General features: G+C 38.7%; 5 protein-coding genes and 1 pseudogene across 5 annotated transcripts; 5 read left to right on the top strand and 1 right to left on the bottom strand.

The window, feature by feature from the left end:
* The first annotated feature begins 6,826 nt into the window (after nucleotides 1-6,826).
* On the top strand, nucleotides 6,827-7,762 carry LOC122116368 (olfactory receptor 51B2-like). Its single transcript, XM_042690037.1, has one exon. It carries the CDS (start codon nucleotides 6,827-6,829, stop codon nucleotides 7,760-7,762), a length of 936 nt encoding a protein of 311 aa, XP_042545971.1.
* Nucleotides 7,763-10,836: 3,074 nt separating this feature from the next.
* On the bottom strand, nucleotides 10,837-25,440 carry LOC122113951 (annotated as a pseudogene).
* A 10,338-nt stretch (nucleotides 25,441-35,778) lies between these two features.
* On the top strand, nucleotides 35,779-37,431 carry LOC122115543 (hemoglobin subunit theta). The gene is made up of 3 exons (XM_042689033.1): nucleotides 35,779-35,870; nucleotides 35,995-36,217; nucleotides 37,303-37,431. The coding sequence occupies exons 1-3, from the start codon at nucleotides 35,779-35,781 to the stop codon at nucleotides 37,429-37,431; spliced, it is 444 nt and encodes a 147-aa protein (XP_042544967.1).
* A 7,461-nt stretch (nucleotides 37,432-44,892) lies between these two features.
* Nucleotides 44,893-46,200, top strand: LOC122115553 (hemoglobin subunit gamma-like). Its single transcript, XM_042689039.1, has 3 exons — nucleotides 44,893-44,984; nucleotides 45,097-45,319; nucleotides 46,072-46,200. The coding sequence occupies exons 1-3, from the start codon at nucleotides 44,893-44,895 to the stop codon at nucleotides 46,198-46,200; spliced, it is 444 nt and encodes a 147-aa protein (XP_042544973.1).
* Nucleotides 46,201-61,533: 15,333 nt separating this feature from the next.
* On the top strand, nucleotides 61,534-62,928 carry LOC122115532 (hemoglobin subunit delta-like). Its single transcript, XM_042689023.1, has 3 exons — nucleotides 61,534-61,684; nucleotides 61,795-62,017; nucleotides 62,661-62,928. Exons 1-3 carry the CDS (start codon nucleotides 61,593-61,595, stop codon nucleotides 62,787-62,789), a joined length of 444 nt encoding a protein of 147 aa, XP_042544957.1. The 5' UTR covers nucleotides 61,534-61,592; the 3' UTR covers nucleotides 62,790-62,928.
* Nucleotides 62,929-68,901: 5,973 nt separating this feature from the next.
* On the top strand, nucleotides 68,902-69,852 carry LOC122116265 (olfactory receptor 52A5-like). Its single transcript, XM_042689894.1, has one exon. The coding sequence runs from the start codon at nucleotides 68,902-68,904 to the stop codon at nucleotides 69,850-69,852; it is 951 nt and encodes a 316-aa protein (XP_042545828.1).
* The last annotated feature ends 627 nt before the right edge of the window (nucleotides 69,853-70,479 follow it).

Raw genomic sequence — 70,479 nt, 5'->3', positions numbered from 1 at the left:
AAGGACAGGAAGTGTGTGTGTGTGCGTGTGTGTGTGTGTGTGTGTATGGGCATATATTCAGTTCATGAGAGCCTTGTTTTAATTCCTTAATAGAAGAAGGCATTTTTTTATTGTGAATATACTGTACAGAAGGGTTATAATTACATGGGCAAGATAATGAGTACATTTCTTATCAAGCATTGCAGTCTCCTCCTGTTTTCCCTTCCCATCCCTTCCCATCCTCCCCCCGTCCGCCCACCCAGTCCTCCTCCCCACTCACCAAAATTGTAAAGTCTGTTTTCAACATAATGATTTGTACATCTCATTGTTGCAATGGGTCTACCTGTATCCTTATTTAAACAATTTGTTTTTGCCCTTCCCCTCCACAAATTATACCAACATCAAATACAGTGAAAGCATGGGTTATACCGTGGGGGAGGGAAATACAAAGCAACAAAGAAGTAATCTTATAAACGTGTTAGAAAAAATCATATGAAAGAAAATAAACATTTGAATATATATCTTAGGGTTCATTTTCCTAACATCAACTTATCTGCCCTTTTCTGCTTGTCTCAGACATACACTAGTTATTGCAAATAAGGGAAACCATGGGACCTATGTTTCTTTGGCCTTGGCTTACTTCACTTAATGTAATTTTTTCCAAGCCTTTCCATTTTCTAACAAATGGGGCAATGTCATTCTTTCTGATGGAGGCATAGAATTCCATTGTGCATATATACCACATTTTCTTGATCCATTCATCTCCTGAGGGGCATCTGGGTTGGTTCCATATCTTAGCTCTGGTAAATAAGACTGCAATAAACATAGTTGTGCTGGTAGCTTTAGTGTGGTCTTGTTGGTGAACATTTGGGTAAATGCCCAAAAGTGGGATTGCTGGGTCATAGGGGAGTTCTATGTGGAGTCTTTTGAGGAACCTTCATACTACTTTCCAAAGTGGTTGAACAAGTTTACACTCCCACCAACAATGAAGTAAGGTTCCCTTCTGTCCACATCCCCTCCAGCATCTGTTGTTATTAGAATTCTTGATTATAGCCATTCTAACTGGGGTGAGGTGGTATCTCAATGTTGTTTTGATTTGCATTTCTTTTATGGCTAGGGAGGTTGAACATTTCTTCATGTGTCTATTGGCCATCCTTCTTTCCTCTTCAGAGAAGTTTCTTTTTAAATCTTTTCCCACTTATTTATTGGGCAGTTGTTTCTTTGAAGGTTTGTTGTTGGGTGGTTTAATTTTTTGAGTACCAGGTATATTTTAGATATGCGACCCTTGTCCATTGTATGGCTAGTGAAGATCTTCTCCCAATCCGTGGGCTTTCTATTGATCTTGCTAGCTATGTCCTTTGCCATGCAGAAGCTCTGCAATTTCATGAAATCCCATTTGTCCAACCTTTCTTTGATTTGTTGTGTTTCTGGGTCTCTATTACGAAAATTTCGGCCTGTGCCAAGGAGACCTAGGGTTTCTCCTATTCCATCCTGTAATGTTTTCACAGTGTCTGCTTTGACTCCGAGGTCTTTGATCCATTTGGAGTTGATTCTGATGCAGGGTGATATATAAGGATCTAGCTTTAGTTTTCTTTCTTTTTTTTGTTTTTAAATTTTATTTTATTTTATTTGAGAACATACTGTACAGAGGGGTTACAATTACATGGGCAGGATAATGCATACATTTCTTACCAAGCATTGCAGCCTCCTCCTTTGTTTATCCTTCACCTCCCTTCCCAGCCTCCCCCCTCCCCCCCCACCCAATCATACCCCCCTCCCCCCCCACACCGACATTGTAAAGCTGGTTTTGACATGACATTTTGTACTTCTCATTGTTGCAACAGGTCCACCTGAATCCTTAAACGACTTGTTTGTCCCCATCTCCTCCACATGTTATACTGACATCAAATATAGTGAAAGCGGGGGTTACACTGTGGGGGAGGGACATACAAAGCAACAAAGAAATAATGTTATAAATGTGTTAGAAACACATGCATGAAAGAAAAAAAAACATTAAAATACATACTTAAGGTTTCGTTTTCCTAACATCACATTATCTGACCTTTTCCGCTTGACTCATACCTATACTAGTTATTGCAAATAAGGGAAACCATGGGACCTATGTTTCTTTAGGCCTGGCTTACTTCACTTAATATAATTTTTTCCAAGTTTTTCCATTTCCTAACAAATGGGGAAATGTCATTCTTTCTGATGGAGGCATAGAATTCCATTGTGTATATATACCACATTTTCTTGATCCATTCATCTACTGAGGGGCATCTGGGTTGGTTCCATATCTTAGCTATGGTAAATAATGCTGCAATAAACATAGTTGTGCTGGTAGCTTTAGTGTGGCCTTGTTTGTAAACATTAGGGTAAATGCCCAAAAGTGGGATTGCTGGGTCATAGGGGAGTTCTATGTGAAGTCTTTTGAGGAACCTCCATACTGCTTTCCAAAGTGGTTGAACAAGTTTACATTCCCACCAACAATGAAGTAAGGTTCCTTTCTGTCCACATCCCCTCCAGCATCTGTTGATGTTAGAGTTCTTGATTTTTGCTGTTCTAACTGGAGTGAGGTGATATCTCAATGTTGTTTTGATTTGCATTTCTTTTATGGCTAGGGATGTTGAACATTTCTTCATGTGTCTATTGGCCATCCTTCTTTCTTCTTCAGAGAAGCTTCTCTTTAAGTCTTTCACCCACTTATTTATTGGGCAGTTGTTTCCTTGAGGATTTGTTGTTGGGTGGTTTAATTTTTTGAGTTCCAAGTATATTTTAGATATGAGACCCTTGTCCGTTGTATGGCTAGTAAAGATCTTCTCCCAATCCGTGGGCTTTCTGTTGATCTTGGTAGCTATGTCATTTGCCCTGCAGAAGCTCTGCAACCTTATGCAATCCTATTTGTCCAACCTTTCTTTGATTTGTTGTGTTCTAGCTTTAGTTTTCTACAAGTAGTTAACCAATTTTGCCAGCAGCATTTACTGAAGAGGCTGTCTTTCTTCCATTCTATTTTTTTAGCTCCTTTATCGAAGATTAGATGGCTATAGGTCTGTAGGTTCATTTCTGGGTTTTCAATTCTATTCCATTGGTCCTGATGTCTGTTCTTGTGCCAGTACCAAGCTGTTTTGATTACTATGGCTTTAGAGTAGAGTTTGAAATTTGGTATTGATATTCCTCCAGCAGTGTTCTTTCCATTGAGGATAATTTTTGCTATTCGGGGTCTTTTATTGTTCCACATGTATTTTTGGATTGCCTAGAAGAAGGCATTTTTATGTGTTAAATGCCATTCGGATGAGCAAGCCTTTAATTGCACATTTGGATGACTGATGTTTTACACGTTAAATAATTGCCTCTTTTGTGACACATCTCATCTAGCCCTTTTTTGTATGAGAAATATGGCTTCTTGACCATCGTCTCATTGATTTTCAGATGTGGTTTATAAATGATTGTTATCCCTCATTATTTCAAGGATAGATATAACAAGTATAGTTACTACTCATACTTGATATTTTTTATTCACTTGGTAAGGATTTTTCATAAAAAATGTGTTTTTTAGTGCAGGCAGTGTATAGTTTCTGCTTGTGTATAATAGAAAAATCCTGACTACAACATAAATAAGTAAAAATCTTTCTGCTGTCTTACAAATATTTTAACAGTTGAATCTTTCTTTTGCCTTTATCTAATGCAATAGATACAGTTTTATCACTATTGATTTAATTCTCATGACAATCATTTCAACATCTCTCTTCCTCATTTCATGGGTGAAGTGAAGGTGTTAAAGAGCCAGCGTTCCTAGATGAGGGCTTGCACTTAGTTCTGTTCAAAGTTCATGCTCTAAACAATTGATTCCATGATTCTATTGGTTGATTCTCAAGCCTCTTTTCCTGCTCTTATACTACCCCTCTAAAATCAAAGCACACAGAAGTAACTGCCTAGGAGACAGCTCTACTTCAGGGTCTACGAGATAACTAAAGTGAGCTAGTTTTTTTCCCCCTCCTTTTCTGCAAGTGCATTGCATGAAAGAAAATAATAACGTGAAAGTTTAGTCAACACAATGGCTGGTTTAGTGATAGAATTGCTGTGATCTTTTTTTAAGTATGTTTTTTATTGTGAAAATACTGTACAGAGGGGTTATAATTATATGAGCAAGGTAATGAGCACATTTCTTATCAAGCATTGTTGCCTCCTCCTTTGTTTTTCCCCTACCATCCCTTCCCTCCCATCTCCACAACTACACCCCCTCCCCCTACCTCCTCTTCTCCACCCCGCCTAAATTGTAAAGTTCGTTTTTCGTTATAGTGTCTTGTACATCATTGTTACAATGGGTCAATTTGTATCCCTATTTAAACAATTTGTTTTTTCCCTTCCCCTCCCCAAATTATACCAACATCAAACACAGTACTGTGATCTTTATAAAAGCCACAGAACTACCCTCCATGCAGCCAATTTCAGAAATATGTCATTTACACTATAACATTTACCAAATCTACCACATTCAGCTAATAATTCCATTTTTTTCTAAGTCGTAGAATCTGTCTTCTATCTATGGCTGCCCAACTCTATTGATTATACCTAGTCACAATACTATCAGCATATTATCTCATACATAAGTATATCCTAGTATTTCTTCTGTATTTTCTCATGATTTAGTATATGCTGATATTTTCTGTTGCCTCCTGTTCCAGTATTCACTCTATGGCCAAAAGTGACCCTTAAACAATGATTAGCTGAGCACAAATACCCATCTTGCTCCTTACTACACACTCCCTGCTCTTATGGCAATGTCAACATATTTTACATTATTCTTAAGCCATTTTTTAATTATAACTCTATTTTCTCGTGTATTATTCTAGCAATACTGCATATATTCAGTACAACAAAACAAAGTAATTTCTGTTCAAATTCATCATTATTTCATCTTGTCTCTTGAACAGTACACATATTGTTCTTTGCTTAGTTTGATTAATTTATTCTTTTTGTAGAAATAGTGTTTTGTCACAGCAAAAATCACTGTATCCTTAATTCTTACTTACATTTCAGCTTAAATAGCTGAATTTTCCTTTGGGAAAAATTCCTTGAAATATGTCTTATGTATTTCCAATAACACATTGGCATGCATGCAGCAATAGTACCTTGCAAATTAATTACTGGTAAGTATTTTCCTTCTACAATTCAAGTCTACGGTCTGAGCTGGCACAAAGTGGCTAATTATCTAAATATAAACAAAGTGAAGCTAAAATACGTAAAATATTTTATGTTCACATGGCTTTTAGAGATTTTTTGAGGTTCCTATGGATGAAAACCGATATTCTCAAAGAAACGGGAAAGACAACCAGTGCAATTGTAGCTCATACACTCCTGGATGAACAAAGGCATATTTGTATTCCTTTTGGCCTCTGAGACAGGCAAGGGGAAGGATACCCATGATATTACTAACCCTGATGCTGAAGATCTTAGGGGACCACATGGCTTTGTGAGCATCCCTAAATAAGCTGAGATTTGAGTTTTTAGTTTTTCTCATCCATCCTTTGGGAAGTGCCTGACTACATTGGTTGAGTATCCCAGAAGACAGAAGGAAGAGACTCAAGAAGTCTCCTGAGTGTTTGAATGAAGATACTCTGGGGAGATCATGTCTCCATTATATATATTCTGTAGCTTACCCCTTCAACAATCTCTGGAAGAAGTGTCTGGCATGATCAAGAAAAGGTGCCTATTCCAGTAAGGAGACTGAAGAAGGTGAGTGAGTAGCAAGGACAGACAGAGCAAACACTTCTCCCATTTATGGTGTGAAACACAGTCACCAGCTTCTGGAGGCCTTGATAACAGGGTAAGTTACACTTGAGGTGGCACAGACTTTTCATTTTGTCAAATTGAAACAAAGGAGGAGGCTACAATGCTTGATAAGAAATGTACTCATTATCTTGCCATGTAATTGTAACTCCTCTGTACAGTATTTTCACAATAAAAAAAGTTCGGAATTGATTCTAATTCTTTTTCCTGCCTTTACCAGGGATTGAACTCAGGGCCTCATGTTCTTGCTCAGCTTGTTTGCTTACATCTGGTACTCAATTCCTTGAACCATACCTCCTGTCCTACATTTTGCTGGAGAAGAATCAAGATCCTCCAGGGTTCAGCCTCTGGAATAGCCAGGATGACAGTTTGAGCCATCAGTACCTGGTTCAGATTTAGCATGTATACTGTATCTCCAAGGATGGACTTGAGAAAAATGTGCATGTGCTGATACCATATGTGCTACTATCTGTTCATATCCATTTTTTTCTATAGTAGGATCATGGTTTTTGTCAGAATCCAATAAGGTATGGGCATCAACTTAAAACTGAAGTAAGGAACATTTTCTGATGAAAAAGCTGCCACTACATTAGTTCCCATATGTCTTTGTTGTGAGTGTAAGATACATAAAATGAAAATTTAGATGTAGCAAAGTGATTTGCATCTGAACTAATCAATCTAATTAAGCAATTTATTTTTCATTTGAGCATATTTTAAAATAATTTTTAAGGATTGTCACTTTAAACATTTTCCAATGTAGTTACATACAAAATGACATGATGTCCTAGAAGAAATGCTTTTGAATTGAGACAATTGTAAGCAACCACCTAACATACATAACTTAGGAAAAGATAATCATAGAATATTCTTAGAACAGCACATACATCTATAGGCTTATGCCAGAAATGATTCACAGAACCATGCAGTTCACCCTGAGTATGAACACTGGGATGGAGTCAGCTGTTAAATATTTCCACACAGAGGCACTGCTACGTGGGAAGACCAGATCTTCAGGCCCATAGCATCTATAAGCCATCCTTCAACTTGCAGTCACACTATGTGGCCCAATAGTAGCAATGCTCCATTTCTGCTGACTGGCTTTCCAGGTCTGAAGAGAGTTTATCACTGGATTTCCATCCTCTTCTTTGCCATCTATGTCTTTGTACTTCTGGGTAATGGCGCACTTCTGTACCTCATCAAGGATGACCGGAGACTCCATGAACCTATGTGCTACTTCCTGGCCATGCTGGCAGGCACAGACCTCATAGTGACCATGACCACAATGCCAACAGTGATGAGAGTATTATGGCTGGACTACAGGGAGATAAGCCCGGGAGCCTGCTTCTTGCAGGCCTATCTCATTCATTCCCTTTCTATTACAGAATCAGGTGTCCTGCTTGCCATGGCCTATGATCGTTTTGTTGCCATCCAGACACCTCTGAGGTACAAAATGATTCTAACTAATTCTAGGGTGATGAAGATAGGCCTCGGGGTAATGTTGAGAGGCTTTGTGTCTATTGTGCCCCTAATCGTACGACTCTCTTGGTTCCCATACTGCCGTTCCCATGTTCTTTCCCATGCCTTTTGCCTCCACCAAGATGTCATGAAACTCGCCTGTGCTGACATTACATTCAATCGCATATACCCTGTTGTTCTTGTTTCCTTAACTTTCTTCCTAGATGCTCTGATCATTGTCTTTTCTTATGTGCTGATCCTTAAGACAGTTACGGGCATTGCCTCTGGAGAGGAGCGAGCGAAGGCCCTCAATACTTGTGTCTCCCACATTAGCTGTGTCCTAGTATTTTACATCACTGTGACCGGCCTGACCTTCATCTACCGGTTTGGGAAACACGCCTCTCCCGTGGTCCATATAACTATGAGCTATGTCTACTTCTTGTTTCCTCCATTCATGAACCCAATTATATACAGCATCAAGACCAGGCAGATTCGGAGAAGCATGATTCGCCTATTTTCTGGGTACAGCAGAACTTGACCTATTATTATGGAACCTTAAGATCGCTACTATTTTTGGACCCTTATCATCACTAGAAAAGAAATCTTGATTTAGCCTGTCCTGTATCAGAATTAAAGTGGAATTTTGATTATTGCATAAAGAAGGAAGTATGCTTGAGCAGTGAAATTACATATATTATGTAATATTATACATTGTAAGTTATATATAAATTATGTATTTCTATATGAACAGCTATGGAGGGAAGGAGTTATCTGCCTCTCCTTTCCTTTCTTTTATTTTCTGTTTGCAACTTGAGAAATCTCTTATTTCCCCACATATCTGAATTTTATTAAACCTCTTAAAAGCTTCCTTCTCTGGCCCTATCTCTCCTGCTTCCTTAAGGGCTAGTCTGGAGGCCTTGGCATATCTATGCTAATACAAATGTCAGGTGATGGGGGGGGGCGGCTCACACCTGTCTAGTCAAGTGGCATTCTCCTAGCTTCTGGCCTTTAGTTTCCTCATCTGTGGCACAAGGACATTGGACCAGATGTCTTCTCTTTTTGTCTGTCTCTTAATTAGAATAAAATTAATATAGAACAGTTCCATTGGGTCAACTTAACTCTTACATCCTGCCTTTATTTAGTTTCATGCCTAACCTCTCCCTGCTGGCAATCACTGATCTCTTTATTATCACTACAGTTTTTTTTTTTGTGTGTGTGTGTGTGTCTTTTCAAGAATGGCATGCCGCATAACTAGTATATGTCTGAGACAAGCAGAAATGGTCAGATAAGTTGATGTTAGGCGAAATAAACCCCACGATAAGGACTCTAATGTTTGTTTTTCTTGTGATTATTTCCAACACATTTATAAGGTGATTTCTTTGTTGCTTTGTATGTCCTTCCGCCATGGTATAATCCCTGTTTTCACTGTATTTGATGTTGGTATAATTTGTGGAGGGGAAGGGAAAAAACAAATTGTTTAAATAGGGATACAGGTGGACCCATTGCGACAATGAGATGTACAAGTCCTTATGTTGAAAAATGAACTTTACGGGGCTGGGAAGGTGGCTCAGTGGTAGAGCGCTTGCCTTGCATGCCTGAGGCCCTGGGTTCAATTCCTCAGCACCACATAAGCAAAAAGAAAAAAGCTGGAAGGGGCGCTGTGGCTCAAGTTGTAGAGTGTTAGCCTTGAGCTGAAGAGCTGACAGACAAGGTCCAGGCCCAGAGTTCAGGCCCCATGACCCCCCCCCCCCAAAAAAAAAAGAAAAACAAACTTTACAACTTTGGTGCGGGATGGGGGGGGGGGTTGGGAAAGGATGGTAAGGAGAAACGAAGGAGGAGGCAACAATGTTTGATAAGAAATGTACTCATTACCTTGCCCATGTAATTGTAACCTCTCTGTACAGTATTTTCACAATTAAAAAAAAAAAGAATGTTATGCCACAAACATCAAACAGCATGCAACTTTTTTTTTTTTGGTTGTGAGACCTGAACTCTGGGCCTGGGCACTGTCCCTCAGCTCTTCAGCTCAAGCCTAGCGCTTTACCACTTGAGCCACAACACTACTTGTAGCTTTTTCTGCTTATGTGGTGCTGAGGAATCAAACCCAGGGCCTCATGTACACAAGGCAAGCACTCTACCACTGAGCCACTTTCCTAGCCCATAGCATGTAACTTTTTAAGAGTATTATCTTTCACTTAGGACAATGATTTGGGGTGCTAGTTTAGCTGTTGTGTACATGAATAGTTTACTCTTCTTGAAGTAATCAGTACCCCCATATAGTTGCTGTATTACATGAGTATAGTCATTTTTCTTCATTTCCCAATTGTTTTCACTAGGTTTGTGTGAACCTCTACTTCTATTCCATGTTGACCACCTTTTTCTGTGGCCTCTCCAATGGCAATTCTCTCTGTTTAGAACTATTCCATATGCAGATTTTAACTTCCAGTTGTTCTACTCTTTCTGTCTCTGGAAAGAAATCACTCATGACTTGGCACAGTTGTATTGTCCTTACCTCTTTTCCTCATTCCCTAGCTCATGAATATTCCCTCATCAGAACTCTGCCATACCACTCCCTTTATTGTGGCTTCTGACTTGATTCCTCTGCCATATCCTTGGGCCCTGACTCTCCTGATAGTCTGCTTCAGCCTCTCAGCATCTGTATCAGTTGTTTGTTATCACTGTTCAACAGTTGAGTCTTAAAGTACTGATGACAGAGAGGGAACAGGAAACACAACTTGTAAAATAAACTGTACCAGAGAGAGGCAGAGACACAATACCTAGGTTAACATTAACTATAACTACCAGGGTGGTTGTATACCAAGAAATTTCCAAAGTGATTTAAGATGGATCTTTCCATGAGTTGAGATTATAATGATAGGAGATTCACATCAATTATATACTTAGTTATTACCCATTCAATCATTGCACTGAAAACTTCACATGTTATCTAATCAATTCTCACAAAGTGCTTCAAATTTCTTTTTATTCTAATGAAGAAGTTGATCTTTCTAGTGAGTACACAAGTAGGTAAGGACTATCTACAACTCTGCATTGTATAATACAATCTGTCCATAAAAAAAGTGAGTAGATTTTTTTTTACACTTTGAGACAGTTTAATGTCACTTTATCCTCATAACAACCTTGTGAGGTAGTTAGACAGGAAGTTTTAATCCCAAATAGGAAGCTGCGGTTCAGAAGTTAAGAGATTTTTGACATGGCCTAAAAGCGAGTGTATGTGTGTGATTTCAGCTCTGGCATGGAAACGATAGTACGGAGAACAGCTTTGAGATGACCTTCAAAGTTATTCTGAGACTCCCCGCATGGCTCTGATCCTCTCCAAGGGCAAGGTTCAATAGGGAGGCAGCCAAAACAGCACTGTGTTCTAGGGCCGCCAATTCAGAGGTGAAGAGGAAAGCAGAAATCTAGATCAGTAGCTGGTCAGTGTGAAATGAAGGTCGGCTCCATCCTTCCAGTTACTTCCCTAGAACACTGACACTTTATAGGATGAGTCCAGCCAATCGACAATACTAACAGTCCACAAAGATGCACATACATTATGCATGAACACACATCTGTAGCATGAAGAGCTCAGACACACCACCACGCCATACATATTTTTTGGACACCTGATATATTAGTTCCTATCTTCTGGATGCCTGGAAAGGAAGAGGAGCCCTGGAGCTGTCAGGCCTTGGAGCTTCTCAGAACCAGAGCTCCTTTGTGAGGCTGCTAAAAAGAGAAAAACTCAGTCTTTGCCTCATAAAGGGCAAGCATTGATAGCTTTTCCTGGCAGTGTGAAGAAGCAGCCACAAGACAAAGGGTGAGGAAGACTCATAGCAAATTTCCTGCATCCGGGTTCACCAGGTACACCAAGAGTTCTCAGCAAACAGAAAGATTGTTTTGCTCCTGAATTCTTAACCATTAATGATGGCATAAAGGTCTTTTGGTGGGGGCAGCATGGAGGGATTTCAGAGAGATCCTTGACTCAATTCTGGGACCACATCCATCAGGAAGGACCAGCGGGCTCAGGGTGTCTAGAGCTTCTCCAGCGGATCCGATTGAGCAGAAGAACCTTGACCTTGTCCCAGTGGGAGAGATCCTTGTGTCTATGGGAGGGTGGGAAGGTGTGAATTGACTCCACTGGGGCTTCTGTCATGGGGGGAAGGCTGGTGCTGAGCATCTCCAGCTTTGGGGCTGAAATTGCCTCTGTTCTGTCTTTGTCTGGCTTAGCAGTTCCTCTAGCCCCTATACCCCATTGTCTGGGGCAGGTGAAAGGGAAGATGAGTGAGCCAGGGCCCCTGCCTCCTCATCCTCAGGATCCCCAGGGGGCCTCTGGATCTGCAGTTGCAACGAGAGCTGCTGAAGCCTTGCCATCTGCTCCAGTACGAGGCATAGGTGTTCCAGGTAGCGAAGACCCCGCCCCGGGAGGCAGGCCCAGGCTTCGGGTCCCATGCCACCCTCCAGCTCCGCGTCTTCCAGGCCTGCCTCTAGCTTGGCTTCTGCCTCAGTGGGCTCTCGTCCGTCTGCAAAAGCAGGTGCTCCAGGGTCAGGCTGGCGAGGTGGCCTGGCAACCCGGGGAACCCGCGGGCTGGCTCCAGCACCTGCTCCTGCTTAGGGCTGGCCCGCAGCCGGTCTGGCTGGGCAGCTGGCTCAGAGTTCTCCGCAGGCTCAAGATTCACAGAGTCTGGAGAAAGTCCTGGAAAGGTGGCCAAGGGGGTGTCCCCAACCACCATCTCCACCCCTGAGTCTTGGGAAGCCAATTTGGGAAGTGGCACAGGCCTCCTGTGACCTCTCAGCCTGCCCTTTCCCCCCCAGGAATCCAATGAGCAACCCCAAGTGGCATCCAGAATCCGTCTGTAGATGCTGGTGGCTCCGGGCACTGCACAGCCATGTGCCAGGTCCTCGCTGCAGGCTGCCCTGTGAGTAGATTTTTTTTTTCTTTCAATGCTGATTGGAGAGAAAAAAAAACGGAGCTAGATATTCACCCCTTTTCTCACATTGTAAGTGATATTTTCCACGGGTGAGGGCCTCTAAATTGAAATGACTGAGTTACTTAATGTACCATAATATCTATCTACAAATATAGACTGAACGTGGAAGAAAGTTGTGAAGGCTATGAATCATTTCACAGAAATCTGATTTTTGGATAGTGGAATCCAGCCTTCTAAAGTGTTTTTGTTCAGCCACTAGCATATCTGGAAACAAAAGGGGTTTATCTCCTTTCTACCTCTAAGTTAACCAGCAGAGCTGTGTGTCTCTCCATTGGCACATGCTTTCCACTGACTCTCCTTAGCCTTGAGGCAGAGCTCTGTTTAGCATGATTTAATTTATTATTTATTATTTAATAATATTTAAGTAATTTTGAGCACTGTTTTGATAGATAGGTGACTCCTCTTGAAAAGATGTTGCTTTTACCAGGGTGATCATCAGAAAGGACTAATGTTCTCTCTCCTTTTCCAAAGTCTTGCTTAATCCTTAACAATACAATCTTAATAATTTATTTCTACTTTTATCCATTATCCACTTGTGATCTTCATGTCCTTGCTTTCATACTTTCCTATACTTTTAACCCAGGTGTCCATTGATGAATGATGAATGAATGAGTGCAGAAAATGATGTGTGTGTGTGTGTGTGTGTGTGTGTGTGTGTGTGTGTGTGTGTGTGTTGGAATATAATCCAGCCTTTAAAAAAGGAATATTGCTAGGTATGGTGATACATGCCTGTAATCACACCTACTTGAGAAGCAAAGACAGGAGGATTTCATGCTCAAGTCCAACCCAGGCAAAATTAGAGAGACTGTCTCAGAAAGAAAATACAAAACCAAAATAAAACTGGAGGCATGGCTCAAGTGGCAAAGCACTCTGCTTAGCATATGTGAAAGCCCAGTGCTGAGTGGCGGGGGGAGGGGGAAGGGAGAATGAAATTCTGTCATTTCTCTCAACATAGATGGAACTGGAGGCCAGTTCCAGTGAAATGATGTTCAGACACAGAAAGCCAAAGACAACATATTCTCATATATTCCACATAGGTAGAAGCTAAAAAGCTCAATTTCATAAAACCACAGTATAGAATAGTGGTTAGCAGAGACTGGGAATGAGGTAGTGGGTAGACCAGGAGAAGATGTTTGTACGTACAAGTGTGAAGTACTAATAATATAATTAATGTTCTTGTGGTTGATATTACCCACAAGGAACTACTTCCATGCTAAGTGAACTCACTTAATAGTCACAGTAATGCCACCCTTACAGATGAGGAAAGTAAAGCATGGAGCTTTTAAATAACATCTCCAGATCAAATAGCGACTAAGTAGCAAAGGAAATGAGTCAATCCAGAAATATGAGCATATACTCATAGTCTCTATGTAACAATTCTCAACAAAACTTTATTTTAAAGCCTAATGTATTTGTTCTGAAATAAAATACAATTTGGAGCAAGGAAGTATAGACTCATCCAAGTATCTTTAGGAACTCTCAATCTTATTACCACTCACCCTGCTGGTGATTTTGCAGTAAAGATTCTTGCTGCTTGAGATGTATGTGATCCTTTTTCCGGGGGTGAAGGGGGTCATGGGGTTTGAACTCTGGGCCTGGGTGTTGTCCCTTACCTCTTTAGTTTAAGGCGAGTACTCTACCACTTGAGTCACAGCACCACTTCTGGTTTTCTGATGGTTAACTGGAGATGAGTCTCACGGATTTTCTTGCCCCAGCTGGCTTTGAACCGTCATCCTCAGATCTCAGCCTCCTGAGTAGCTAGAATTACAGGTATGAGCCACCAGTGGAGGATCTTGATAACCATTATGATCAGGGTGGCAGAAACAATGCCAGTAACTAAAAATATATGTGTACTTCTCTGAAATTTCCAGGTGCTGCTGCTATGATTAACTTGGCTAATGTGCCTGGGTCTGATCGAAGGAATGGAGAGATGGTCATGTGTTCATGGCTGAGATGAGTTCTCTTAATTATTCTCTCTCCCTCCTTCCATGGGATAGGAGGCCATCGATTCTGAGATGGTGAAATCAAATACTGAAGTCTGCATCCCAGGGTCACTATTTGCAGGAGTATGCTCAGGGAAACATGCTGACAATGAGCATTTATTTGTGACCTAAGCCTAAACCCAAATTGCCAATAAATCATTTTCCTGATATTGCGTGTCTAGTAATCTGTGGCTTGTCTGTTTCATTTCTACATTGTTATTTTTGTTATAACGCTATGTCAAGCTTAATTCATGGGTGGACATGAAATGAATTTCAGTCTCGGGCTTCCAAAAACAGTTGACAATGTACTCAATCCATTTGTCCCTAACTTTAGACTCTTTCAGACTGATTATGTTTTTCAAGAAATCATTGGACCTTTCCTAAATCCATTTTGCATTCTTATAAATGCAACATTTTAATTACGTCTCAGATTTCAGAATGGATTTATAGTCAGAGGTATTGGCCTTTGAGGTCCCTCTGTTTATGGAGTAGAGTATGCTCATGACACACATCTTACCCTGGAGAGAAGTCACCTGAAGCTCTTATTATGACCACTAGAGGGAAGGAGACACATATGGAGCTAATTGATCAGGATGAGTGGAGCCTCAAGTGAGGGGAATGCTGAAAGCATCCCTTTTCACACTTTACTTTTTCTTATTAGTGTACATTAGCCATACAGAGTATTGCATTGTTTTGTTTCCACACATGCAGATAAGGTACTTTGATCATATCTATTCTTCTATTGCTCTCTCGTCCCCTTTCTCCTCTCTTTTTCTTTTCCTTTTACAATTTTAAATGGTTTTATTATGATATGTTCATATGTACTTACAATGTATTCCAATAATTTTACTCCCTATCCTTTATCCCTTCCTCCTTTCCAGTTCTCCCACTAAGTAGTCACCCTTGAATGTACATAGTTGGCCCCACACTGGAGGCAACAGACCCTTAAGTATCCTCCTAACTTCCCTCTTACCCATAACACCTACTGAGAAAGTGTCTGTGCTTCATCCTCATTTATGATAGTGAAGTAAAGGTAGAAAAATATTACCATGGATTTTGATAATGTTACAGACTTTCAAAGAGATTTTACCTATCAGCCAGGCTTTCTTCATCTTTGGGATGCCAAAAGAACAACTACTTTCAGTTTAATACAACAGAAAGAGCCTTTTTCAAGAGACCCAAATTAGTGACTGAATCTTTCTTCCTTCTTTTTTCATTTTATATCCTTCTTACTCACCCCTAGATTCCCTATTCCTCTCATTCTCTCAAAGACATATAGGTAAGGATAATTTCTTCAAGGTAGAGGAATAAGGATGAGAAGATAGATTTGATAGGACTTTTCAATATTCAGTTTATGTGCAACTGTATTGTTGAAGGACTTAACGATAAGCGTATTTTCTGGTTACATGCTAACAATTTACTCTTTCAATATTTACTTCTAGAACCTAATTTCTACTTACTTGAAAAATATTACACAGAATCTGAATGAGGATTGTGTAAGGCAATGAGTGCAAAATGCATCAAACTGAGGCTGCTTAATAATATTAAGGGGAAGCATTTTGGGCTTCTTGCTTCATGATAAGCACTGTGATGAGTATATGGATATCATTGTCATAGTTTCTAATTGAAACACTAGAAGGTACATACTGTTACCCAATTTCACACTGGAGACCTGCAGCCTCCAAAAATTAAATTGTTCCATGTCATATATTTGTTCCAAAGGCTGAATTCAAGCCATGGCCTATATGATTTTATATATTGTTTCCCTAAACCTGATAGTAATCTGCTATTTTCTTTTTCAGAATTAGGATTCTCTGTTTCTTATAGGGAAGTTGAAACACAGGGTTAAGATGCATTCCCTCAAAGGATTGAACAACTGTTTTGAATTGAAAGAAGTTTGCTTGCCCTTCTCCTCCCCGAATGATACTCACAAGACATTATGTTGGAAAAGAACTTTACAACTTCTGGAGGGCGGGGGGTGGGGGGGTGAGTGAAGGAGGTGGGGGAGGAAAGGGATAGTAGAAGAAAAACAAAGGAGGGGGTAACAATGTTTGAGGAGAAATGTACTCATTACTTTACTCATGTAACTGTAACCCCCCCTGTACAGCATCTTTACAATAAAATAACATTAAAAAATTTAAATAGTTGTATAGAAGAGTTGCCATTTAATAAACTGTTTTAAGGGGGAAAAAAAGAAGCTTGCATGACAGCCACAGGGGGCAGTAGAGTTTTATTTCCCCTTCATTTCTAGCTCCAACAACCACTCCATCTCACACACACAGCCCTGGGCTCAATTTACTACAGTACATAGTAGACTTTTTGTTCATCTTTATAAATGAATGGATGGGTGGATGACAGGGAGGCTCGGAGATAGATAAGTTGAACTCTTTCTTCATAGTTTTCTCCCAGTCCTCTTTAAAATGTTTTCTATTGCAGATCAAAAATATCTAATTTTCACTTAATTCATCAGTCTCTAGGTTAGATTATGATGTTGAGAGCAATCCAAGATTTTTTAAATGAAAACAATATCTGATCTATAACTCATGATACCCAGATGTCTGGGTTCAAAGGTTTCCAGAGGCATGTTAACAGGGTGACATTATTGTCACCCTGACAGTAAGGTCACCCTGTTAAAAAGATAGGATTTGCCTGACACTTTTATATATAAGAACAGCATCCCCCATTCTAGAGGTAAAGTTTGCCTCCTGGCAGTGCATGATTGAGATCAATAGCTCAGTCTTCAGCTAAAGAGCATGTACAGGCCTTTGGCCGGGCACTCTCTAGCCTGTCCCCATTGCTAAAAAGCATTTGTCCCTGGACAAAGACACACAGTGTGTCTTGCCTTTTTGCATATAAAGAATGAATTCTGATCTTTATTCCATCATTGCTCCATTAAAAAAATTCAGTACATTTATGCTATGTTATTTACTCTCTAGGTTCCCCCAGGAATCAGGCATTAGCCATTAAAATACTGCAATGAATGTCCTTGATTTTGTACCTTGCATCATCCAGAGGACTAGCTACTACTACTACTACTACTACTACTACTACTACTCACACACACACACACACACACGCACAAATACACATACTATATATACTATATAGTGTACATATACTATATATGTTGTTTTCAATCATTAACTTAGTTTTATAATATTTCTATTAATTATAGAAATCTGAGACTTCAAGGTGATAGCTTTAATTATTTTAGGATTTGTAATGGCTTCTTTTATTCACCATAATGTAATTTTCATACTACAAAATAATTACACTTTGTTGTTCATAGGTCCCATGGTTTCCCTTCTTTGCAATAACTAGTATATGTCTGAGACAAGCAGAAAAGGTCCGATAAGTTGATGTTAGGTGAAATGAACCCCAAGGTAAGTATTCAAATGTTTTTTTTTCTTTCTTGCAATTGTTTCTAGCACATTTATAAGATGATTTCTTTGTTGCTTTGTGTGTCCCTCCCTCACAGTATAACCCTGCTTTCATTGTATTTGATGTTGGTATAATTTGTGGAGGGGAAGGGAAAAAACAAATCGTTTAAATAGGGATACAAGTGGACCCATTTCAACAGTGAGATGTACAAGTCATTATGTCGAAAAATGAACTTTACAACTTTGGGTGGGGGTGGGGAGGATGGGAAGGGATGGGAAGGGGAAACAAAGGAGGAGGCAACAATGCTTGATAAGAAATGTACTCATTATCTTGCCCATGTAATTGTAACACATCTGTACAGTATTTTCACAATAAAAAAATAATTATACTTTGTTGTGAATTTATACAAACAGATCAACATTGTTACAAAGTAAAATCTATTGGCAATTTATGGGGAAAAAACCACACACATCTTCCTCACTGAACCGTTTGAGGTAGGGAGAGCAGGGCAAGTTTAAAAAAATATTTCTCAGAAATTCTGTAACTGCTGTAAGAAGACAAGTATGTGGACCTTAGGGGAGCGGATTGTCCATGACTAACATCTGGGGGAAGGTAAAGATTTGTATAGAATAAGAGTGAAATGGCCTTGATCTTGTTTTATGCAACTGGAGATTATGGAAGTTCCCAGACCACCTATTTTTTTTTCCTTAAAGGTGGGGGTAGGAATAGCCATACTCTGAGCCCTTCACCCTCACCTTCACTCTCTCCAACCATACAGGATAGAAGGAGCTGGCTTGTCCTGCCTCTGTGCTAGGCTGACTCCCTTTAAGGCCCAGCCATGGGAGGGAAACCTGACAACATTCTGATATCATTATCTTCTTGCCAGGCTTGGACCCAGGAGGTGTAGGCTTCAGGGCCTTTCCCACCCAGTCTCTGAGCAGGGTTTGCTCATTTATATATTTAACTAGTATGCACATTAAAAAAAAAAATAACTTGGAGCCTTTCCAGCCCCTGGCTGTGTCATGGAAATTACCCTGAATATTTTTAATTCCAGCCATACCTGCTCTAAAATGAGCACTTTTAGAGGCAGGAGCTCCATACAACTGCTCAAACATAGCACATCAGGAGCTTTCAGCCCCAGCACAGCTCCCATTCTCCTCTGAACCTCAGTTTCTTTTTCTGTAAGCATCAGGCTAGAGTAAATTAATCCTCATGGCCCTTCTATCCACTACAGGTATAAACTCTACTTTGGACAAGGGATGCCATTGGACTTAAGGCTTCTCAAATGGCAAGATGTTTCAAAGTTTTCTTGTTTAATAATGAAAATTTTCATTCAGCCAGGTTCTCTGCAGACCAGATGTGTGGACACCATTTGCCAAGTGGAAATGAGAGGAAATCCTTTTTCTTTGTGGTCTCAGAAACCTCAGAGGCAGAAGTTGACATTTCACCCACATAGCCTTTTCCAATAACTTATTTCAAGGTTTCAAATGCTTTGTTTTACAGAGGACTTAAGAAGAGTAGAGCAGTGGCCAAGATTACACACATGGGAGCCAGACTGAGTCTCAGTTCTTCATCGGTGTTTTTCACATACTTAGAAGACTGTTGTTGTTGTTGTTGTTTTCAGAATATTTGAGTTAATTATGGAAAAAACAAGAATCAGTATCTTATACATGTCAAAGTCTAGAAATATTTGCTGTCATTCTTAGAACTATATTCTAAGAACTATACTCCTATACTTTATGCTACTTTCATTTTTTAAAAATGAAGAATACCAGACTTGGGGCTGCTGTGGGGGTCATGTCTATAATCCTAGTTACTCAGGAAGCTGAAATCTGAGGATTGTGGTTCAAAGCAAGGCTGAGCAGGAAAGTCTATGAGACTTTTATCTGTAATGAACTACTAGAAAGCTGGAAATAGCGCTGTGGCTCAAAACAGTAGAGTGCTAGCCTTAAGCAAAGGAGCTCAGGGACAGCACCCAGGCCCTGAATTCAAGCCCCATGACTTGCAAAGAAAAAGAGAGAAAATTAACATTAGTGATAAAGACTTTCTGTGTATCAGACAGTGAAGTGTTTTCTACAACTCACTGAATCCTTTTGAGTTATTTGAGGGCAAAACTATTTGTTCTCTCTGTCTCTGTCTCTGTCTCTGTCTCTCTCTCTCTGTTCATGTGTATTTAAATCCCAGGAAGCTGCCTTTAAATCACACCCAGGCTTTCTTTATCCTAGAAAAAATTTTGGTCTCTATAGTCCATCATAATTTGTATAAAATCACACCATGTTTTTAATCTGAGGTGATAGCTTATTTTATCCAACCTGAGCATAAAATCCCTGAGATCAGAAAGACTACAATGAGGCTGAGAAAGAGTGGTGGCCATGATCACTGTAATTGTCTTTGTGAATTCAGGGGACAATGGCTACCAGCTCACTGTTACGTCTTCAGCATTGTTTTGAGTTGAGCAAATGTATTAATGCTCCAATATGAGAAGGTTGTTTTCCAGAAAAGGAAATCAAGCTAAATCATATGGCCCATGATAGAAGAATCTCATTTATATAAGGACTTTATAAATATGAAGTTGACTGGTGAAAGAAAGGGCTCAATGGAAAATCCACAAGCTTCTCCCAACCATCAAAGGTTTTTTACCCACAGTAAATCCCAAAAGAGGAGATTACAGCTTGGAAAAGTCCTATGCTGGTACATTAACTTTTCTGCTTCCTTCACATACATACACATTGAGGTATAAAGGCCTAGGCATAGGAGAAAGCTTTTCCTATACTTTTTGATGGGGTGAATCAGATTATTAAGGGGGAATACTGAGGAAAATGGAGAAGCAGGGAAAGAAATAATTGTGAATGGAGTAAAATTCACAGTGCTCCCCCCTTGGTGAGGGCCACGCAGATGGAATTCAGGTTCTCTGAGGACTGACCTAAACTCAGAAGCCTCATAGAATACTCAAAGGGAACAGACATAAAGCTACGCTGAGCAATGCTCTTCCTGTAGCAGCTTTCCTTCCTGCCCTAAACTCCCATAGATACACTCCTCTCTTCAGCCTAGCCTATTTGAATCTATCCACTTCCATCTAGAAAGTGTTTATCCATGCTCAGCCCCTTCCAGGTTGTAGAAATTCTTCCTAACCACAGACCAGACTCCTACTTTTTTTGATTCTGTGGGGCACTGAGGTCAGGTAACTGTGTTCCCTCCTTAGTTCTTTCTTTTGACCTTGATCTTCCCTTTTTTCATGAACCTGGCTGAGATGATGCACCTTCAATGAGAGCACCACTTAATAATGGCTTACCTACCTCATTAATAGCTGAACTCACAATAAGAAAAAGTAATAAATATCATGCAGGTACAAGGGAATGAAAGTGAATAAAAGGATGAAGAATGAATGAGATGGCTGGGGGAGATGAAAGAGGGTAAGATACGATAACAATTGACTTCTGTTTATTGAGACTTTCTTTTTTTCCATTTCTTGGAATCCATTTCAATAAATATAATTTTTTATTAATAAGTTTTTTTATTGTGAAATATACCATACAGAGGGGTTACAATTACATGAGCAAGGAAATGAGTACAACATTTCCTATCAAGCATTGTTGCCTCCTCTGTTTCCCCTTCCCATCCCTGCTTTCCCATCTCCGCCGCCCCCCCCCCCCCAAAAAAAAAAGTTGTAAAGTTCCTTTTTCAACATAATGTCTCATTGTTGCAATGGGTCCACCTGTATCCCTATTTAACCAGTTTGTTTTTTCCCTTCCCCTCCACAAATTATACCAACATCAAATACAGTGACAACAGGAGTTATACTGTGGGGGAGGGACACAGAAAGCAACAAAGAAATCATCTTATACCTATGTTAGAAACAATAGAAAGAAAGAAAAACAATTTGAGTCCTTACCTTGGGGTTCATTTCACCTAACATCAACTTGTCTGACCGTTTCTGCTTGTCTCAGATATATACTAGTTATTGCAAATAAGGGAAACCATGGGACCTGTTTCTTTGGGCCTGGCTTACTTCACTTAATATATTTTTTTCCAAATCTTTCCATTTTCTAACAAATGGGGCAATGTCATTCTTTATGATAGAGACATAGAATTCCATTGTGTGTGTGTGTGTGTGTGTGTGTGTGTGTGTGTGTGTGTGTGTGTGTGTGTGTATCACATTTTCTTGATCCATTCATCTACTGAAGGGCATCTGGGTTGGTTCCATATCTTAGCTATGGTAAATAATGCTGCAAAAAACATAGTTGTGCTGGTAGCTTTAGTATGGTCTTGTTTGTGATCATTCGGGTAAAATTGAGACGTTCATAGTCTAGATTTCTGTCTTTATTCTCAGTCCATAAGAAGGTACCTTTATGACTTCTGGGTTTTCCCTCCTATAACAAGACTGAGCTTAGAAAATTCAAGGCATCTATTGAAGAACAGAATGTCAGCAGCAGTCCCAGACCCAAGTTAGATTCAAGCTATGTTTGAGATCCCCTGGCTGTAGTGAGGAGGAGGGTCCAAAGGGGATGGGGAAGCAGAGGAACAAGGCTGCAGATAAAGAAGGAAGCAATGGAAGGACCTATAACTATAACTTTAGGAACAGAGTTTTCTAGAGGCTAAGGTTTCAGAGAAGTTTGACTCAGCAAAACCTGAGGTCCCCATAGGGACTTCCAGAGCTGGTGTGCATTGATGTGCTTATCAGAGATCACAGAGAGGGAAAGGCCAGTGCTTACTGCCAGCTATCAAGGCACAGAAGGGCTATAGGCCTGCCCACTCAGATAGCTGATCAGAGCAGGTTTTCAGCTCTGGGTGGAGTCCATGACGCTGGGTAGAGATAGACCATTGGCACCAGAAAAGGTATGAGCACAATTTTACATTAGACTCCTATATGGAATTTTCTATGCTTTCAGCAGGGCAAAAAGAATGCCTTGATTTCTGAGTTTCAGCTCATCATTCATAAAATAAGAGTATAATTCGTATATTTTACAGAGATTATTATGAGGATCAAAGGAAGTCCACGTTCTCTGGGCTAGCAATTTGAGACTAGGAGCTCCCTAAGAGCCAGCAGTCTCAAAGTAGCAGGAAAATTCTAGAGAATAGCACCAACTATTCTAAGAGTTATAATAACAGCCTCAGAGCCTTAAGTTCAAATTAGCAATATCCTGAGAAGTTACACAATAGGAGCCCCACTTTGCCCCATTGACACCTTCAAATCAGATGCTTACTCTAAGGCCACAGGGCAAAATGAAGGAAATGGAGGGAAACTTTGTTTAAGAGCTAAAACTAAGAGTACCCCACTTCACTGGGAGCATTAGCTAAGGTTCTGAAATATGGAGGAATCTTAGGAACCTGAGCAGGAATTGAGAGGGACACAGATGATAAAGGAAGCAGGATGAAGTTGGACTAAGGGGAAATAAAAGGGATCAGCTGGATTTGAATTGAAATCTTTCCATGTCAGGTCAATTCCTTGATATATAAATAATCTCATTTAATATTATAGTCCTGTGTGGTATATACTGTCAAATTCATTGCAGTTAATACTAATGACAAATTCCACTTATCGAGTGCTTGGTAGATACTAGAAAAAATTCAAGTCAGTTCTATAAAGTAACTTATTTTTATGCTCATTCCAATGATCAGTAATGGGTTATTTTCTTCTTCCCCAATAAGAGACATTGGGCACAAATAGTATGGGTAAATTTCATTTTAGTTATTATTGTCTTCAAATAGTTACACAAAGGGTTTCATTTTAACATGCCCACTGTAACCCCCTGTACAGCATCTTTACTGGCTTTGAATCATGATTCTCAGGTCTTAGTCTCCTGAGTAGCTAGAATTACAGGTGTGAGCTATCCGTTTAGATCCAAGAAATTGCTAAAATAACTACATTTCCAAGCATTCTTGGAAAGAAGTGTGTAACCTTAATAGTTTTGTATATATGTATATGTGTATATATAATGTTGTACAAGGTAACACTTAAGATATATTGTGTTCCTAGCTCTTGTTTATCAAACTAACTTAATGCTCATAATTTCATGAACCATATTTCCAGTCTATATTTCAGGGTGAACAGAAGCTAAGTAGCTTGCCAAAGCCCATATTAGAAATTATTTGAAGTTAGAAACAGTTAGTATTGTTGGGATTACTGGAACCCTCTTAATCCCTCATGGCAATATTTAACTAAACATTTTTTTAAACTGGAAAATATATTTCTTTTTTAAAATTTTATTTTTACTGTAAAGATGCTGTAAAGGGGTTACAGTTATATGAGTAAGATACTGAGTACATTTCTTGTCCAATACTGGACTTTGATGAAAACCACTACCTCTGTGGTTCTTTCTTTTCTCCTTTTCCCCATTACTTCTTTATTTTACAGTGCTCAGTGGGCATTGTTATTTTGTTACACATATATAGAGAACATCAATCATATTTACTGTCATCTTGTTTTTATTTCCTTTCCTCTTGTATTGATTCCTTCCAATGTACATGTCTTTCATTTTGCATTCATGTCTTCTCTTCCTTCTCCTCTTTCTTTTTGTTCTTCTTCTTCCTCTTTCTACTTTCTCTTTTTCTTTTCCTTCCTCCTTCTCCTCCTTTTACTTTTCTTTTTATTTCTGTTATTACTACTATTTAGGTCTGCATTCCACATATAAGAGAAAACATGTAGTAATTGTTTTTTAGAGGCTAGTTTAATTCTTTGATAATCTGACTTCTGTTTCCTATCAGCTTTCCTGCAAATGGTATAATTTAAGTTTTCATTAAAACTGACTTATATTCCATTGTGCACATATTTCACATTTGCTTTATCCATTCATTGGTTTGGGGGCACTTAGGTTGACTGTACAGCCTTGTAATTGTGAGTAGTGTAGTGCTGTGATAAACATTTGTGTTCAGTTAGCTATTTAGGTGTTGACTTACATTTCTTCTGATATATGTGTGAGATTGTATAGAAGGGTCCCATGGTAGTTCCAGTTTAGTTATTTGGTGACCTTCCTGCGGACTTCTATAGTGGCTTCACTAATTTACATTCCCACATAGTAGTAGAAGTTTGCTTTCCTCCCCAGGTCCTTTGACTCAAGCTAACCATAATTTGTTGATAATTTTCTTGACAGTTATCAATCTGACTGAGATGAGATGGAAATTCAATATCATTTATTTATTTGTCTACAGAATGGGTGAATGCCTTTGCAAGATGCTCATTATACCTTATTCTCCTGTGACCCTATTAGGCTTATGAAAGTTCTCAGTGGAGAGAAGAAAAAGGGAGCTACTCTAAGTAACAAAAATGTCTCCTTTGTTCCTGTCACAATAGAACTCCTGTTTAGCAATAAGCCACTCTGTCTTGTTGAATTTTATTGAGTCCATATATTCTGTCTTGAGGACAGAGAACAAGCATGCTCCATGAAATACATCTGTTTTCATCTCTCAAGTCCCAGATTATAATTTCTTGATTTTAATTTAATTTTCTTGTTTTAGTACATTCTTCACTTTGTAAAGAAATCAACACTGAGGAGAAATGAATTCCCTCTACCATGCCGTGTGTGTGTGTGTGTGTGTGTGTGTGTGTGTGTGTGTGTGTGTGTGTATCTGTGTTAAGTTTGGAAAATAGAACTTTTGTTAGAATTAAGTGTTATGGACTCTCAGTGGATAAGATATACATGTTCTTATTCTACTTATGCTCAAGCACTGAAATTCATGTTTGGTATACTCAAAAACAAAAAACCCCAAACCCTAATTGAATGATTTTTACACTTTCTGTCCACCTTGTATGCTCTATTTCTGCTGGCTTTCCTGTCTTTGCTTACATTAGCTTCAGTTTTCATTAGACCATATTCTGTTTCTGTGTACCCATTACTGCTTTCCCATAGCCCAAGCATAGACATTTTGGCCCTGTCTGGTCTGAGCCAATCCCCTCTTCTCCATCATCTAGGTCTGCACAGCCTGAACCAGCATCTGGCCTTACTGGAAATGCTGAGCCATGCTGAGTCATGTCAGGGACCAGGGTGTGTGGCCAGATGTTTTCAAGTTTGAGCGATGTCTGCTATCTGGGTCCTGAGCAGGAAGCTTACAGAACAGATGGCAAAAAGAAAAAAAAAAAGGAAATTGACTGTCTGAGTAAAACTCTACCTCACCCAGCATCCCGAAGAGAAAGAGACCCTGAGACAGAATGAAACATATCCTAGGATGCATTATGTTTTGATCCCCAAACAATCTGGTTGTCCTTATGAGATGCCATAGTATACTTTGTCACTGTAAACCAAACACTCATCTTGCAGGTTTCCTCTCATATTTAGAAGCAGCATGTCGATTTTTAGTTCACAAAATATCAAGTCATTAATCAAATGCTGTTGGAGTAAACTGAGGCATTGAACTGAGCCAATGACTTCTTTGACACATCCCCATAATACTATAATCCAGGGTAGAATTTTAATTTTTTTTCCATAAAGATACGATGGGGATAGATACTAAAAGACTTTCTCAGCTGTCATCATTCGATGGTTCAACATACTGAATGTCCACTTTACACGGAGTCCCAGAGTCAGGACCTGACACAAAGATGGAAGAGGAAGGGTTAAAAATGAGGGAAAGTAGAATATTGTTCACCCTTTCAGGGTGCCCTTGGATAACTGAATGACCAAAGTCCTGTCCTCTTACAGGGCACATGCTGAGTCAGATATGAATGGGTTCACTAATGGGAATGCTCAGTATGTGTTAGACTTGATGAAGCAGCTCCAATTTTTTATTTGCATCTTGTTCTTTTTTTTCTTATTTAAATTTAAATTTTATTGTCAAGGTGATGTATATAGGGTTATAGTTACATAAAGTAAGGTAGTGAGTACATTTCTTTTTTGGGGGGGAGGAGGGGTCTGGTCGTGGGGCCTGGACTCTGGGCCTGGGTGCTGTCCCTCAGCTCTTCAGCTCAAGGCTAGTGCTCTGCCACTTGAGCCACTGTGCCACTTCCGGCTTCTTTTGTTTTGCTTATGTGGTGCTGAGGAATCAAACCCAGGACCTCAGGCATGCAAGGCAAGCACTCTACCACTGAGCCATCTTCCCAGCCCCGTACATTTCTTTTTTGATATATATTTTTATTGTAAACATACTGTACAGAGGGGTTACAGTTACATTTCCTATTGAGCATTGTTACCCTCTCCTTTGTTTTCCCCCTATCATCCCTTCCCATGAGCACATTTCTTGTCAAACTTGTTACCCTCTTCCTCAGTTTTCTCCCACTTTATCTCCCTCCAGCCCCCCAGGTTGTACAGATCATTTCCAACATATTTTCTTGTGAGTATCACTGTTGCATTGGTGCCCCCTTTGTCCTTTGTCTCACCATTTTTTGTTTCCCTTCCCTTCTCTAATTCAGATAAATGTATATACAATACCCAGGGCACTAAATTAACTATAGTAACAACAGGGTATAAACCATAGGAGGAAAAACACAAAAGAAAAAAAAATCACACAGAACATTAAAAACAACAACAATGAAAAACTTCTTGTGTCCATGTCTTGGAGTTCATTTCACTTAGCATCATCTTATATGGTCATATGTACACTGTTGGTGGGAGTGTAAACTTGTTCAACCACTCTAGAAAGCAATATGGAGGTTCCTCATAAAACTAAACATAGAGATCCCCTATGACCCAGCAATCCCACTTCTGGGCATTTACCCAAATGATCACAAACAAGGCCATACTAAAGCTACCAGCACAACTATGTTTATAACAGCATTATTTACCATAGCTACAATATGGAACCAACAGATGAATGGATCAAGAATATGTAGAATATGTATGCAATAGAATTTTATACTTCCATCAGAAAGAATCATACCGCCCCATTCATAAGGAAATGGAAGGACTTGGGAAAAAATCATATTAAGTGAAGTAAGAAAGGCCCAAAGAACCATGGATCCCATGGTTTCCCTTATTTGCAATGAATAGTATACATCTAGATTAATCTTAGCAGATGAGCAGAATAGCTCAATAGCTATGTACATATGGCAGCTCCAATCTTGAGAAAGAAGAATCATTTATGGAGACTGACTGTTTATAAAGCTAAATACCTATGGCACGCATACATATATAATGCTTAGGGCAAGAAAAAAATCAGGAAATTACAAGATCAGGAAAAAAAAATCTCTAAAAGCATGACTGAAATTATGCTTCAAATGGAGTTCACTGTTGCACAAACATGCTTCAGAATTTTGAGATGACTTGAGGATTTAGACAGCCAGGAAAGAAATATAAGAAAAGAGGCAGGCTGATTGGAGTTTTCCAGGGATTGTTATACATCTCTTATCCTATTGAGCTTCCTCATTTTAGGAGCCATGATGGTTTGCGATGTCCAAGGATTCACTACAGGCTGTAATCATTTGTACGTATAATCACTGCTAAGGGCATGAGTTAATTGGGTCAAGAAGATTTAGTGAGGCTAACTGGAAACTTTCTTCTTGGTTCACGTATTTATCTAGGACAGAAACAGAGTCAGGCTGCAGACATTAGGAAAGGAATATATCATTTAAAAGTTAATATAAGGCAAAGAGTACACTAAGTTTATAACAACCGTGAAATAGCTTCTAATACAGAGCTATTTAAGTCACACATTTATGGGAAACAGGGTAAAGAATTCTGAGGGGGAGGATTGAGTATGAGGAAATATATGATGGGTGATGACCAAACCAGGGTATTAAATATTCTTTTATAGCACAAGGATTAAATATAGATTGATGTTCTTAGTTGAACATGAATTTAGTACTTATGATTTTGATGATGTGATGTTCTTAATAACTTAGAAAAATGGGTTGTGTATTTTTATTTTATATTGAGCCTAGATATTCTATAAATGATCTCTAAAAATGGTTGTTTCTTCCTCTCACATAATTATCAACATAATGCCTAGAGTATGTTTAGTACTGAATGAAAATGCTTGTTGAATTGAATTTTATCCTTCTTGTATTATTGGTCACACAGAGGAAAACTCAGGCTGGAAGGAGGGAAGCTAAGGAAGGTGACACTCTGGAGTGTGTTAGGTCGTTTTTAGAATGAGGGGACACATATGTCTTTTCCCATACAGAGTCCCAGAGCCCCAACGCCTTCAACTCAAGAGATGTCTTTTCCATCTGCTTATTATCTAACTTATTCCATATGTTTCCCTCCTCAAAGAAAATAAAAAAAAATCTGGAGCTTCCTGTCATCTGAACTATTTGTCAGCATCTAAGAGAGATATTGGTTAGTGCTGTTTTGACAAAAGCTCTGATATATAGATAAGTTCTAAAGATAGTTGGTGATTTCCCATCTTCCCAACCAACACCACCACTTCAAAGCCAGTTCTATGGCAGTCCCTGTAGAAATAAAGGCATCTAACATGCAGCCTCTCTGAATCTGTCTTAATTTACTTACAATGATAATTTCTAGTTCCATCGATTTCACTGCAAATGACATGATTTTATTTTTTTATAGATGAATAATGTCCAATTGTGTGTGTGTGTGTGTGTGTGTGTGTGTGTGTGTGTGTGTGTGTGTGTATACAAAGACTTCTGATAGTTTCCACCTCGCTAACAATACACCAAAACCTACAAATTCAAAGTATCACTTTTCTCCAGGAACCACGATGAAATCTCATATTTTGTTTATTATGACTCAACTTGATATGTATGCATATGCAGTACATATATAGCAATGACACACATATACATGTGTATACACACATGTGTATCTGTATAGATGATATGTATTCATATGTATACAATTTTTCTCATAATTATCTAAGTATTACTTGTGTCTACATTTCATAGTTTAGGACCTCTGTATTCCCATATTTTTCTGCTTCCTTCTCCAATTTATACATCATTAAATTGAGTTTTAAAAATATTTCCTAGGAATTCTCAACATCTTAAAAATATTTCCTAGGAATTCTCAACATCTTCCTTCTTGAAGTTATTGACATTTTCTATTTCTTGTAACCACATGCCTTTTTATTTATTAGTATCTTCTTTTTCAGGGGTGGTACTGATATTTGAATGCAGTGCCTTGTGTTTGCTTCTCAACTGACTTTCTACCACTTGTGACATGCCTACAGCCTAGCCTTTTGTTAGTTATTTTTTGGAGATGAAGTCTCATTGACTTTTCTGCTTGGGCTGGCTTTGAATCCAATTCTCACAATCTTATGAGCATTAAGACAACAGTCTACTGCTCAATTAAATGTTAAAGTGAGGAATTTCTTGTCCCATTATGTAAAAGTGGCAATACCCTTCCCTTCTTACCCTGATCTTACTCTATCCTTCATTCTATTTTTTTTTTATTCCATAACACCTAACATCATTCTGATATGCCACACATTTCACTTGCTTATGTATTGGTTGTCTGCCTTTCCCCACTATTGATTCAATGAAATAAAAATATTTGTGTCTATGTCTTATTTTTGTGCTATCTGCTTAGCATTTTTAGAGTGTCGAATGAATGAACGAATGAATGAATGGGCAAACACTTATGCAAGTACAAATAAACAGACATATATCAACATACTTAACTACTAAGACATAACCAGTGCTGGACATACTACGGCTGACTATAGAAAGGTAGATATCAGCAGACAGTACCTTGATGGCTTACTGAACTCCAGGATCCAACATCCAGCTCATTCTTTTTCAGGCTGAGACTTTCACTTAAAAGCTTGTACTAGCAAAATGAAAGTCTTCACAAATAAAAATAAAAAAGCAAGGTATTTCTTTATATTGGCATTTGTGATCAGAATAATCAGGCCTATGTGAGAAATAAGTTCTTTTGTCAATCAAGTGAAAGTAGAAGAAACAAACTGTGCCAAGGTTGGTGGCTTGACTTAATCCTGCCACTAAAGCCAGCATTTTGCTCCTTCCACCTTCAGCCAGACACAGCCTGGCCATCGATACTATGTGAGGTTCAAAATATCCCGAGTATAAACCAACAGAACACATTCCTTTTTCTACGGTTTCAAGTTGAATATGTGTAATTTTAATATATTCTTCTTTATACTTCAGAGCATTATGTAAGACTAACGTTAAGAGTAATTGTAGTGGCCAGGGAATCATTCTATTTCCTCCCATTTGACCCTCTCGTTTGGCCAGTATTTTTTTTAACATCTTATTTGAATTAGGAGAGTGTAACTTCTTTCCCTGGCCTAGCTTTGTAACTTATTTAATCTCTATATTATTTATATTTTAATAATAATAGTAACAAAAATAAATTTATAACCATATAGTCCCCCTCTTCTTGTCTTACTAGTGAAAGAATCGAGGATGGGAGCCATGAAGTCAAGAGAAGGAACTCCAGCTCCCATTGTCTTCAGCTGGGTTCCTATGTGGCCAAAACTCCCAGTTGTGCTGAAACCTTATCTACACCCACAGTCTTTGACCCCACCCGGCTACCACCAGCACAAGTCACCAGAAGAAGAAAAACACCAGCTCTGCCTGATTCTGTAAATTAGAAGTAAAAGTAAATTTAAAAAAGACCCTTAAGACCCTCACAAAACAAATAAACAAGGGGAAAAAAGGAGGAGAAAAGAAAAAGAAGAAGGGCAGAGGGGGGCGCAGGAGGAGGGGCAGGAGGAGGAAAAAAACAAAAGATGAGAAAGGGAAAGAAGAAAACTAATTTCACAAAGTGATTTATGGCAAGAGATTCTGTGATGTTTGAGTATTAAAAACTCTGGCAGCAAAGTGAGAAAGAGACTCTGCTATTTACAGATGCCCCAAACTCTAGGAGATTGAGCTGATTTACTTTTAGAAGGAGCTCTTCTACATGAATTTTGGGGGAAAGAGCAACTATTCAGTATCTCTGTCCTTAGTGACATGAAGCAAAAGGCCTTGATTTCTCCTATTTCTGACTAGCAGATGATGTAAGTATCATCCTTATTGCTTCTGTTTAAGTCCTATCTGCTTGGCCTGTCTTTAGTTTTATCATTTCCTAGAAAGATGCAAATTTCAATACAAGATATATGCTATGGTATAGCTTCAATACAAAGTTCCCAAAATAGAAAAGATTGATGCCTAGGTAAGAAATATAATTTTTAAAGAATTCAAAATAATGTAATCAAAAACATTGCACTTTTCCTACACGTGGAAAAAGGTGTACTCTTAGTATGTAATGGCAATCACCAGCATGGAAAAATACATATTAAACAAAAAACAAATGTTCAAAAGAGAGCAAATGTCAAGAATGTGGGAAAAGGGAATATTTATGAACTCTTACTGGGAATGAGAATTAGTCTACCTCTATAATTACCAGTATGCAGGTTCATAAGCTATTAAAAATAGAACATCCATACAAAACAGAAAATTCAAACATATCCTTCTGAACGTATTCCCAACAGAATGGAAGTCAACAAATCACCAAGATAGGTTGTAATTTTCCTTTTGTATGTGGAATCTAAGGGAGAAAGACATGAAAGCAAAAGAGAACTTATAGGGATAAAGAGAGAAAAGAAAGAGGATCATAAAGAAGGGGCACATGTGTGTAAATGTCAATGATTTCTCTTGCATTATCTGGATCACATATGTTAATAAAAATCAAATAAAAATAAACTCGTGACTTTTGCCTCTTCAGTGGTTTGTAAACTTTGTTATGGTTTTTGTATTTCAAAATCAAAATTAAAATCCTTGAAACAATTATTTTACTCAGAAAATACTATGGGAAAAAGTCAAGAAAGGCCATATTTTATTTACCAACAATTGTTTCATATACTTGTCCATAGTAATATCATTTAGAGGAAATATAATATATTACTCTTTAGATTAAATGCATGATCTTGGAATACATGCATGCCTGTTATCCCAGAACTAGAGAGTTTTCAGCAGTTAGATTAAGAGTTCAAGGTCAGCTACCTAGAGAGACACTGCCTCATACCCCAAATAAAAATAGGTATCTTAAATTAGATATAAAGACTCAATATGGGCTGGGAAAGTGGCTCAGTGGTAGAGTGCTTGCCTTGCATGCATGAGGCCCTGGGTTCAATGCCTCAGCACCACATAAGCAGAAAAAGCCGGAAGTGGTGCTGTGGCTCATGTGGTAGAGCATTAACCTTGAGCTGAATAGCTGAGGGACAGTGCCCAAGCCCAGAGTTCAGGCCCCAAGACAGACCAAAAAAAAAAAAAAGACAATAAAATATTGATTTTTCCCCATTGAAAAGTCATCTTCGCTTTCTTAAAATCTAACACATAATTTAGAAAACTACAATTACTGAAAGAAGCCCTGACAAAGATGACTGAATACTTACTTAATATAGAGGAGTCTCTTTTTATAATTCTTTTTAGATAAGGTATGTAAGGGCTTTAAATTACTTTAACTTTTTAATTCATAAATGGATGTTCTTACTGGTTCTTTTTTTCTTGCTATTTTGTACTGACCAGCTAGATCATCAGTTATCTTTGTAAAGTTGGAGCTTTCTATCCAGAGAAGGGAGATAAAAATCATTCATTTTTGGTTCATATAAAAAAGAAATAAAATACTTTAGGAGGAGCAGTTTGGATAGTTTAGCATGAGTCAGCACCATCTAAGCTGTACTGACAATGCTCCCAGCTTGCCTGATTTCAGAGTCAGAATTCATAATTTATGTCCTTAGCCTTGGGCTTGCTGCCTTTTCTTCTTAAATCCTTCCTTGAAGTCCTCACAGCTGTTAATAGCAAAGGCATGTGGGATGGACCAGGTCCCTGGATGGAAGCCAGATCTCATATCATAGATCATAACCAGAGAATGAGAGATGAGCCTTGCAATTGGGTCTCATAGAAGAGGAGAGAGAAAAGCCTCATTCTCTGATGTATTAGAGAAGTCTGTGTCCACACTGAATTGAGAAGAGGATGGTAGATAGCAACAGGGCTTGTTTTAGGGAAAATTTGCTTCCAAGTTCTTAGACTTCAGAGATTCATTCCTTACTTGATGGGCTTTGACAGTCTCTGATCATAACATACAGTTCTACGGAGAGAACTATTGTCTTCACATGGTGGATTCACAAATATGCCTGAGACATCTAAAACTTAATTTTCATTGATTCTTAAGCCAAGAGCTGCTCTTCCCAGTGTCTCAAACTTCTCGTCTATTTAAGAATCTTTTACTGGCATTGGGCTGGGAAGGTGGTGCGGTGGTAGAGTGCTTGCCTTGCATGATGAGGCCCTGGGTTCGATTCCTTAGCACCACATAAACAGAAGAAGCCAGAAGTGGCACTGTGGATCAAGTGGTAGAGTGTTAGCCTTGAGCTGACTAGCTGAGGGACAGCGTCCAGGCCCAGAGTTCAGGTCCTCTGACTCCTCCCATCCCCCATACACACACAAAAGAATCTTTTACTGGCATTGTCAAATATCTTCTTTCTTTACCAACCTAGAATCTTCCTAAACTGCGTATTCTAAATGAGGATGCTGAAATTTTATTTGGGGAAAAACACCTCCAGTATATTCAGGAAACTATAACTGAAGTTTCAAAATTTTTTCATTTTGAATATAGCAATAATGTAGTCTATTGCTAGCCTTATCTATTTCTTTGTTGTAGGGAGAAATCACAGACATTTTCAAATGATAATAGAGTTGTTGCAGATATCTTTAATATTAATCTGTAACATTTGTTGAGTATTGCTGCAATTGTGGACCCTTGGTATATCTACAGTATTTATAATGAAGCCCATATAATGTTGCCCCCAAGTTGTTTGATGACTAAATTTCTATATGTATTATTTACATTGATATATTAAATTATTTAATTTACATTAACATATTAAATAATACCTATGTATTTCTATATGCATTATCTGATATATTAAAAGTACATTATTTGGGCTAGGAAGGTGGCTCAGTAGTAGAGTGCTTGCCTTGAATTCATGAGGCCCTGGGTTCAATTCCTCAGCATTACATAAGCAGAAAAAGCCAAAAGTGGTGCTGTGGCTCAAGTGGTAGAGCACTAGCCTTGAGCTGAAGAGCTGGGGACAGCACCCAGGTCCAGAGTTCAAGCCCCATGATCAGAAAAAAAGAGTACATTATTTAGTGTACATTATTTAAAGTACATTTATTTAGTCAATCAAACTAATCCATGATAGAAAAATAAAAAAGCTAAGAGTAGAATTATGTGGTTATATCTATATTTGCCATGCATATATAATGTATGTATATATTTATATATATCCAGAAAGATTATCTTGGTTGAAAGCTTGTACAGTTTTTCAGTGACTTGGAGTAATGCCACTTAGGAGAGTGCCAATAAATCAGATAAAGAATTCTAGTGTCTTAAGAAACAGGCAAAGATAATACATGAGCTTAAGGGTTTTAATCTCATACCATATTAATGACCATAATTACCAGGGCAAGGTTATATACAAAATCTCAGGGAACATTTGGAATGTAAAAACTAGAGAGACAGAAGCCACACTGAAAATAAAAAATGAGTCTGAATATAAAAATGTAAAACAACAATAGTGTCCAATAAAAGCAATCTGTTAGGAAAGCAATTCCTAGGGTGATATCCCCAAAGAAATCAGTCTTCTGAGCCACAAAGAAGATAAAAAGAAAGAAAATGCCCTAAAAGCACAGGATATGTTCTCCTTTCTGACTTCTCTCAGACATCACCTCTTGGCATTATACTTTGAAATTGAGGCTTTAGTCTCAGTGTGGACTTCCTATTACTGGGTAAGTAATTGTCGACGGGTCTTGTCTCCCTGGAACAAAAGATGAAGATGGTTTAGTCACAGTTTCATCTTCAGGAGAATAAAAACTGGATGAAACTATTGCTTCAACTGCTTGAACTTTGTTCTTTTCATTATAATCATTTCTCAAACAATGTTAATCATTTTTTGGACTGAAACTTTTCCTATTAAGGATTTAGCTCTTGTCTATGGGTTTTCTTTTTAAGTGGGGAAAGGGGAATGAGAGAATTGGATAGTGTTTTGGACAGTTTATATGGAGAGAGAAGAAAGAGAAAATGGAGAATGGCTGAAAAATCCTATTGTCACTGGAGGAGGAGCTAAGCGTAAGGACATAGCAAGGTCCAGCACGCGTTATCATAAAACGCCTTTTTCCACAGATGACCTTTCCTTGCCCTGACCCCACCCATGAGTCATTAGTCAGCTTGACCAATGACCTCAAAGTACCATGGAGAAGAAGAGGCCAGGACCTCAGAGCAGTGAAGAATAAAAGGCGAGGGGTTCTGGCAACGGCACATACTTGCTTCTGACACTTCTGTGATCACCAGCAAGCTCCCAGAGCAGACATCATGGTGCATTTAAGTTCCGAGGAGAAGGCCCTTATCAATGGTCTGTGGAGCAAGGTGAATGTGGAAGAGACTGGAGGAGAAGCCTTGGGAAGGTAAGCACCCGTTCTCATCACGTAGGAGAGAAGGATGACCACAACTCTCGCAAACGGGCCAGGACTAGCATCAGTGCATTTTAGTAACTCTGATTTTCCACCTCTCATTTGTCCTCTATCACAGGCTTCTGGTTGTGTATCCTTGGACCCAGAGGTTCTTTGACAGCTTTGGCAACATGTCTTCTCCCTCTGCCATCATGGGCAACCCCAGAGTCAAGGCCCATGGCAAGAAGGTGTTGACTTCCTTTGGAGAGGCTGTGAAGAACATGGACAACCTGAAGACGACCTTTGCTAAGCTGAGTGAACTCCACTGTGACAAGCTGCATGTGGATCCTGAAAACTTCAGGGTGAGTTCCTCTTGGCTTTTGTATTGAGGACATTAAAGGCATGGGAGGGAGGGATTAAAACTATGGCTGCAACTAACCACTCAGATCTAGAAATCATGAGTTCAGCTTGGTTCGGATAGATAATTAGAGACTCTACTCTACATCAGCTTTATTCAGAGCAAAGAATAGAGATCCTTATAATTAGAAGCCTGGATTTGCTTGCACTTTCTTACAGAATTCTGTCCGAGAAGAATTTGAGTTGTGCTTATTTTGGAGATAATGTTAAGAGAATGATAGAGTTGTAAGAATATGGAATTTGGGTTTTGGTAGAGGATGGTCTGAGTTATGAAGGGAGAAATTATTTTTATGTGGGTACTAATAGTTGAAGTTGAGGAATTATTGATTTTTAGGGAAAAATTTCCAGTGCAGCTTTTTTTTTCAAATAAAATATGACAAATTCACCTGAGTGCTGGTAGCTCATGCTTATAATCCTACCTATTCAAAAGGCTGAGATATGAGGATGATGGATTGAAGCTAGCTCATGCAGGAAAGTCTGTGAGACTTTTTTTTCCAATTAACCACCAAAAAGCTGAAAGAGGAGCTATGGCTCAAGTGGTAGATGTTAACCTTGAGCATAAAAGCTTGGCAACAGCACCCAGGCCCCTGAATTCAAGTCCCAGAATTGGCATACCACACACACACACACACACACACACACACACAATGACAAACTACCTAAAATTAAATTAAATTCCCACAAAATATTGTGACAAGCAGAGGCTTGTCCTTCATAGATGAAGACTAGCTCTCAATGAGAATCTGGTAGTCCTGAGATTCTATTTTCACAGGAATCTTGGATTTAGTTAATGAGAAAGGAGGAAACGTAAAGAAAATGGTGCCATTAGGGGAGGATATGAGGATCTAGGTAAGAAGGATGTTGAACGGAATTAAATCTAGGTTCATTTGCGATGACTGAGAGTAGAATTCTTGAAGTTGGGGTTCTCAGGGACTGGAGTTGGGCAGCCATTCCTCTGTACATTTTTCTTTTCTGGAAACCTCTACTTAATATGTCTATGTGTCCTTTTTCTCTTTTTTTTTTCTAATAGCTCCTGGGCAATGTGCTGTTGATTGTCCTCTCTTCTCACTTTGGCAAGGATTTTACTCCTGAAGTGCAGGCTGCCTGGCAGAAGCTCGTAGCTGGTGTTGCCACTGCTCTGGCTCACAAGTACCACTGAGTCCTCTTTCCAATTCACCAGCCGTCCCTGTGTCCCCTGAGCCCTTCTTCTATACACGGGGACCGAACTGGACCTTGAGTACGCATCTTCTGCTTAATAAAGTTCATTCTCTTCAATAGTGATGTTTTGTCTTCTCTGTCTTTTACTTTTGTGTTAGAGGAACACACATTTCTTGGGAGAAATATGGGAAGAAACAAAATCTTTCCTCACAAGAGTGTAGGGACTCATCAGAGGAGGGACAGGTGGTATGTGGGGAAAGACTTGAGGAGCACTATGGCAGAGGGTAGAGGAGGAGTAAAATGAAACCTGAGGAAGTAGACTTGTGGGATATGCCAAATTTCACCAAAAAAGAGCAGGACAAAACCAAGCTTTGTAGGTGTCTAAAGATTGCTGCATTAATTTATGTAATATACAAAATTTATATGTGTACATACATCATATATCTTGGGAGAGTGAATTTAAGAAAAATGAGTGAACTAAATTATAGCTTGGAGTTTTCCTGAAAGTTCCCACCAATCAATTATAGCCAGCTCTTCTCTTAGGTGTCTGTCTTTTCATGAGGAACAAAGGATCAAACAATCAATGTGCAGTATGTTCTGTTAGAATATAACATGCACTAAAATATAGAGTTAGCTTATAAGTGTATACATTTTGGGATCATCATGATGTAGACTTCTCGAGATGTAAGATTACATGGATCTTAATAAGACTCATAGTTTGAAACCAGATTTTGGTTACTGGCATGAATTAGCTTTCCAAAATGAAAAGGACAGTCAGTTTAGGTGGAATATTAGCAAAGACCAGATAGCAGATGGTCTTGAGAATAAAATAATAAATCAACTTATTCTGATACTGGAAATAGTTAACAATAAACACTTTTAGAATGATTATTAGGAAACATTGTCTTGTTATGAATACAAAGTAGATTCAGTAGTTCATTGGAGATTAAGAGTTTCTGATTTGTCTGCCTGAGCTGGCTTTAAACTATGCAAATTTCAGCTACCTGAATAATTAGGATTATAGACATGAGCCACCACAAGTGGTAGAGCGCTAGCCTTGAGCTGAAGAGCTGAGGGACAGCGCCCAGGCCCAGAGTTCAGGCCCCACGACCAGACCCCCCAGAAACAACAACAACAACAACAAAAAAGACATGAGCCACCAATGCCCACCTTAAATATAACTCCTGGAATGCTTTAATTTCTCTGAGAGTTTTGAGGTTCAAACCCTAAGTCAGTCTCTCATGTCCATGCTTGAGATCCTTACACATCACAAGTCCATGTACTCTATGTTAGCAAATGCAACTCAGTTGGGCATTTGCCTCCATACACTGATAAGAATTTGTCCAGGGCAATAGACTAATAATTGTTAAAGTTTCAGGCTATCAACAACACTGATATTTCAAAGTTCTGTAACATTTCAATGTGCCCCAACGCAGAATAAATGGGTATCTTCACAGCACTATTTTTCCTACCTAGTCTTTAAAAAAATTGGAACAACATGCATTTTAATTAAATTTACTATATTTCTCCTCTTTTCGGGGGACAGACTCTTGTTATGTAGCTGCAGCTGCCCTCAAACTCATAAGTCTCCTGTCTCTCAGCATCCCTAGTAATGGGATTACAGACATGTAGCAACACATTGGGCTTCTTTTTCCTTGTTTTTTTTTTCCTTTTAGAATCTAATTACTATTATGACTCTGAATGTCAAGGAGTAAAAGATGATGATAAGAATGATACCTAGTTCTAGTCATCATCAGTGCAGCACAACATAATAGAAAGCAAATTCAGTATTTATAGCATGCTCCCCCAAGTTCTGAATGACACAAGATTTTTAATAGATAAAGAATAAATAATTCTTGCTCATACTTAATATCAGCTGTCTGAATAAAATAATGTGACAAACATTATTAGACTGGTTCTCTTAGCAATGTGTGTAGGAGGCTTAGAGATCATGTCATTAAGAGGATTAATGGCTTACAGCTTCTCATTCCTTGACTCAGAAGATGAGCTGTCTGTCACCAGACAAGTGGTGTTGTACATCCTCTGCCACAGTATTTTCTGCCATTCTCTCTCTATTGGCATGTGTACCTCACAGGCCCATTATTTATTTATTTAATGTAACAATTAGCTTATTATTTTCAGCTTCAGTTTTGAATTTATTATTCCAATTTCTAAATATCTCGGACTATCTTTCCATCTTACTCCTTATTTCTGTCACAGCTAAAACAATTCCCCCTTAAAAGAAAGTCTGCCTGCTACAATTCTACCCAAGTCCAAATACTAATTTGATAGTGTGTAAATAATGTCTGAACTGATTTGGTGACTGGCTTATGTATTCACTTTTCATTCTCCCCTATGACTTATTTATGTTAACTCCTCTGAATTTACAACAATTATGACACAGCTATTTAGTAAAATAGTTACTGATGAATGCTAGAAAACATGTGGGATAGAAGCAGCTTCGTAGGTTAAGAATCAGCCAACACCATGAAGCAATGATAAGAGCAAAATGCAAGGGTAAAACAGTCATGGAGGGATGTGGAGCAATTAACAAAAATCTAAAAGATATTTCCTCAAAAACACAAAAAGGAAAGCAGTGGACATAGGTGACTTTGGGGTCACTGTTTAAGTTTCAGGGAAAAAACCAGGACAGACAACTGTCTGTAGACATGCATAATCATAAATTTCTGTAGTTTAATTAGGGATAATTAAGAGTCACTAATTTTTTTAAAGGCTTCAAACCAAGCCTTTAAGTTATCCTCCAAGACCGTACAAGCTGAACCCTGTGGAATAATCACATCTAGTATGCACAGTAAACTTATCTCATAGGCTTCTTATCTTACAGAATCCTGGCATATTGAATACATGCCACTATAGACATAATAAAAATGCAATTTTATTAAAAAAGAGAGAGATCCTAACCTGCATTCATCTCTGATCTATGCTCTATACCTCCACATCTATCTATCTATCTATCTATCTATCTATCTATCTATCTATCTATCTATCTATCTATCTATCCATCTATAGGTCTATAAATATAGCTATTGGTCACCCCTAAGAGAAGACAATCATTACTGATATCTTCTCAACTTCTTGGTCTACATCCATTAAAAACTGTAAACTTTGCATAAAGACTAAAAGGCCTTCTCCTATACTATTAGTGTCAATCCACACGAGAAGTTAGAGCATGAATGAATTTGAAGAACGTTCTTCATTTAAATGCATTTGTGCACCCTTTCAGAGAACCATCAGTGCTGGTCCTACAGAGAAAAGCATCAAGGCTGATTTAAAAAATTTTTTTAGGCATTGTGATTTAGCAAGGTCACAGAGAAAAAATATATACATCTTCTCTCTGTCAGGTTGAAAGTGATATGTCAGAAAAAGAACTGACTCAAACAATGTGTCTGACAGGCGGTAAGGTCCCAGCTATCAGTGTAGTGTGTGGATTGTTACTCCAGGAAGATAAGTCCTGTGTGTTCAGAGATTAACAAACAGGCGAGAGAAAGTTTGCTCTCTGTCTATAATATGCCTTGGAATTAAACCAGTGGAAATGATTTGAAAGACATAACAGTTGAAAGACAAGTCCATATTGATCACCAAGAAAACTCACAGCTGTTTTTCCTGAGCATGGAAGGCTATACCCAAAACCTGGATCACTAATTAGTGTAGACTTATTTTAGCAGGAAACACACAGATCTGCTGACTATGTAAGGACATTCACATGGAGGCAAACATTGTCCTTCTTATGCTCTATTTTACACAGATGCAGGGAGCCAAGGGTGCAGATCTACATTATATTACATAACACTAGTCTATTCCTATAGAGAAGCTGATGCCTCACGTTTCCTCAGACTGCTGTAAATTAGAGAGATCACACCCTAACACCTCAGATCATTCAAACACCAATGAAACCATTGATGTTCTTGGAAACCATTTCTAATGAAATGAGATGGGTACTTGTCCCAGCACAGATGCTCAACTCCAAGCCTAAAAAGTATGTCATAACCTGGGAATTGTTCACATATTTGTCTCTAGTCTTAGTCTACAGATTTCTCTGAAGTTAGAGATAGACACGGAGAGAAGACTGACAGAGAAATAATCTTCTGGTGGGAAAAGAAGAAAAGAGCTAAAGGGAAGAGTGAAAGGAAAACAGAGATAATGGACTTGAAATAGAGGGAGGGACTGTTAAAAAAAACACCAAACACTTTCAGCAGCAGGGTCTCCTTTAGGGGCCCCTCCCTGACATTAGCTTTGTGAAAATGTCCATTGTAATCTTATCCTACCCAGACCCCACCCCTAGCTTGATTGTTCAGCTTGCCTTAACTAATAGGCTCAGAGTATCAGGTGAAGCAAGGGGCCAGCGGGTCAAGAATGAAGAATAAAAGGACATACTTTCTTTTTTTTTATTTTATTTTATTTTATTTTATTTTATTTTATTTGAAAACATACTGTACAGAGGGGTTACAATTACATGGGCAGGAAAATGCATACATTTCTTACCAAGCATTGCAGCCTCCTCCTTTGTTTACCCTTCACCTCCCTTCCCAGCCTCCCCCCTCCCCCCCCACCCAATCATACCCCCCCTCCCTCCCCCCCACCGACATTGTAAAGCTGGTTTTGACATGACATTTTGTACTTCTCATTGTTGCAACAGGTCCACCTGAATCCTTAAACGACTTGTTTGTCCCCGTCTCCTCCACATGTTATACTGACATCAAATATAGTGAAAGCAGGGGTTACACTGTGGGGGAGGGACATACAAAGCAACAAAGAAATAATATTATAAATGCGTTTAGAAACACATGCATGAATGAAACAAAAACATTAAAATACATATTTGAGGGTTCGATTTCCTAACATCACATTCTCTGACTTTTTCCGCTTGACTCATACCTATACTAGATATTGCAAATAAGGGAAACCATGGGACCTATGTTTCTTTGGGCCTGGCTTACTTCACTTAATATAATTTTTTCCAAGCCTTTCCATTTCCTAACAAATGGGGCAATGTCATTCTTTCTGATGGAGGCATAGAATTCCATTGTGTATATATACCACATCTTCTTGATCCATTCATCTACTGAGGGGCATCTGGGTTGGTTCCATATCTTAGCTATGGTAAATAATGCTGCAATAAACATAGTTGTGCTGGTAGCTTTAGTGTGGCCTTGTTTGTGGTCATTTGGGTAAATGCCCAAAAGTGGGATTGCTGGGTCATTGGGGAGCTCTATATGGAGTCTTTTGAGGAACCTCCATACTGCTTTCCAAAGTGGTTGAACAAGTTTACATTCCCACCAACAATGAAGTAAGGTTCCTTTCTGTCCACATCCCCTCCAGCATCTGTTGTTGTTAGAGTTCTTGATTTTTGCTGTTCTAACTGGAGTGAGGTGATATCTCAATGTTGTTTTGATTTGCATTTCTTTTATGGCTAGGGATGTTGAACATTTCTTCATGTGTCTATTGGCCATCCTTCTTTCTTCTTCAGAGAAGCTTCTCTTTAGGTCTTTCGCCCACTTACTTATTGGGCAGTTGTTTCTTTGAGGATTTGTTGTTGGGTGGTTTAATTTTTTGAGTTCCAAGTATATTTTAGATATGAGACCCTTGTCCGTTGTATGGCTAGTAAAGATCTTCTCCCAATCCATGGGCTTTCTATTGATCTTGCTAGCTATGTCATTTGCCCTGCAGAAGCTCTGCAACCTTATACAATCCCATTTGTCCAACCTTTCTTTGATTTGTTGTGTTTCCGGGTCTCTATTCAGAAAATTTCGGCCTGAGCCGAGGAGAGCCAGGGTTTCTCCTATTCCATCCTGTAATGTTTTCAGAGTGTCTGCTTTGAGTTCAAGGTCTTTGATCCATTTGGAGTTGATTCTGGTGCAGGGTGATATATAAGGATCTAGCTTTAGTTTTCTACATGTAGTTAACCAGTTTTGCCAGCACCATTTACTGAAGAGGCTGTCTGTCTTCCATTCTATTGTTTTAGCTCCCTTATCGAAGATTAGATGGCTATAGGTCTGTAGGTTCATTTCTGGGTTTTCAATTCTATTCCATTGGTCCTGAGGTCTGTTCTTATGCCAATACCAAGCTGTTTTGGTTACTATGGCTTTAGAGTAGAGTTTGAAATTTGGTATTGATATTCCTCCAGCAGTGTTCTTTCCGTTGAGGAGCGTTTTTGCTATTCGGGGTCTTTTATTGTTCCATATGAATTTTTGGATTGCCTCTTCTATTTCCTTGAAGAATGAGGGTGGAATTTTGATAGGTATTGCGTTGAATTTGTAGATAGCCTTGGGAAGTATTGCCATTTTCACAATGTTAATCTTTCCAATCCAGGAGCATGGGAGGTTTTGCCATTTTTTAAGTTCTGTGTTGATTTCCTTTTTCAAGTTTTTAAAGTTTTCATCATAGAGGTCCTTCACTTCTTTAGTTAAGTTAATTCCTAGGTATTTTATTTTTTGTGGGGCTATTACAAATGGAGTTGCTTTCCTAATTTCAGCCACACTTTTCTCATTGTTGGCATACAGAAAAGCCATGGATTTTTGGGGGTTAATTTTATAACCTGCTACTTTGCCAAAGTTTTGAATCAGCTTAAGTAATTTGGGAGTGGAGTCTATGGGATTCTTTAAATACAAGATCATGTCATCTGCAAAGAGGGAGAGTTTTATTTCTTCTTTCCCTATTTGGATCCCCTTTATGTCTGCATCTTGTCTTATTGCTGTAGCTAGGCATTCTAACACTAGATTGAAGAGAAATGGAGAGAGTGAGCATCCTTGTCTTGTTCCTGAGTTAAGAGGAAATGGCTTTAGTTTTTCACCATTGAGTATAATGCTGGCTGTAGGTTTGTCATATACAGCCTTTATTGTACTGAGGAATGTTCCATGGATTCCTAATTTTTCCAAAACCTTCATCATAAAGGGGTGTTGGATCTTGTCGAATGCTTTTTCTGCGTCTATTGAGATAACCATGTGGTTCTTATTCTTGCTCCTGTTGATGTGATGAATAATATTAATTGATTTGCGTATATTGAACCAGCTTTGCATCCCTGAAATGAATCCTGTTTGATCGTGGTGTATGATTTTTTGGATGAATTGTTGAAGTCGGTTGGCCAAAATTTTGTTGAGAAGTTTTGCATCAATGTTCATCAAAGAAATGGGTCTATAGTTCTCTTTCTTTGATGAGTCCCTGCCTGGTTTTGGGATGAGGGTTATGATGGCTTCATAGAATGTGTTCGGTAGTGAGCTTTCTCTTTCAATTTCATTGAAGAGTTGGAGGAGAATTGGTGTGAGCTCTGCTTTGAAGGCCTTGTAAAATTCCGCTGTAAAACCATCTGGTCCTGGACTTTTCTTAGCTGGGAGGTCTCTTATTGCTGTTTCTATTTCAATGAAAAGGACATACTTTCTAGCAACCATACACACTTTGCGCTGCTAACGTCAGAGATATCCAGCAGACTCCTAGAGCAGACACCATGGTTCACCTAACATGTGAAGAGAAGGCTTTTATCAACAGCATTTGGGGACATGTGAATGTAGAAGAACTTGGAGGAGAAACCCTGGGAAGGTAAACTCTGAAGGGTCATGACAAGAGAGGGAGGGAGGAAGGGGAATTGCTTGACCAAAATCCAGGCCTCGTCTCCAGATTTGAGCCTTCTTCTGACTGTCTCATTTCGTAGGCTCCTGGTTGTCTATCCATGGACTCAGAGGTTCTTTGACAGCTTTGGAAACATGTCTTCGCCCTGTGCCATTATGAACAACCCTGAGGTCAAGGCTCATGGCAAGAAGGTACTGAGTTCCCTGGGAGATGTCACTAAGAACCTGGATGATCTCAGGAGCAACTTTGCTCACCTGAGCGAGTTGCATTGTGACAAGCTGCACGTGGATCCTGAAAACTTCAAGGTCAGTCTGGGAGATGCTAAGCCTTCTCACCTTTGGCCTCAGGGCAACGTAGACAAGTAATTAAACATTGTTGATCTAGGTCTGAGACTCTGTGGAAGATATGAAGTGTTCGTGGATTTGAGTTTTGATGTAAAGCAGCCTCACAATCCTAACCTTGCTGAGAACAGGCTTGTATAGAAGAGATGACCCTAGAAGTCGAGAGGGACTTGTCTATATGTCATTAGCTTTGAGAAAAGCCTTATATGGGGATGAGAAAAAATGATAGGTTTCCATAAACTCTTGTTCAAATGATTTTCTTTCTTTCTGGAGAAAGAATATCACATTTTTCTGTCTTTTTTTTTATTGATGGCCCTAGAAACTCAGGCATATACTGACTCGTTGAAAATAAAAGGAACCTAGGCAATTGAACATATATTACAGTGGCTATTCCTATAGTTACTATATTATATACTATATAGTCCTACATTAGACATATAAAATATGTCTAATACCAAATTGATATCTTACAACTTCAGGAGGACAGTCTATAAAATATAGGACTGTTCATCATAAGAAAAGGTCATAACTAGACTTGCCAGGGGAATAAACTTCCTGTGTTTATTAACTAGATGAAACTCTAGACTTAGAGGGAAGCTCATATAGGCTTGGTTCTGAGTGAGAGCTGGGGGTTCAGGTATCTAGAGACCAATTGAGCATCTTGTAGAGTTGCCTGCTAACTGTCTTTATATCTATTGTCTCTTTCTGGTTTACAGCTCCTGGGAAATGTTCTAATGGTTGCTCTGTCAAAAACTTTCGGCAAGGAGTTCACCCCTGAGGTGCAGGCTGCCTTTCAGAAGCTGATGTCTGGAGTTGCCAATGCCCTGGCCTCTAAGTATCACTGAGCTGCCTGCCTATAGTTTAGAACTCTCACAGAGAAGTTCTATCCCTCATATAATGCAAATAATAAAAGTAGTCTGCTAAGCAATCATAGGTGATGGTCCTTCAGTCTTCATTCCCATAGACTTTTAAATATAGAGCCCCCCAATTTTATGTTGATGGGGTATGTTTGCATGTATGTTTGCATGTTTTTGTGTGTGAGAGGGATAGGTTGGGTTCCTATTTGTTTTTGCCTGAATTATGGATTTTATTGAGAAGATCACAGAAGAAAGCAATGTCCCACATGCATAGATTACTTGAATGGAAAGCATGAGGAGTAGGAGAGTGGTATTGGGAAGAAAGGACTCTTAGAATTAGAAAATTTAGTGGAGACGGTGATGACTTCAAGGCTGGCTGGGGGCAGAGTAACAAGGATGGAGTTCAGTATATGAAAATTAGTCCAGGCTTTAAGAAGTCAAGGTAGTCTAAGAGGCATTACAATGCCTTTCTAGTTAGTATAAGCTAGTTTTCAACAGGGCTTTGCTGTTCATAGCTTCTTTGAGGATAGAATGGGGCAGATGTTGGCACTCAGAACAGTTGACACCTGTCTCAAGTTAACTACATTTTGTTGCTAAGGAATTTGGTGTATTGTGTGTTGACATATGCCTTACCATGGTTAAGTCAGCTCAAAGGTCTTAGGAGAAATAACACTCAAGTATGCAGGTGAACTACTACATGTGAAGGCCTAGATATCATTATATGTTTCTGGAAGAGGAGGGGATATTTGTGGAGGAAATAAAGTAGCTTATTACAAGAAACTCTTCATGACACATTGTGTCTGAGCAATAGAACCACAGCAGGCTATCCAAAAGAAGTGAGAAGACTTTGACTAGATCAACTAGGCAGGCAGATTCACTGGATTTCTTGTACTTGTAGAAAAGAAGGTAACATTGTGATAGAGAGTTCAGGAAAATTAAAGTGTGTTTGGGTGACAGATAGAAGAGATCTTACTAATTTTGGGTGTATTCATTTTCATTGTTTTCTATGTCATGGAATTAAATCCCTGCCCAACTGTCATAAATAATTCACAAATAATAGGCTGCCTGAGTTCATCTCCATAACATTGCATCCACTCATAGACCCCTTGCTTATTATTCTCTGAGTTTGTAATACAAAACCTTTATCATGATAAAATACCAAGATTTTATTCTTTACTCGTTTTCTATTTTATTGGCATATTGCACTTGTTTTTACCTACTTTTAGATAGGAATTTGTTTCTCCCAACTATTTATAATGGTCTCTGCTTTATCATTAAGTCACTTCTAATGTAACTTTTTTTTTATTAACATTATCCCATATTACTTTTCTGCAGTCACTTGCCAGTGTATGATTGTATGCACTTTTTCTTGTCATATAACATTATCAGAAACTTTCCAATTTGTTAGGTTATTGATTTGTGTTGATCCCCTTTATTAGATGTGACCACCACAAGTCCCTGTGAGCTTCTGTCTTGCTCACTAAATACCCCAGTATTTGAAATAATGTGTGACATATTTAGGCTCAGAATGTTTGAGTTTAAAAATACATAATGAATAATTGTATAGCTGCTAGGTGGTTATAATTGGGATCTACTACTGATGAGATGAAGTTCAAAATTCAATACAGGGCATTCCCTGACATGTACTTCAAGTGCTTCTAATCTGACATAATGCATAGACATTAAGGCCATTAGAGAGATCAGTACCAGATCAGAGCCAGGCCATCTGAACAGGTCTATTAATGAGTGTAAATGGGATGCCTTTCTGTGGTCAAAGTTGCCTCTTCTTTATATTCCACTGACATTTTTATTTTCTCTGTGTGAAAGTCCTAAGACTTGAACTCAGTGCATGCGTACTGTTTATGAGCTCTTTTGCTCAAGGCTAACACTGCAGTGTTTTGGTGGTTAATTGGAGATAACAGTCTTATGGACTTTCCTTCCTGGGTTGGCTTTGAATCATGAGCCTCAGATCTCAGCATCCTGAGTAGCTAGAATTACAGTCATAAGCCACCAGTACCCTTTTCTTTTAAACTGAACTCTTCTGGGTTTGACTCAAACTTTTTTGCCTGCTTCTCTACCAAAGTAAAGATTCTCCTGTGTTTCTGTGCCAACTAAGTTTGAGAATGAGAGCTCACAGACATTTCGGAATGCCATGATAAAACAGCCTGGCTCTTTAGCAATTGCTAAGCATTAAATATTGCAAACAAATATTTATGTAAATGGATATTTAAAATATTAAACAAATATTTTAAGTCTGAACAGATAAAACAGATGAAGTCTCTTACATGTTCAAGTAGGCACAAATAATTTCTAATTCAGGTCTAACACTGGATCTGAGTGTTCCAATACTTCTATAAATATTGATAAATAGTGACTTTTAAAATTGTAGCTTTTGCAAGAATTAATCTCATGTATAAAGAAAGAAATCAGAGTCTTAAGGTTGTGTGTATAAAAAATAATAGCACTCTATTTTCTTAGCCATTAAAATTATGCCCAGTCCATATGAATAATTGCTTGTTAAACAAAATTGAACTGCAGCCCACAATCACAACAGTGTGTGGAATGTTGTCAGTGAAGACTAACTCTGTCTGATTAGATAACTCAGTAGAGGAATGTAGCACAATATAGATCAGACAGAGATCACCTCATCCCCACTGAATCATGTATGACTCTCTTCACTGGGCATATTAATAAGCTTCCCCAATACCAAATTGAGTATTCCCCCACACCAGCCAAACACTTCTCCATAGATATGAGTGAACAAAGTTTGCTCAGTTGGAATACGTTATGAATATGAAGAAAAAAACGAAGCAATTCTCACCTCTTGTCTAAACCACCAATTTTAATCTATCCGATGTCCACACTAGTGTTGGATTGGGATACTTTTTCATTTAGAAGAGTTTTAAAATCCTGAGCCTCATCTATGCTTTAGGGAAATTGGTGACTCAGAGCACCTAAGGCTTCATTCATATGCATTGTAGCTGAATAATAGAAGGATTTAGCACCAGCACACAACAGCATTTTACTCAATGCTCAACAGATTTATTCTTCTTAGCCTTCTTGTTTCTAATTCACTTCTTAGGGTCAGGATATGAGTCACTTTAGGGGAGGTGGTGAAAGTGATAAGAATAGAATAGTGAAAGGTAGTGGAAAGGACAACCGACGTCCCTGATAGGCTGAGACACAGATAGCCCTCCCACAAATCTTCCTTGTCCAAACTCTATCCTAAGGTTAGACTACCATTGACCATCAGCCTCATTTCATCAGGAAAAAGAAAGGAAATGGAAGGCCACACAGAAAGGGGCCAGCAAGACCTGCTTCTGTCTCATCTATGATCACCAATATACGCCCAGGGATAACACAGTGTTACATTTTCCTGCAAAGGTAAAGCTGTGGTTACTAGCCTGTGGAACCAGATAAAGCTGAAAGAGGACAAAAGTAAGATACTCAGCAGATAGCCAACGGAAATCAGAGAAGGTGGTAGTAAGGAAGAAAGTATTGCTGGATGAGAAACTATACAAGTTTGTATGTTTGTTTTCGCATATTCTGACTTTACATTGTGTCCATCTAACAGGCTTTTTTCTGGTGATTTACTTCTGAATCCAGAGATTCTTGGGTAATTTTTAAAACGTCCTCTGTCTCAGTAATAATGAACAGCTCAACAGTCAAAGTTCACGGCCAGATGGTGCTGATCTCCTTTGGAAAGGCAGTTAGATACATGCATGAGCTCAAAACTACCTGTGCTGAGTGAGCTATGCTGTGACAAACTGTTTATGAGCCTAAGAGCTTCAGGGTGAGTTGTGGACATGCTCCTGATTTCTTCTTCTTTTTTTTTTTTTTGGTGGTTGTGGGGCTTGAACTCTGGGCTTGGGCACTATCTCTCAGCTCTTCAGCTCAAGGTGAGTGCACTACTGCTTGAGCCACAGCGCCACTTCCAGTTTTCTAGTCATTTATTGGAGATAAGAGTCTCTTGGACTTTCCTTTCTGGGTTGGCTTTGAACCATGATCCTCAGATCTCAGCCTTCTGAGTAGCTAAGATTACAGGCGTGAGCCACCGGTGCTCAGCTTGATTTCTTCTTTTATCTACAGCATTTATACCATGAATTTTTAGAAGAAACATGCAATAATATCTTATTTTATAGAAGTAATTGGGAGATGTACTACTGGAGGGAAAGTCTTGATTTTATTCAAGAAGCTGAGATCTGAGGATTGAGATTCAAAGCCAGCATGGGGAGAAAAGTCACAAGACTCTTTAAAAAAACGTTATTGTAGAGGTGATATTCAGACCCGTTACAGTTACATGAATCAATTATGAGTACAATTCTTTTTGGGGGGGGGCGTTTCCGGTCATGGGGCCTGAAATCTGGGCCTGGGTGCTGTCCCTTAGCTCTTCAGCTCAAGGCTAGCACTCTACCACTTGAGCCACAGCGCCACTTCCGGTTTTTTTCTTTTTGCTTATGTGGTGCTGAGGAATCGAACCCAGGGCCTCATGCATGCAAGGCAAGCGCTCTACCACTGAGCCACCTTCCCAGCCCAAGTACAATTCTTTTTGAATCATGTCTCCCCTTCCCTTGCTCTCTCCCAGTTTTTCCCTCCTTTCCCCACCCACAAGATGTACTGTTTATTTTCCACATACTCTCTAGTATGTACCACTTTGTTCCATCTTTTCAGTGTTCCTCCTTACCCTCCCTAATATAAACAAACAACAAACAAGACAAGAGGAAAAGAAAGCCAAAATAGCAACTAAAAGATCTCTTGTTTCCTTTTCTTGGAGTTCATTTCATACATTATTAGTTTATATGATCATATGCACATAGCTATTTAGCCTTTGTCAAGCATATCCTGCTTTGGCGTCAGTGTGTGAATATCTAGAGTCATATATAACTTATTATGTCCCAGTATACATATATGTGTGTATTAATAATTCAGTGGGTTTACTTGTAGATTTATAGGCACATTCTATTTACCACAAGTGAAAGAAACCATGCAACCTCTGTTTCTTTGGCTCTGGCTTACTTTGCTTCATATAATTTTTTCCAACTCTTTCCATTTCCTTGCAAATGGAGCTATGTTATTCTTTCTGATGGATAAATAGAGTTCCATGGTTTGCATATACCACATCTTCTTGATCCATTCATCCACTGAGGAGCATCTGGGTTGAGTCCTTATCTTGGCTATGTTAGACAATGCTTCAATAAGCATTGTTGGACTGGTAGCTTTAGTGTGGCATTCTGTTCTATTGAAGTGGGATTGCTGGGTGATAGGGTAGCTCTATGATTAGTCTTTTAAGGAATACTGCTTTCCAGAGTGGTTGAACAAGTTTACATTCTCACCAACAGTGTACTAGACTTCCTCATTGGCCATATCCCTACCAGCAATTGTTATTGTTGATAATGGCCATTCTAACTGGGATAAGGTAGAATCTCAATATTTAGTTTGCATTTCTTTTATGACTAGAGATGGTGAACATTTCTTCATGTGTCTATTAGCCATTCTTACTTTTTCCTTTGAAAAGTCCCTCTTTAAGTCTTTAGCTCATTTCTTGATTTGGTTGTAGAGTTTTTGAGGGTTTATTTGGGGGGGGGGTTAATTTTATGAGCACTAAGTATATTTTAGATATGAGGTCCTTGTCTGGTGCATATCTAGTAAAGATTTTCTCCCATTCTCTAGGCTTTCTATTCCTTTGCCATGCAAAAACTCTTCAGTTTGATGCAATCTTATCCATCCAGTCTTTCTTCAATCTGTTGTGGTTCTGGATCTTTACTTAGGAAGTTTCAACTTGTGCTTAGAAGGCCTAGTGTTTCCCCTACCCCTTCCTGTAATATTTTCATGATATCGGGTATTACACTGAGGTCTTTGATCCATTTAGAATAAATTATGGTCCAGGGTGATATATGAGTATCTAGCTTCAGTTTTCTGCACATTGATAACCAGGTTTCCCAGCACCATTTGTTGAAGAGGCTGTCTTTCTTCCCACCTGTGTTTTTGGCTTCCTTATCAAATATTAAATGGCTATATGTTTGTGGGATTCTATGAGAATCTTATCTCCAATTAATCATGAAAAGGCCAGAGGTGAGGCTGTGACTCAAGTGGTAGAACGCTGGCCTTAACTGGAGAAGTGAAAGAGGAGGAACAGAGGAGGCCACTAATCATCCACTATTTTTCAATAATCTCTATACTGTGAAAGGGAGTGCCCAATATTGAACTAAAGTTTTTGTCAAATTTGATCAGGAAGACAGTCTTGCAACTGAAATTATGAATATGTTTCTGAAGTTTGTTAAGGTTAGCATCAAGGCTGGGCAGAACAAAGGAACACCATTTTTTTCTTTTTTGTGTTTAAGTTTTTATTGTAAAGATACTATAGAGAGGGGTAAGGTAATGAGTACATTTCCTATAGGTCATTGTTACCTCCTCCTTTGTTTTCCCCCATCATCTCTTCCTTCTCCACCTCCCCAGCTCCTCCCTTCCCTCCCTCCCCTTCCTGCAAGTTGTAAAGTTCGTTTTCAACATAGTGTCTTATACATCTCATTGTTATGATGGGTCAACCTGTATCCTTATTTCAGCTTTTTGTCATTTCCCACCTCCTCCCTAAATTAGAAATTGTATATACAAGATGCAGGGCACCAGAATCAAATACAGTGAAAACAAGGGTTATACCATGGGGGAAGAACATAAAAGAGAAACAAAAAATCACATAATACATTATAAGTACATTCGAAACAACAGCAAGAAAGATAAAACCTCTTGTGTCCCTATCTTGAGGTTCATTTCACTAGGCATCATCTTATATGGTCATATGTACATAGGTTTTCATATTTAGCAGTTATTTGTCAAAAATTCTTGAATATATGGCACAGGGCTCTTTGTTATTTGATCATTCAATCAATTTCAGTGTTTTCAGTGTGCAGTTTTACTTTTAAAATGATAGAAAGTAAAGCAGTAAAACAACCAATGACAGTGGTCTGGGAGCTAGTGAGAGAACAGTTCTCACTTTGCAATGGGAACTTCCAGATAGTGTCATGTTAAGCCCATGTCAGGCAAAGAGAGATATGATGTTGTGAGAATATGGCCCTAAAAGTTGTTCACACTGGATAAGAATGAAGTAGGTTTCATACTTACTTGTAGCAATGCCACGTTGAGGTCTTCTGTTTACCGTATAATTTCCCATCTGCATTTCCATTTTTAGGCAGTGTGATGCTTACTGATTGTCATAGCAATCCAGATTCTAGACAGAATCTGGCAACTTCTGTGGTCTACAAGTACCAAAGATGTTCCTATCTGCTAACCTGGAGGCTCCTGTGTCTCTAAAATTCCGTTATCTGAAGATAAAATGGGGGAATGAAGCTTTTCTACCAGACTCAGACTCAGAATAGAATAAAAATCATTCTCTATAAGGAATATCACTTTTTTTCTTCTCTGTTCTTACCATTTATGTTGATTCCAGTGAGAATGTACTACAGATAGTGGGAATATTGTACACTATGATCTATGGGGGATTGAGAACAGGCATTCCTGAAATCTTTCAAGACCTTGTAGTGACTTCAAGTAGATAGTACTTCTAGGAAGGGAAAGTTGACTGTGGAGCAATGACAATGTCTTTAATGAAAGAGAGGGAATAGTGGTACTCTTTAGAGGTATAAGAAGACTGTTCTTTGTTGCTATATATGCCCCCCCCCACAGTATAACCCCTGCTTTCACTGTATTTCATGTCGGTATAATTTGTGGAGGGGAAGGGGAAAAACAAATCGTTTAAATAGGGATAGAGGTGGACCCATTGCAACAATGAGATGTACAAGTCGTTATGTCGAAAACGAACTTTACAACTTTGGTGGGGGTGGAGGAAGAGGACTGGGGGGAGGGAGGATGGGAAGGGATGGGAAGGGGAAACAAAGGAGGAGGCTGCAATGCTTGATAAGAAATGTACTCATTATCTTGTCCATGTATTTATAATCCCTCTGTACTATAATCCCTCTGTACGGTATTTTCACAATAAAAAATAAAAATAAAAAAAAGAAGACTGTTAACAGTTGGTGATGATGTGATAAGATTGACAAAGGGTTCCTGTTTGGCCTCCTATTTATATGATCTCAGATAAAACTCACCTAGTGGTTATAGTCATTTTTCTTCAATATACGAAACATTTTTGGCTAGTTATAATGAGCTAAGGATGAGCTTTTCTAGAGATCGGGTCAAGTTTCGTACTTTAACTTTTTTCTTACTGTATTCAATGGTGTTGATAGGAAACCATCTTTAAGGCATACACAGTGACTGCCTTGGCTTTCAACTCTCCTACCCTTGTTATCTCTTGTGGCTTGAAAAATGCTTTGCGTGTGTGTGTGTGTGTGTGTGTGTGTGTGTGCCAGTCCTGGGGCTAGAATTTAGGGCCTGGGCACTGTCCCTGAATCTTTTGGCTCAAGGGTAGTGCTCTACCACTTGAGCCAGAGCTCCACTTCTAAGCTCTTTTGTTGATTAACTGGAGATAAGCGTATCATGAAGTTTCCTGTCCTGGCTGGCTATAAACCATGATCCTCCGATCATAGGCATGAGCCACCAGTGCTCTGCCAGGTGTGAATTTAAGTGGAAATTGGGTTGTGATGCCCACTTCTGATTCTTTAGCAGAACATTCTGTTTTAAATTAGTAACCAATTAAAAAAGATATGGCCAGTAGTTCTTCCTTGTGAAGTGGACCTTAAAAATTGAATTGAAGCAAATGAATATAGCGTTATACACTTCTGTTAGCCATTAAACAACACACACAGAGACACACATAGATACATGACACACAGCGTGCTGTATTTCTGTCTACTTTGTTCTACCTTGCACACATCCTGTGCTGTGCTATAAATTCTTATACAGTCAACAAGAAAAGATTTTATTCAATGAAATTATCAGTAAATGAATGACTAATTATTCCTTGTCTTAGAATTTCTGGGAATAGCAGACAATCACCTAACACTTAGAGTTCCTTCAATGTAAATGCAATGATACACAAGGAAGCCTAAGGCACTCTGAAGAAGACATTTGTTTTCTGATCATAGTAGCAACTATTTCTTTCAGTGTCAAATTAGAGGGGATTTTCTGACTTTTTAACTTAAATGGATGTTTTTAAGCATAGTGTTCTTGTAGGTTAATTTTAGGCTTATTGAGTCACTAAGCAGAACCCAGCTCCTCCTTCTGTAGAAAAATGCGTTTATTGTAACTCTTCCATGACAGCCAGGATATGCTGGTAATGCATTATATTTATATTTCACTGTTCTGCCACTGCCTGAGGCAGAGGCTCCTTCATGTCCATATTTCCTTCTCAAGACCTTGTGCGTAGGAGACATTGAGGACTCCTGCTCACATCTCAGAAACAGATGAATTCAGGTCAACATTGAGAAGATTTGTCTCATGCTTAGTAAAGTATTTAAAACCCAGATGCTAAACAAAAAAAAAGAGATTTAGGAAATACTTAAGGGGGTCATGATCATGAATAAGAGAAATAAATGTTCTGTTGTTATTTTTCTTACAAAAGATCAATAAGAGGCAATGAGAGCTTATATCTCTTCTCCTATTCCTGTACTTCTGAAAGGAGGTAGTTAAGCAATGACAGAAGTTAGGCCTATGAGTCCCCAAACAAATGTCCCCTGGATGGGAATCATGTTGATCACAGTGTCAGTGTTGAGGATTAGGAGTAGAGGAGTTTAAAGAGACTCAACAGTTTATTATGTTCTAATATATTGCTGAAGTAGAACCATAAATGTATATGAACAGAAGTAGTTTCTTGATCTTATTTTTATTTTGATAATTAGCTAATTTCTTAGTTTTCTATGATGTTTTATACACTATGTTCAACATGTTTAAGTGAAGATATATGTGTAAGTTTACTTGTGTGTGTGTGTGTGTGTGTGTGTGTGTGTGAAAGGGAAAAAGAAAGGAATTGAGAAAGATAGATAATAGAAACAGAAATAGAGGACACAATGTGTGTTGCACTCCACATACATTGTATGTGTGTGGGGAGGGGTGCACGCATGCGTGTGTGCATGCACACACACACACACACACACACACACACACACACACACACACACACACACATGCAAGTCCTGAGGCTTGAACTCAGGGCTTGGGCCTTATCCTTGAGCTTTTCTGCTCAAGGCTAATGCTCTACCACTTGAGCTACAGCTCTATTTCTGACTTTTTAAACAACTTATTGAAGATAAGAGTCTGAGGTACTTTCCTGCCCAGACTGATTCGAATCAGACTCCTCAGATCTCAGCCACCTGAGTCACTAGCATTACAAGTATGAGCCACCAGTACCTTCATACAAAGATTTTTGAATAAAACTTATGCAAGTTTAATGTCAAGGAAACTGAGCATAATATCCTCCAAAACTATCCATCGCTATTGACCCTCTGAGACGTGATTTGATCATTTGGGCTTTGGATTTGAAACCTCAATGATTTTATGGGTACTTAGACTAAAGCCAAGATTTAGCCTTTAAAGAAGTTCAGTCTCTGAGTTAGCTTTGTAAAGACAGCTCAACATGTGACAATACAATAAGTCACTCAATGAAGTAAATAAAGGTTATTTTCATCTATTGGAAGAAATATAAATATATATGTTATACACTGGAATAACAATGGCTCTGTAGTAATTAGATACATATTTAAGCAAGGTAAAATCACATTGATTTTATTGCTTTAAGGAGAGAAATGTTGCCTTTTGTGTTTTCTGGTAATGGGATTTGAAATTAGGGCCTCATGCTTACTCAGTTTGCTTGCCCTGGAGATGCTCTATGACTTAAGCCACACCTCCAGCCATGGTTTTACTGGTTATACTTGAGATGGAGTCACATACTATTCTGCCCAGGTTAACTTTGAACCCTGATCTTTGGGGCTCAGCCCCCTGATAAGTTTGAATTACAACATGAGTCACTGGCTTAAATAAAACCCCGTGACTTAAATAAAACCCTGATTCCCAAACTAATTTGTGTGTCTGGGATTTGGTTGTAATAGTCCTACTCTTCTAGCGATAGTTTCATTTTATTATTTTGAGAACATGCTAAGTGAAGGGAAAGATACATCTTTGGAAGACAGACTGTAGCAAGTAGTTGGACTATGCTTGATCCAGGAAAATATACACTAGATGGTTGCAAAGTCTTACTTGCAGGATTCAAAATAAAACCCCAGAGCATGTGCAAAAATATTCCAGGTCAATGTCCTTTTTGAAACAAATGACAACACCTCATGTCTGTGGAAGATAGTAATGGTTCCCATGAAGAAGTTAATATTTATCCTTTAAATCACAGTCTAGGCCCACTGTGGTAGTGAACACATGGAATTATGAAAGTTGGGCATGACTGTGGGGCTAAACTTGTGTCTCACTTTGAGGATATGTGTGTGTATGAATGTGTATGTGTGTTTAGTAACCAGTGGGGCAGGAAGCAAAGTGTAGCTGACTCTCTGTGGGACCCTCATAGGATGGGAACAAGCCAACAGTGAACAAGTTAGAGTCCTCATAGCATTTTCTTAATGGTCTAGAATTGAACTTGGGACTCTGTATACACTCAAATTTATCACTACTTTCCCTTTTCTATAGTCTTGAGCTATTTGTAACCTTGTCCCTACAGTGTTACAGGGAATAAAAGGGAAAGTCTTTTTATGATCTAAAGATATTTCAACAGCCATGAGTAGTAGCAGTGCTTGTTTATTTTTGTTGTTTATTTGTTTGTTTTGTCTGTCATGGGGCTTGAACGCTTCAGCTCAAGGCCAGTGCTCTACCACGTGAGCCACAGCGCCACGTCCAGTCTTCTGGTGGTTAACTGGAGATAAGAAACAGGGACTTTCCTGCCTGGGCTGGCTTTGAACCTTGATCCTCAGATCTCAGCCTCCTGAGTAGCTAGGATTACAGGTATAAGCCACTGGCACCTGGCTAGCAGTAGCACTTATGCCAAAACCAGATGATGTTTTACTTCAGCAATAACCAGTACAAAAGCATGGCTAACCACCCAATCACAAAGGAAGGAAACAAGCTAGAACTTTGGTAAACCATTTCTGCACAAAGGGAAAAGTGGAAAAAATTTGTACCACGGTGAGAATTCCTTCTCAAAATTTTTATTTATTTATTTTTTTATGTAGGTCCCAGGGCTTGAAGTCAGGGCCTGGGTAATATCCCTGAGCTTTTGTGCTCAAGGCTAGTGCTTTACCACTTTGAGCCACATCTCTAGTTCTGAATTTTTGGCAATAAATTGGAGATAAGAATCTCACAGAATTTCTTGCCAGGGCTGACTTTGAACCTTGATCCTCAGATTCCAACTTCCTGAATAGCTAGAATGACTGGTAATCTCAAATTTTTAAAGATGTACCCTTGACAATTTGGTAATTTACAGAGAAGTATAAACATGTTTTCCTTTTTTGTAATATTTGTGTGTGGTTTTATTTTTTGTTTTTATCTGGTCCTGGAGCTTGAACTTAAGGCTTGATCATTGTCCCTGAACTCGGTTGTTTAAGATGAATTCTCTAGCACTTGAACTACAGCTCCACTTATCGATTTTTTTTTTTTTTTTTTTTTTTTTTGGTGGTAACAGTCTCACGAACTGTCCTGCTCTATCTAGTTTTGAAACTGTGATCCTCATATCTCAGCCTCCCCAGTAGCTGGGATTACAGGTGTGAGCCACCAACTCAACCATGTAAGTTGTTTTTAACATGTTCATTCTAGAAAATATAGGATTCTAGCTGGGTGCCAGTGGCTCACGTCTATAATTCTAGCTACTCAGAAAGCTGAGATCTGAGAATCACGGTTCAAAGCCATCCCGGGCAGGAAAGTCTGTGAGACTTTTATCTCCAATAAACCATCAGAAACTGGAAGTGGCACTGTGGCTCAAGTGGTAGAGTGCTCACCTTGAACTGAAGAGTTCAGGGATAGCACCCAGGCCCAGGGTTCAAGCCCCACAACTGACAAAAAACAAAAAAGAGGAAAATATAGGATTCTTTTAGGCAAACATTTTTGGAAGATGTCAAAAAGCCCAAAAATGTTTGTTTTGAGTCTTCAACTCCTATTTCCTGATTGGGAAGTATTGTTCTATTTCTCCCTATGTTAACCCTATTATAGTAAAATAAATCCTTGGTAACATTTCTGAAAAAATTAGTCTGTTGAAGCCTTTCTAATGGTGTTAAGGATTTTTGAAATTTGATTTAAGAAAGGATTGGATACGGTTTTCCCTGCCCTGGCTGGTTTTGAACTGCAATCCTCAGATCTCAGCTTGCTGAATAGTTATTACTGCAAGCATGAGCCACTGGCACCTGGCTAACTTTAATTTTAATAAAATGGAAATGTATTCATGACCTTACTCCTGTAACTGTAACCACCTCTGTACAGCATCTTTACAATAAAATAAAAATTTAAAATATATAAAGGTAAGGAAAATCAATCCTCTGTTCCTTAATATTGATAAATACTTGAAAGCTCTTTTCTCCCGGAAAAATGTGTAAAAATCTTTCCTTAGGAGTAAATAACTGATTAGATTTTCATTGCTTCAAAGGAAAGAAGAACATAGAAATTACTAGAAGTATATTCATTTATCAATATAATCTTGTCTAAGCACATAATTTCTCCCTGTGATATACAGCTTTTCCTACATCCCAGAAATAATCTCATAAATTTTGTTTAAAATATGTGTTAAATGTTTGAATGGGTAAAAAGGATGAGGAAAACTTTAACAATGACAGAGGAATTTATTTAGAGAAGGAAGCAAAAAATGGAACAAGAAATGGAAAATTTGTTAATTCCCTTAGAGTAACTATCAGTATAAATACACACACACACACACACCCACACACACACACACACACACACGCCATACACACACAGCTATTTGTCTGGTATATCTAAAAATAACATTGCAATAGGAGTTTCAGAGTGATAATGTTGAGAAGCCAAGAGCACTGTTAAATATTATTTGTGAATGATGACAAAGAGAGAGAAAGCACATACCAGACACGAGTCCCCTGAAACAGGAGGAATTTATAAAGTAGTAAGGATACAGTAAATAAATAAGTGTGCCTCATTCCATACTCCAAAAAAATGCAGATTTAAGCCTGAGCCTAGGTTAGTAGGGGTAGAGACAAAGGGAAGTAGGAGATGTCTACAAGGAAGGACAGCTGAGATCCTGCGTTGTGTTCAGTTACAATTACTGCCCTTGCTTTTTCATTACATAATTTAGCAGCATAGAACAAACATACCATTTCAGAAGTTTGTTTTGGCCTCAGAAATGGACAGTTTATTAATTGTGGAAGGAGAATGAGTAGAAATATTTAATTTTTTAGAGATAGAGAAGTAGATACATTAAAATAGAAAGAGAAGAAGAGCTCAGGGTAAGGAATTTCAGTGATGAAAATGGTTCTAAAACACAGTGGGCTCAGTGGACTGAACAGAAGAAAATTCTGTTTTAAGGGCAAGTCGCTGTTCCCCCTTCTTGTCACTAGGGAGTTCCCAACCAGAGAAGGAGAAGCAGAAGTACTTACATGTGCCTTTGTAGTAGTCTTCCAATTAAAACTCTTAGTTCTCGTAATGTTACTCTGCAACGTAGATTTTAAAAAGCTTCATATCAATTTTTATTTTTAATTCATTGAGAATTCTGCTTCCATTTCTGCATCATAAGACCAAGCAGACTACTTATTGAACAAGGGTCTGCTTGATTCAGTTCTTTTTAAACATCATTTATTTGGCTAGAGGTCCAAACTGTAGAATCAAAAGAACATCCCTAACCCTGCACACCTGGAAAAAAAATTTTAAAAAAAGATCAAGAGCAGACAATGGAAGGACTATTTATTTTCTAATCAGGAAGTTGAATCCAAACCAGGGGAGGATGATACACTTAGACCCAAGATGTTAGGTTAGCTTCCTCCATTCTTTCCTTACAATAATTCTGCGCGCACATGAGATACAGGGGGAATGGCATCCACACCTTCTTAGGTAAACCACAAGAAAAAATTCCTTCCTCTTTCTGTGTCTCACTTTTCCATTTGTGCAATCAGAAAATTGGGGTAGTAAGCTGTAATAAATTGCCAAAGAGTCCAAAAATTGTCTAAAGTTGTCATAAACCATGTTTTTAGGAGCCTTATGCCCTGCTGGTCTGTGACCAGGAGATACATACATAGGAGGAGGGCTGAGAGTCTGAGGGCAGACTCCTAAGCTAATGTCAGACTGCCAAGGACAGGTACATCAGCCCTCACTCAGGCCTCACTCTACCAGACCACACCCTGGCCTTGGCCAATCTGCTTCTAAGATTAGGGAGGGCAGAAGCCAGGGCTGGGCATAAAAGCAGGGGCAGAGCCAGCTGCTGTTTACACTTGCTTCTGACACATCTGTGTTCTCTAGCAACCCCTGACACAGACACCATGGTGCATCTGTCTGGTGAGGAGAAGGCCGCTGTGGCCGCCGTGTGGAGCAAAGTGAACGTGGACTGTGCTGGTGCTGAGGCCCTGGGCAGGTTGGTATCTGGTTATAAGGCTGGTTAAGGAGGCAAAGGGAAAGTAGGCAGGGGAGATGAAGAAGTCTTCTGGGTTTTGATGGTCTTTTGTTCTCTTTTCAACTGCTCAGGCTGCTGGTCGTCTACCCATGGACCCAGAGGTTCTTTGACTCCTTCGGGGACCTGTCCTCTGCTGATGCTATTATGAACAACCCTAAGGTGAAGGCACATGGCAAGAAAGTGCTGCATTCCTTCGATGATGGTCTGCATCATCTGGACAACCTGAAGGGTACCTATGCAAGTCTGAGTGAGCTGCACTGTGACAAACTGCATGTGGATCCTGAGAACTTCAGGGTGAGACTGTGGGGTCTTCGTGAGCGTTTTCTCCCTTCCTCCCTTCTGAGGTCAAGGGAACAACATGAGGAAATATTATAGGTCGAAGGAAGTAGCTTAGCTATAGAAGCAGTTGGCAGCCTTCATCACCATAGACTTCTGAGGACTATTTCAAGTTCTTTTCTTCTACACTTGTTCAAAATAGTGTGTTATTTTTTCCTTTCATTTATTTTTTAAACATTATAACTGCAGGTTTTCAAAAGCTTTCTCATTTTAATCAGATTTTGAGCTACTGTGACATCTTTCTTTGAAGACAAGGAGAGGAAAATGTATTATGCTTCCTTATTCCATTCTAAAGAATAGTGATCATTTATTTTGTGTACTAAGATGACAGTTGGACATGTAGCTGAATGGTATGGTGACAAGATTAACCTGTTAAGGGCATGTGTTTGACCCTCCACACTGGAAAAGAATCAAATCAAACAGAAAGATGATATGGAAAATATTTCTCCATGAAATTATTGCTGAATGTAGAAGAATTCTTCACAGTAGCAGGTGCTAAGTTCCAGCTGTCATTCAAGGTGACAACCACAAGCATAGCTTTCGATGGGACTGACATGCTCCATGTCCCCTAACCACGAGTATATTTCTTCTTTCTTCACAGCTCCTGGGCAACGTGATTGTGGTTGTGCTGTCCCGTAATCTTGGCAAGGACTTCACCCCAGTGGCACAGGCTGCCTTTCAGAAAGTGGTAGCTGGTGTCGCTACTGCCCTGGGTCACAAGTACCACTGAGATCCCTCCTTTTCCTGCTATCTGCTTTCTATAAAAGGTTCCTTTATCCCCAGAGAACATCTACCAAATATGGGGAAAATCATGATGGACCTTGAGCATCTGGCTTTTGCCTAATAAAAGACATTTTCTTTCATTGCAATAGGTGTTTTTTTTTTTATTTATTTCTGCACTGGTCACTGAGAAAGGTGTGCGGGAGGTTTGAAAGCATTTAAGAAGTGAGCATTTCATTCAGATCTTGAGAAAATAAATTGTAAAAATGGTGAGTTAATGAGCAGCTGATGAGTTGGAGACACCAACCCTGCTGTCTAGTTCTAGTTCTTACTCAGAGCTCAGGGAGGTATTCAAGTGAAGATTTGACTTAAGGGTCAGAGTTTTACTGTGCTTTATTTAAAATTCCTTCTGCTGCTTCTTTTTTTGAAACCCTCTTCATGATTATTGTCACCCCAGAGGCTTTCCCAATAGTTCAGAACCCCTAGCCTGCTAAGATTTTCTGCTTAAAGGCAGCACTACTTCCTAAAAGTTTCTTTTCTTCCCTGATTGCTCCTCATCCCTTGTCTTCTCTTGGCCTTAGTTTCCCTCCCCTAATGCCTTAGAGAGTTCTACTTGGAGGAGGGCAGTTGGGAGGAGGTGAGTTAGACTCTGCAATGCTGGTCTCTACTGTGAAGGCTTTCAGAGCCCACACATGAAGGATAAACTGTTAATGGTGTATAGATGGAGGATAAAAGTGAAATGGAAAGGTGGGAGGTTTGTGGTTTGTTGATCAATAATGTCTTAATCTTTCCATTGGTCTGGCAACCTAAAGTCACTTGCTCAGAATGTCTACGTAGTATCTAGGAAGTGACTAGAGTTGGGGTTTCTCCCAACTCTGTCTCTGTAAATATTAGCATTAATATTAACTATACTTCCTGCCTTCAATTCCTCACTTAGTTTCCATTTAGGTAGATGGTGGGCTTCAGAAACAAAATATAACTTGCAATTGCTCCCTCTATACTCTTACCCAACTCTCAAACTAGTTTGTAGAGTCTGAAATTGATGTGTAAAGTTAAGTGATCAGTAATTACAGAAGGATTTGAATAAAGTTATATGAGATTACAGAATGAAAACTTCCAAATGAAAGGAAATTAGATCCTTGTGTACATTCTAAAGAAAAATTAAGTATTAATTAAATGCATACATGAAGACCAGAAACTATAAAACTTCTAGGAAAAATATAGGGAAGGATCAATTAACATTGGTTCTTACTGATTATCATCTTGAGAGAGATGGTTAAGGTAAAAAGAATGGCAAGTTTGAGAATACACACACAAACTCTCATACACACATATACACATATGCACATACCATGAGTCAGAGTATAAGATGTCCCTGAATTAAATGGATTTTTACAAAGTGTGTAGTAAATTCACACCAACTAGCTAGCCTTCCCTATCAGCAGTAGCAGATCTCAATGTGGTATTGTGGTGATGTGAAAATATTATCCACTACTGTTGATTTTGGTAGTCAGAAGAACTTGTTGATTCACAAGCTACATCATATTTGTGTTATATAACCTATTATATATAATATATACAATTAACATGCAATTTTCATCTTTTTTTTGTCAGTCATGGGGCTTGAACTCTGGGCCTAGGCTCTGTCCCTCAGCTCTTCAGCTCAAGGCTAGTGCTCTACTACTTGAGCCACAGCACCACTTCCAGTTTTCTGGTGGTTTATTGGAGATAAGAGTCTCACAGACTTTTCTGCTTGGGCTAGCTTTGAACCATGATCCTCAGATCTCAGCCTCCTGAGTAGCTAGGATTACAGGCATGAGCCACCGGCACCTGGCTGCAATTTTCATCTTAATATACAGTGTAGATGAATGCTAGCTGTCCTTCTGAATACTTAAATGTGTGTCTTTGAAACTTCAGAAAGGACTTTATGTGTTTAGGTAGTAACAATTTTGTTCATCCTCTGAACAAACTCTGTCCTCTAGCATTAATGTGAATCTTAGCAGTATTGAATCCAGGGAAAACATACGGAAAGCACAAGTTATAAGGAAGGCCAGATTCATGGAAGATTGGAATTAGCTAAAAGATGGGTCACTGGAGATATGAGTAAAGTGGAGAGGGATGTGGTAGAAAGAGTTTTTAATGTATACGTGTTTTTTTTGTTCCCTTTCTATCTTCTTCCCCCCATGGTATATCCCTTGTCACTGTATTTGATTCTGGCTCACAGAAGTAATTTTTAAATTAGAATGTTTGAAGACACATACCCATCTAAAATAGTAGTCATATCATTTCTAAAAAATAGTTTCCCAGTTGTTCTAATGAGTTTCAATGCATGAATATCAGAATACTTTTGTCTCTGGCATTCTGTAGCATTATGATTCCTTGAAGTTCAAGCATTTGGGTATTATTATCCAATACATCTTCACCTGTTAGTTACATTACATAAGAAAGGTGTGCCAATTTCAGGAGACAGTGACCTGACTTGTGCATACTTCAGGTTCTATCTGAAAAATATTCATCTTGGTTTTGATTAAAATAATTTATTTAATTTTGATTGATACCCTTATTTACATTATTTGCTTATTTTCCTGGTACAGGGAGTCCAGAGACAGCTGATTTCAACCTTCAAAGATAATGTTTAATGATAATTGTGGACTGAATTATGATAGAGGAATAATGTAATAGATGGAAAATTGCTGGAAGTATAGAGGATGAGATGGCACAGAAATTTGAGCTTATACTATTTGTGGTAACATTTAAAATGTAATTTCTTAGCAATTTTCAAATTAACTCTGTTATTAGTTTTCACACAATCATGTCCCATAGTCTTCTTAAATTTATTGTGTCTGTCTAACTGAAACTTTGTGTCTTTTAACCTGTATCTTCCCAAACACCTTCCTTACCCTGTTTTTGGTTAGCTAACATTTAATTCTTTTTTCTGTGAGTTCAACTTTAACACACCTTTTGTAAGATGGCACAAGACCTTTCTTCATCTAACTAAATAGAAGCTCCAATTCATTTTGAGTTCGTAGATACTATCATTGACACTAAATTTATTGAAAGAAGTATCTAGTCAAAATTCTGAGCATGTGGGAATGATTTGGAAAAAGTTGCTTTTAATTTAACAAAATCCAAGCTGAAGAAGTTCAGAGGCTGAAAGCCAATTGGAGCTCTAAGGGCACATTCTAAAGTCAAGGCCTTACATAGGAATAATTAAGTAAGTATTGTTACTATGCCAAAATTCTGCTAAAATCTCTTCTGTTTCTTTCTGCATGTGTCCTCACTTACTACACATTTATAACTTGCTACTTTTGTAAATATGTGTCCTTGGTTTAGTTTCTTTTAATATTTTAGAATGTTGTCTTCTCTTATGAAATTTAAGAGACTGAGGTTTATTAGTTTCAAGTTCCAAAGTGCCACTAGAGTTGGAGAAAGAAAAAAAGATGCAGAAGCCATATTCAACAATGAGTATTCTAAATTTTAAGTTATATTCAGTTTTTATTGTTTTCTTTTCCCCAGGAGTGAAAATCCAACCAAGGGTCTCATAAATGATAAACAAGCAATCACTGTATTCCTCAGCCACATCTCCAGCTCATTAAAAAAAATTCTCCCCAAAGGAGCACTATAAGATTTACCTGTGATGAGAGAAACCCAGTCCCACAGATGTACTCTACTGTATAAAACATCCTCCATTCCCTCAGGCATCGAAAGTTTCTACCTTGTAAGTTCTACATATATTTTCACAGATAACTTTCTGATATGTCTGTGGGATTTGAGGTGCTGCAAGGTGAGTGGGAAATGGGGAAAATGTTTTGATGAGAAAAAAAAAACATCTTATGTGATTCCATATTAAGGCAGGATGAGAGAATAATTCACAGTATCTGAAAGTAGACTACTAGAAGGTTTTGATTGTATTTTTTACAGAGACTTAATGAAGGATGACTGTTTTAAGGTGAGTTTAATAATCACTAAGACCTCCAATGGATGACATCTAAGGTGATAATAACTGGGAAGTTTGTTTGCCAAAAGGTTATATATGCTTAGACTGAAGAAGCTTCAGAACAGAGTCTTGATTTGCTATGAGATAGCTGAAGATGTTTCATGAGAGGAAGATGAAATCCTGTAGGTGAACAACTAGCTTTTATTGAATATGTTTCATATTTAAAATAGACTATCTTGTGATTTTTCACCATCTTATTTTAATGTATTTCTACCCATTAGCCTTATAAAAAACTGAGGAAATGACTTTTATAACTGGCTCACGTGTATGAAAGCTAATGAGTAACAGGTGGAGGATTTGAACTATGTTATGGCTTTAGATTCTGTATAATTGTAAGCCATGGCAAATATCTGTTATGGAAACATAAAGTTAGAATTGTGATGAGAAATTAAGAGGAGGAAGGTTTGGAGTATGAAGAAGTTCTACTTGACTGTTGCAGATATTCTCTAATGTGGCAGACAACTCTGGAAAACAAAAAGTTTTCTGTCACGGAATTGAAGAGATGAAATCATGAACATCAGGGATGGTGTAAAGGGAAGAGAGTTTTATTATGGAATCGTTGATTAGTCCTCATAGTGAGTTTGGAATGAGATGTACAAGTGCCTTTGAGATTTTAGATGCCGGAATCAGAGTAAGAACTGTAATTGTAGATATTACTATAGTTCTATATAAGTTCATGTGGAGAAGACCCCATGTTTCCCATATGGTTTACGTTGACTCAGATATAGAAGCATAACAGTGGCTCAACTTGAGTGAAATAGCCAAGTGAAAATACAGGGCCCTGAGTTCAAGTCCCAATACCAGCACATAAATAAATAAGTAAAAAATAGACTGATCAGAGGCTTAGTTTATGTGTGTACTGGCCCAAATGGTTTCAGAAAATGAACTCTAATTATTAAAAGAAAATAAATATATCTAGCCAGGTACCTTAAGATTTTACATGTTCTGAGATCTGATATTTCTTGTAGGAGAGACAAATTCAGGTCACAAGCAACCATGAGTCAGAAAACATTTTGTGTGAAGGTAAGGCGAAGCGCATCTTCACTAAACTATGTCTCTGGGTAACAGAGGTGGAAGTTTGAAGCAGGCACCAGTGAAGAGCATAAACACTGTGTAGGATGCACTTAAAATAATCAAGTTAAAAATATGAAGAATGTGTGACTGTACAGAAATCATTGTATTTTGAATAGATATAAGGCATGTATGACTGTGGTAAAAAGCACTTTTCATAGAGGATTCCACATTATTTCGAGTGGCTAGGTAGAAATTACCGCTTAGGCTTGCAAAGGTAAAATGTTAGTGCTGAGGAATAGAAAAAAGTAGTAGAGTGTGAAAGATGGACTCAGTGTTAAGTGCTGTAACATGGCAGGAAATGGAAGGTGAACACAAACTCAGAGACAAACTGCTTGTGAAGATTAAATAGCATGAAAAAAAGTGGTTGAGTTCAGGAATAAACAAGAACCTTTAGAGAACAGCTCGAATGCATTCTGACTCTGTGAAAGAAGCAGCAGACCCTAAGGAGATGATGGAGCTGAGAGACTGGAAAAATATTCTGGAAGACTATTCCTCTAGCACTGGAAAAGCTCAACGATCTTCCACCACTGTAGGAAATTCACACCGACTGTAGGTGAAGTATAATGCTCAGAATGTCTTAATGTTAAATGATTTTATTCTAGTGCCAACTGTCAGATCACAAAGGTGCATACATGACGAATAGGAAGCATAAAGCTAAGGAAATCTCTTTGCAGATTTTCTTTATCATTGGACATACTAGGCAAGTGTTCTACTACTGTACCACATCCTCAACCCAATATAAAGGGACTTTGTTAGATCCAATAGGCATGGACCAGAAGGAAGTAGTGAATTCGATTTTGCTCATTGCAAATGATGAAGGAAAGGAGAAATAGGGTGCCTGATGGTTGATCTTTCAATGATAGTTGTTCAAAAGCAGATAGACAGAGAGAAGTTGTGGGGATAAAATGGGTAAGAGGATAAATTTTGAATCTCACTAAAACATATTTTGCTAGTATAAATGCATTTGTCTCATTTTTAATCCCTCTAGTCTTAACCTGGAATAGAAGTGGAAGCAGCAATAGCAGTACTTTCTTCTCCTGACCAACTCACCATGCTGACAGTGAATGGCTCAGTCTTCATGCCTTCTGTGTTGACGCTCATTGGGATTCCCGGCCTGGAGTCTGTGCAGTGCTGGATTGGGATTCCATTCTGTGTCATGTACATCATTGCTGTGATTGGGAATTCTCTCATTTTATTTGTAATCAGAACGGAGGAGAGCCTCCATATTCCCATGTACATTTTTTTGGCCATGCTGGCAACCACAGATATTGGGCTTAGCACCTGCATTCTCCCCAAAATGCTAGGAATCTTCTGGTTTCATTCTCCAAGCATTTTTTATGATGCCTGCCTGTTGCAAATGGGGCTTATTCACATCCTTCAGGCAACAGAATCAGGCATCCTGCTGGCCATGGCCCTGGACCGCTATGTGGCCATCTGTAACCCACTGAGACATGCTACTATCTTCTCTCAGCAGCTCTTGATTAATCTGGGGGTTGGGGTGACACTCAGGGCTGTCATTCTCATACTCCCATCCCTGTTGCTCATCAAATGTCGTTTTAAGCACTACCGAACAACCGTGATCTCCCATTCTTACTGTGAGCACATGGCCATTGTGAAACTGGCAGCCGAAGATGTGAGAATCAACAAGATCTATGGTCTATTTGTGGCCTTCACCATCCTAGGCTTTGACATCATCTTTATTACCTTGTCCTATGTCCAAATCTTCGTCACAGTCTTCCAGTTGCCCCAGAAGGAAGCCCGACTCAAGGCCTTCAACACATGCATTGCTCACATCTGTGTCTTCCTGCAGTTCTACCTCCTGGCCTTCTTCTCTTTCTTCACACACAGGTTTGGCTCTCACATACCACCATATGTTCATATCCTCCTGTCCAGTCTTTATCTGCTAGTGCCACCCTTCCTCAACCCTATTGTCTATGGGGTAAAGACTAAGCAAATCCGTGACCATGTCCTGTACGTTCTAATTTCCAAAAAAACTTCTTAGAATTAATGATTCCTCCTACAGAATTGTTTGGTTCAAACAACTTGAATGACATAAACTCATGTTCCCCAGAAGATTACTAGAAGGCAATGGTATTATTTACTTTAAAATAATCAAATCAGTGGAGATAGATTTTTAGTTCTTTTTTCCCACATACTCTGATGAAAGATAGAATCATTTAGAGGCATTAAGATTATGAAAGAAGCACTAAGTGTTTTAGTTCTATCATGCTGAAATCTTACTGATGTATGATTAGTTTTTTCAGGCATATCATATTGATAAATCCATTTGCAAAGGACTGTCTAAAATATTGTGTTATTACATTTCACAATAAAACATAAAAATCAAACTCATGTTCTCTACAATTACGTGATATGGAAAATGTCTCTGTTTAATATGCTCATAATTAGGAGATATATAATTTTTAAGAATAACCTTGATTGACTAATTTATAAAGGATATTAAGTTGAAATGTAAAAATTATTTAATGTATCCTTTTGTTTTGATCCTGTTTATGGAAACCTACAAATATCTCCCTTTTCCTACTTAGCCAAATATAAAAACCAAAATTTTGGTTTTTGAACTTGATTTCAGTTAATTTCAGTGGAGCATGCTTTATAACAATATAGT

This window comes from Dipodomys spectabilis, unplaced genomic scaffold (genome assembly GCF_019054845.1).
Source record: "Dipodomys spectabilis isolate Male_0828 unplaced genomic scaffold, ASM1905484v1 ptg000003l, whole genome shotgun sequence".
Classification (NCBI taxonomy): Eukaryota; Metazoa; Chordata; class Mammalia; order Rodentia; family Heteromyidae; genus Dipodomys; species Dipodomys spectabilis.
This window is presented reverse-complemented; position numbering and strand designations above follow the sequence as displayed.

Bases quoted from the DNA above. Each gene is read 5' to 3' on its own strand.
- LOC122116368 (XM_042690037.1), top strand. From the start codon at position 6,827: ATGTGGCCCAATAGTAGCAATGCTCCATTTCTGCTGACTGGCTTTCCA.
- LOC122115553 (XM_042689039.1), top strand. From the start codon at position 44,893: ATGGTTCACCTAACATGTGAAGAGAAGGCTTTTATCAACAGCATTTGG. The intron at 44,985-45,096 runs GTAAACTCTGAA...CTCATTTCGTAG, and splicing joins GGAGGAGAAACCCTGGGAAG to GCTCCTGGTTGTCTATCCAT. The intron at 45,320-46,071 runs GTCAGTCTGGGA...TCTGGTTTACAG, and splicing joins TGGATCCTGAAAACTTCAAG to CTCCTGGGAAATGTTCTAAT.
- LOC122115532 (XM_042689023.1), top strand. From the start codon at position 61,593: ATGGTGCATCTGTCTGGTGAGGAGAAGGCCGCTGTGGCCGCCGTGTGG. The intron at 61,685-61,794 runs GTTGGTATCTGG...TCAACTGCTCAG, and splicing joins GGTGCTGAGGCCCTGGGCAG to GCTGCTGGTCGTCTACCCAT. The intron at 62,018-62,660 runs GTGAGACTGTGG...CTTTCTTCACAG, and splicing joins TGGATCCTGAGAACTTCAGG to CTCCTGGGCAACGTGATTGT.
- LOC122116265 (XM_042689894.1), top strand. From the start codon at position 68,902: ATGCTGACAGTGAATGGCTCAGTCTTCATGCCTTCTGTGTTGACGCTC.
- LOC122115543 (XM_042689033.1), top strand. From the start codon at position 35,779: ATGGTGCATTTAAGTTCCGAGGAGAAGGCCCTTATCAATGGTCTGTGG. The intron at 35,871-35,994 runs GTAAGCACCCGT...CCTCTATCACAG, and splicing joins GGAGGAGAAGCCTTGGGAAG to GCTTCTGGTTGTGTATCCTT. The intron at 36,218-37,302 runs GTGAGTTCCTCT...TTTTTCTAATAG, and splicing joins TGGATCCTGAAAACTTCAGG to CTCCTGGGCAATGTGCTGTT.